Source organism: Alligator mississippiensis, chromosome 15 (assembly GCF_030867095.1).
Source record: "Alligator mississippiensis isolate rAllMis1 chromosome 15, rAllMis1, whole genome shotgun sequence".
Taxonomy (NCBI): Eukaryota; Metazoa; Chordata; order Crocodylia; family Alligatoridae; genus Alligator; species Alligator mississippiensis.
Window position 1 is genome coordinate 28,604,833 of NC_081838.1, and position 70,880 is coordinate 28,675,712.

The following is a 70,880-nucleotide window of genomic DNA, read 5'->3' on the forward strand; positions in this document are numbered from 1 at the left end:
GTCTAGTGAATTTGGGGAGAAACAGGAGTCGGGACTCCACGGATTTATGCCCAACCGTGAAGGAGAAATAGAGTTGAATGGCTGGAGCAGGGGGCAGTTGAGTACAAGGACTCCTGGGTTCTTTCCTCAGCTCTGGGAGGGTTCAAGTGGGATACTGGCAGCTAGGACTCCAGGGTTGTGTTCTAGCTTTGGGGGTGGATTAGGGTCTAGGGGTTTTAAACAGGAGGGGCTGGAAGAAAGGGCACCTGGGTTGTCTCCCAACTCTGGGAGGGGAGTGGGGTCTGGTGGGTTACAGCTGGGTGCCTGGACACCTGGGATCCCCAGCTCTGGGAGGGGAGTGGCGTCTCCAGAGGGGCTGAGAGCCCGGACACCTGGGTTCTCTCGCAGCTGGGAAGGGAGTGGGATGGAGGGCATGAGGCCAGGTAGGGCTGGGAGCCAGGACACCTGGACCTTGGCCCCCTCACCTCGCAGCCTTTGATCGCTGGGCGAGGCCCGCAGTGGCTGCAGGGCTGGGCCCAGTGACTTTGATCTCTGAAGGGGAAGAACCCGGGAGCTCCCACGCTCCAGCCTTTGATCTCCAGGGACCCCAGGGGCAGGGCCAGGGTGGGTGGAGGGCAGTAGCAGGGGCAGTCGGGCACTGGGAGGTGGCTTCCAGTTGCTAAGGGCCCCGCTCCGGGGCCTGCATGTTATGAGGGGGCTGGAGACCTGTGCCAGCCCCTTGGTCTCAGAACCCTGGTTGCTAGGGGGCGTTACCTGGGGTCTTTCATCTCATGACGGTTGCTAGGGCGGTTTCCAGCAGGCATTTGCCTTGCAACCCTGGCTGCTAGGGGGGTTTCCACGGTCATTCAGCTCATAACCCTGGTAGCTAGGGGGTGTTATTAGGGGTCTTTTACCTCATAAGCCTAGTTGCTAGCAGAGTTTCCAGGGTCTTTCAACTCATAACTCTGTTGCTAGGGGCGTCTGGAGGTTTTAACCTCGTAACCCCTGTTGCTAAGAGGCGCCAGGGGATTCCCCTTGTGACCACTGGGACAGCCGTGAGGGCTCTGGTCACCAAGCAGGCCCCCGGGGTGCTGACTTGTGGGGCATCCACCTCCTGGCCATCAATCACCTGTAGCCTGTGGCCCTTGGTGTTCAGGGAGGCCAAGGTCTCACTCTCCTTGGTCATCCTTCACCTTGATGTTTTGGCCGTTGCTCCTCCTTGCAAGAGCAGAGGGTTGGTGTGGCCAAAAGGTGTTCAAAAGCCATGTGCCCAGAGACCACCGGTAGCCCCAATCACAGCTGGCACTGCCTGGGTTGGGAGGTTGTAGTTTGGCTGTATCATGGTGATCGGTTGTAGGTTGGTGGTATTGTGGTGTCTGCGGCCTGGAGGCACACACCTTGTGGCCTTTGCTGGTTCTGGCCTCCCGGGGGTGTTTGATTCACAGCCTTTGATCATAGAGTGGCCCTGGAAGGCTTTCACTTCCTCCCTTTTGATTCCTTTCCTCATTGACCCTCCTTAATGAGCTGGCTGTGCTGGCCTGGGCAGCGGGATTTAATTATCAGCCAGCGGGGGTGGTAAGAAAGGCATCCTTGGTCTTTTGGAAAGAAGCCAGATGGGCCGTGGGTTGGTTGAATGGAGGGGAACCTACCACGGTCCAGCTGTGAGCAGAAGAGACGGGACCACATGGCAGCAGGGGTGAATGAAAAGGCCTGGGCGGGGGCTCACGTGATGTCCTTGTCCCTCTTCCAAGCCTGGTGTCCAGACCCGAGCAGGGACAGACGTGAGCTGGACATGATAGCATAGCTGGACGTGACTGCGGGACGGTACTCCAAGATGGAGGACTGATGACCAGAGATGCCAAGAAGAAGAAGGTCGAGGTCTTTGTTGGCAGATTTGGTAACACAGCAAGGAGAGATTTAAACTAGGTTTGACTGGGACCTGAGGCACTATCCCACCTGTGAGTATACACCTCATTAGCCTGGAGAAAGACCTCAGCTTTGGTGGATGTAGGTAATTGCAATACAGACATCAGAGAAGGAAAATATGGGGTGAAGCCTGCATCTGGTCAGAGGGTCAGCCTAGATCAGTGGGTTTCAACCTTTTTTCATTGGTGGACCCCTAAAAAACTTTCAGATGGAGACATGGACCCCTTTGAATTATAAGTTTGGGTATTCACATGCTTTTGACATAGTCTAAGGGATCCATTTACACCACAGTGGTTTTCAACCCCATAGACCACAGTGATTTTCAACCCATGGTCCCTGGACCCCTTAGACATAGTGTAAGTGGTTTGGGGACCACAGACTGAAAACCATTGGACTAGAATGGACCAACGGCGCTTGGCTCCAGGCCCCTCCTTGTTAGACTCCAGCCCTCGCTCTGAAAATCCCAGTTCACTTATGACTATTATTATTGTCATTATTATTATTATTATCATCATCTTTATTGGCTTATAATCATTTGTAATAAATTATTATCAATACTAAATTATTATCAATTGTTACCATGATTATTATTGTCATCACTATTGGCTTATCATTTATTATTATCATCAACAACAGCAGCAGCGGCATTGGCTCATTAACATTTATTAGCCATTATTATCACATTATCATGATTATTATCATCAGCTTATCATTTATCAATTGTCATCATTGGATTATTAACATTTATTATCACTTATTATAATTTATTATCTTTATTATCATTGTTGTTTTATCATTTATAATCAATTACTTTCATTGGTATCAATGATCAGTTATCATTATCATTGGCTTATCACTTATCATCATTGCTTATTAACATTTATTATAAATTATTATTGGTATTATCATTGTTGACTTATCGTTTATAATCAATTATGATCATTGGCATATCAACATTTATAATCAATTATTGCCACTTATTATTATCATTGGCTTATTAACATTTATTATCAATTATCATCATTATTATCACTAATGGCTTATAATTTATAATCAATATTTATCATTATTCTCAACTATCAGTTATCAATTATTATCAGCATTGGCTTATAATTTATTATCAGTGGTCATCATTGGTTTATTGATATCTATAAGGAACTAGCAAATTCCCCATCAAGAATGATGGGGAGGGTGGGCCGTCTGGGACTGAGCCCCGTGTCTGCCAAACTTCCCCGGCAATGGCACAAACTTGGGCCCGTGCAGCCTGGGCTGCACAGCCAATCCCACCCACCCTCTCAACAGCGCATGTGCAGTTGGCCAGAAGCATTATGGACAGGCAGACAAAGTCTTTTATTATATTAGAATTATCATTTTTGATATTATCATCATTAGCTTATTAACATTTCTTGTAAATTATTATCAAGATTCAATTAGTAGTTGTGATTGTTATTATTAAATACAGAATAATCCTAGATTAATTTTTTTGCTGCAAAGAACTGGTAAAGACTTCAACCTGTGCAACATCTTTTTTTTTTTTACTGGAGGGGGATTAGCAGGGAGCCTTTAGTACATCATCAGTGGTATACCTTAATTGGTATAATGGAGCTCATTGGGATGATTAGCAACACTGGAATATTGATGCAAGATGTGCGGTTTGTTCGGGACACTGGGGGGGGGTGGTCTTCCTCTGTAGTGGGGGCACGGCCTCTTACTTGGACCTCTCCAGTACATTTAACCCTCCTTGCAAAGGCAGGACACTGCCCGCCCTCATCCCTGGCTTCACCTGAGCCAGTTTCAGGGGCTCTGGAGCAACAGGCCTTGTTATTGTGCAACGGGGTCCATTGTGTAGTTTTATAAATAGGTTAGACAAGGATGCGTAAGGAGTGATTTATGCCTCAAATCAGGGGGTTAAACTAGATAAGACCGAAGGGCCTTTCTTTTCTTTTTTTCCTTCTTTTTCTTCTTTTCCTTTTCTAGTTCTTATTGCTGTTTTTTTCTAATCCAGTACAAAAATCAGAAATGTGTATGAAATCAAACTGTATTCCAAACCGAAGAGTCACAGAAAAGTGGGGCTGAAAAAAACCTCCAGAGGTCACATCTAGTCTGACCGCCTGCCCAAGGCAGGATCAGCCCTGTCCGAACCATCCCAGACACGTCCCAGAATAGAACAAGAGCATGTAGGGACAAAATCCAAAAAGCCAGGCCACAAACTGAGATACAGGTTGACAAGAGGCAGAAAAGGTCACGAATGTAAATATATCAGCAATGAAACTGCAGTTTGTTGCAAGCAATGAGTTTAAGAGCATAGAATAATTATGATGAGAATAATATCAGGGTTGGAGAAGTGGAGAATATGAGAGTTGGAAGGGACCTCAGGAGGTCACATCCTGTCCAACACCGTGCTCCAAGCAGGACCCGCCCCAGCTATATCACCCCAGCCAAGGCTTTGTCCATCCAGGTCTTCAAAACCTCCAAGGATGGAGATGCTGCTACCTCTCTGGGGGAGCTTGTTCCAGTGTTTTATTAGTGAAAGAGGGTTTTTTTTAATATCCAACCTCAACTTCCCCTGCTGCAACTTGAAACAGTTGCTCCTTGTTCTGTCATCTGCCACCACGGAGAACAGTCCAACCCCGTCCTCTTTGCAACCCTACTAGTTGAAGGCTGCTATTCAATTCTCCCTCAATCTTCTCCTTTCCAGACTCAGTAAGCCCAGTTCCCTCAGCCTCTCCTCATACATCATGTGTCCCAGCCCCTGAAACAATTTCATTGCCCTCCACTGGACTCTTTCCAATGTGTCTACAACCTTTCTGTAGTGGGGGGCTCAAAGGTGGACGCACGATTCCAGATGTGACCTCACCAGTGCCAAACAGAGGAGAAGAATCGCTGCCCTCGATCTGCTCACACTTATACTCATGCCGGCCAGGATGCATGTTCTTAAATTAAATTGAAATTGGGATCAGAAATGAGGAAGAACTTTCTCATTCTAAGGGGGTTCAGTTGAAGGACAGGCTGCCCAGAGAGGTGGTGGAAAATCCCTCCTGAAGAGCAAGCTGGGGTGAGTTTATTCAGGGCTGATCCTGCCTTGAGCAGGGGGTTGGGTTGGACTAGATGGGACTTCTGGAGGTCCCTTTTACCCCATCTCTTCTATGATACTAAGAATCATTGAGTCACAAAGAAAGTGGGGCTGGAAGGGACCTCCAGAAGTCTCATCTAGTCCAACCCCTGCCAGAAGCAGGATCATCTCCATCTGAACTATCCCAGACAAACCCATCACCCACTGTCTTCCTCAAAGTACCATAAATCCTGACATAACATAAATCATTGCACCTGAAACTGCTGCAAGGAAAGCAGAGGGACCACAGTCACCAACATCCTGCTGCTCTAAAGACTGTTAATATACACTCAAGAGATCCCAGCCAGAGGCCATTTCCCCCACTACAGAAGAAGACAACCTCCCTCCCAGTCCATACCAGTCTGACCATGGGGGAAATTCCTTTCTGACCCCAAATCTGATGTCTGAGTGGAGGGGCAAGGTCCTCCAGCCAAGACCCTCTGGGTCTGAGCCCCAGCAGGAGGGTTAGCCCATCCCCAGCTTGGGGGGCAAGGCTGAGGAAGACCCAAAAAAAACCCTATAGCAATGGGAAAGGGGGAAAAATTCCTTGCTGGCCACATGTAGCAACCAGCAAAGTCCAGAAGCCTCCAACTCTGGGGACAGTAAGCAGAAGTCCACCTAATTGAGTTGACCCATGACCCTCAGCTACCATGACACCTTCACTTCCTACTGAGAGGTGATCAGATAGAACAAGAAGCCATGGGCTTAAGAGAACAGCAAGGGGGGTTCGGGGTAGACACAAGGGACTAGAGTCCCAGCAGGTGTTGGGACAGGGGTGGTTTTTAAGCACAAATTAGATAAATGAGTTAAAGGGCAGAGCTGAGGATTTTCCAAGGAGGGCCTGGAGTCTAATAAGGGGCCTTTGAGCCTAATGAAGGGAGCCTGGGGTCCAACAATGGAGCTTTGCATCTAATGAAGGGGCTTTAAGTCTAACAAAGTGAACCTGGTGTCTAATGAGGGGCTTTTGAGCATGTCAAGGGGAGTCCAGACTCTAACAGGAGTTTTTTTTTAGATGATCCAAGGGAGCCTGAAGTCTAACAAGGGGCCTTTGATTCTAAGAAAGGGAGCTGTTGAGCTTCACAAAGGGACCCTGGAGCATAATGAGGGAGTTTTGAGTCTAATAAAGGTAGCCTGGAGTGTAACAAAAGAGTTTTGAGTCTAACAAAGATGGCCTGGAGGCTGACAAGGCCTCTTTGAGCCTAACTAAGGGAGCCTGGAGTAAAAACTGATGAAGATCAGCTGGTCTAAAAGATTTCTTGATACCCCTTTCCAACCTATTTTCAGCAGCATGAGAGCGATGTTGTAGCTGCAAGGGTCCCAACATGATGCAGAAGGCCAGGATATCTTAGGACAATCTCTTTTATTGGACCAACTCCGTCATTGAGATAAAATCATACCAGTTTTTGTAGGCCCAATGGAGCATGTCTTGTACTCAAAAGCTGGCCTCATCCCAATGGCAGGGTCGTGCCAATCAAAGAGACTGCCCTAAGAAATCCTGTATCATCTCTGTCTCCATCCAAACCATCCCAGACAAACCCAGTTTCTGCATTTGCAGCCAGCTTTCCAACCTCACAATGCCATCGTATGGCCAACGTGGGGAATGATGGGGTTTTCACACACATCCCCAGTCCCAAAGCTTGTATTTCAGTTGTGCTGGTAAATCAAAAACAAACCACAAACCCCCAAATCTAACATTTTCTATGCAATTTCTATCCCCCAAAAAGGAAGTTTTCCCCAATATGAAGCCAACTTAGTTAAAAAAATTAATTTCAGTGACAAATGCTTTTTTAAAACATTTTTTTTAAATCTAAGAGAAGAAAAACTTTCAAATCAGGGAAATATATAGGAAGCATTTCTCATTTGTAGAGTCTGTGTAGGGTGGGTGGAACCAAACAATTGGGTCTGAAGTCTCCAGATGTCCCCATGGGATTAAATTGACTTTTTTCACCCAAAAAGAGGAGGGGAAGGTCTTTTCTGTCCAATGATTTCACCCAGTCATAGATGCAATGAACCCAATGATATCCCAAAATCTAGGAGTAGGATCATAGACAATGAGGGTTGGAAGGACCCTCGTGAGGTCAATCTAGGCCAACCCCCTGCTCCAAGCAGGACCACCCCAACAAGATCAGAGCCATCCCATCCCTCAAAACTAGATCAGACCATCCCCAACTAGAAGCCAGGAGATGGTTCCTTTCATCTCTAAACTGCCCCTGCCTTCATAAACCTCTCCATATGTGGGTCTCCTGGTCTCCAAGCAAGCTGGAGACCTCTTGCATGGCTCCTCCAATGGACAGTGGTGGTTCAAAGCTGTGAGAGATACTGTATGAACGTGGTCTTGGGGCTGAGCCCTCTTTTCCCATAGCCTATCAGGCCACGGCCCGGGTTAAATCATCAGCTCACCCCTTCTCCTCGCTTTCTGCCCAGCTGGGAGTGTGAGAAACCATGAAAAAGGAGGAGGGAAAGGGTGGGATGAGATCATACCACCTGGGCTCGAATATCTTCCTTTTCATTTGCATATGAGCCTAGCTGATGAGGGAGGAGAGGTCCATGCCCTCTGCAGACTACCCCAACCAAAACTGGGATCCTGGGGTGCACTCATCCTGAATGGGGTTGTAGGGTGGAGTGGAGCAATATAATGGGGGAAAGAGCCCAGATTCCTGGGTTCTATCTCTGGGAGGGGAGTGGGGGCAGGGGGGTTGGAGCTGGGGGAGCTGGGGTCTATCCCAGTTCTGGGAGAAGACTGGGGTCTGAAGGGTTAGAGTAGGGGGATGGGAACCCAAACTCCTGGGTCCTTTCTCAGGTCTAGCAGAGGAGTAGGGGTCAGAGGGTGAAGGCACTGGGTGCTGACTGCAGCCTAGGCTGGAGTTGGTGACTGGGCTGTGCCAATACTCCTGCTGGGACCAACCCCAGTGGGTCTTGGCTAGGGGGTCTTTCCCTCCACTCAAGGTCAGGCCAATGCCATATTTGGGGTCAGGAAGGAATTTTTCCCCTTGGCCAGATTGGTGTCTCTGACCTCTAAAGGTCCCTTCAACCCACTGCTTCTCTCTGATATGATTTAGTGATCCCTGACCAAAGGTTGGCCAACCTGTTTTTGAACACGCGCCCCCCCCCCCCCCCCCGCATTGCTACATCTAGTCCATCCCCTGTCAGTGGCTGTCTAACTTCTCCTTGCATATGAGCCAAGATGATGTGTGGGTGGGCAGGGGGAAAGGTCCATGCCCAGTAATGGAGAGACCACAGCTCCCCTAGGCATAGGCCTGTGTCTCCAACCAATGCCCATACAACTGTCCTTGAACACGTCCAGTGATAGAGAGTCCACAACTCCCCTAGGCATAGGCCTCACTCATCTTCCATCAATGTCCACCCAACTCTTGAAGACCTCCAGCAATGGAGACTCCACCACTTTCCCAGGAATTATTTCCTGCAGGGGAAATAATGCTGAAAGGAAATCAGCATGGGTTCATTGCAGGTAGATCCTGCCTGACTAAACTTGCTTCTTTTTATGACCAGGTCACAAAATGCTTAGACACAGGAGTCAAGGTAGATGTCATCTACCTAGACTTTAAGAAGGACTTCAACACAGTATACAGGGGTGTAGGTTGTAGCCATGTTGGTCTAAAGACATAGGCAGACAAGGTTCTTTGGGTCAATCTGATATCTTTTATTAGACCAACTTAAATAGTTGCAAAACAATTATTAAGCAAGCTTTCGGGTTCAAAAACTCTTCGTCCAAAAGAGACCAACTCAGGAAGAAAATCACCACATACTACAACTTAAAAGACAGAAATCCAATCATCTTCCCTAACAATATACAATGGATACAAAGAGACTATGAAAAACTTTCTACATTCATCCTACATAAAAACTTTCAACAATCATCCTACATAAAAAGAAGAAATGGAACAAATTACTCCAAGAACAAGCTCCCCAGCCACAAAACAACCATCAGAGGAACAACACCAACACTGTACAACCTTCCAACCTCAGACTTGATAAAACTGAAAGCAGCAACCAACCCACAAATATTATCAATCTCTCCACACACACACTTACCAAAACTGAAAAATCTGTCCTTTCTAAAGGCCTACATTTCTGTCCAGAAAAATACCCTAATAAAATACTTCAATGTGGAGAACTAGAAGAATTCTTCTGACACCTCCGCCTCAAGGAATATTTCCACAACCAAACTGAACCCACTCCCAACAATAACTCATCCTCTGACAACCTTCAGGAAAAGAACAATGCCAAAAAAAACCAAAAAAATCAGATTGGACACCTGGCAGTGGACAAAACCCTAACCTTGTCTGCTACATTGACTACTTCAGGGAAAGAATGAACAATGAAATAATCAACAACACACGCCACCACAACAACCTCTCTCTACCAGAGAAAAAGGCCATAGAATCTCTAAGATCTAACCACCAAATAGTAATAAAACCAGCAGATAAAGGAGGAGCCATAGTCATCCTAAACCCTGAAGACTACTTAAAGGAAGCTAACAGACAGCTCTCTGGCGCCACCTACTACAAAGAACTACAAGAAGATCCTACTCCCCTTTTCACCAAGAAACTCAACAATACCATCAAATCATTTCCATCAAGACTACAAGAAAAACTACAGACCTTGATCCCCCCACCACCTAACCCAGGGACTTTTTACATGATCTCTAAAATCCACAAACAAGGGAACCCTGGCAGACCTATCATGTCCAACCATGGGACTCTAACTGAGGAAATATCCGGTTTCGTTGAATCAATCCTAAAACTGCTTGTCACCCACAGAGCAAGTTTTGTCCAAGACACTACAGACTTTCTATGGAAACTTAAAAGCATAGAGCACCTTCCCAGCAACATACTCCTAGCCACCATGGACGTTACCAGCCTATACACCAACATCCCACACCACGATGGCATCCAAGCCTGCCTTACATATCTACAGGAACAAGATTACAACTCAGAATACAAACCCAAAGATATTACTGACTTTATACACTTCATCCTCACACACAACAATTTCACTTTTAATAATCAACACTTCCTCCAGATGATGGGAACAGCTATGGGCACTAAAATGGCCCCACAGTATGCCAACCTTTTTATGAGCCACCTGGAAGAAGACTTCCTCAAGAACTGCACCATCAAACCCTTGCTAAGAGATATTGAAGACATCTTCATCATTTGGACTGAAAACCTGCAGTCTCTGATTGAGTTCCATCAGAAATTCAACAATCACCATCCCTCCATCCGACTTTCTTTAGAATACTCCAACACCAACATCTCCTTTTTAGACACAAGGATCAGTATCCAGAAGGGTAAAATACAGACCACAGTATACAAGAAATGCACAGACCAACATACATATCTGCACAGCACCAGCAATCACCCTAAACACACCAAAAAAGCTGTGATATGCAGCCAAGCCCTCAGATACCACTGCATCTGTACTGAAGAGCACACCCGGGATCGCCACCTCACCAATCTTAAACAGGCTTTCACCCAACAAGGACACTCCTCCAGAGAGGTATATCACACGGTTGAAAGAGCCACCTGGATACCATGTGAAGAACTGCTGCAGTACAGAAGAAAACCCCCCACAAATCGCACACCGCTGGTTATGACCTATCACCCCTCCCTTGAACCTGTATGGAAAATCCTCAAACAATTGCAACCCATACTAGAAAGAGACCCTACTCTTAAAAAGATCTTCCCAGAGCCACCCATCCTAGCCTTCAAACAAGCACCGAACCTCGCCAACCTCATCACCAGAAGCAAACTTCCTCAAGCCCAGAACACACCAAAAGGATCCAGACTGTGCCAGGACAAGAAATGCAAAACCTGCCAACACATCTCTGCCACCCCCACTATTACTACACCCCACAACAGAGCCATCAGCATCCCTGCATCTTACAGCTGCACCTCCAGAAATGTGATACACCTCATCCAATGCACCAAATGCCCTGATGGAAGAGATGTAGGAGAGACCAGACAACTGCGTACCAGAATGAATGCACACCGGAAATCCATCAAAGAGAGAAATACCCAATTACCGGTGGGGGCACATTTCTCACAAGAAAACCACTCTCTCTCTCCAATCTCTCAGTCCTGATCCTCAAGGGAAACTTACACAACACGTACCAGAGACGAGCCTATGAGCTCCATTTCATCAACCTCCTGGATACTAGAGATCATGGACTAAATATAGACATTAGATTTATGACACATTATAACCTGCCTGACATCTGACTCCCCAGGTACCTCTCCACTTTTATTCCCCTTCTCTCTCTTCTCCTCCCCACCCCCCCCCCGCCTGTCTCTCACCCATTGACTGCTCAATCTACATTTTCACTGACTACCTGTCTTGTATGCACACCAGCCCAGCCGGTGGCTCCTTCACTTTTCATTCCATCCAGGAAGAGCACACACCAACTGCTGAAACTTCCTTAGCCTGACAAAGGGTTTTTGAACCCAAAAGCTTGATTAATAATTGATTTCCAACTATTTAAGTTGGTCTAATAAAAGATATCAGAGTCACGCAAAGAATCTTGTCTTCAACACAGTATGGCATTCCGTTCTCGTAACTAAACTGACAGGCTGTGATGTAAATGATTACACGGTCAGGTGGGTGGCAAATTGACTTAGGGGTCACACCCAGGGAGTAGTGGTGGACAGGTCAGTATTGACCTAGAAAGATGTGGGCAGTGGAGTCCTGCAAGGCTCAGTCCTTGGACTGGTGCTATTCAATGTCTTCATCAGTGACTTGGACGATGGCATGGAGAGCACCCTGTCCAAGTTCTCAGATGATACCAAGTTATGGGGAAAAGTTAACACACCAGAGGTAGAGAATGGATCCAGGCTGATCTGGACAGGTTGGAAAAATGGACAGAATGGAATAGGATGCAGTTCAACAAAGACAAGTGCAAATTGCTGCACCTGGGCAAAAAGAACCACCAACACACTTCCAGACTGGGGGATGACCTTCTCAGCAGCACAGCAGCAGAAAGGGATCTTGGAGTCATAGTTGACTCCAAGATGAACATAAGTCGTCAATGTGACAAAGTGACCAACAAGGCTAACCGCACTTTATCATGCATTAGCAGATGCATGACGGACAGGTCCAGGGAGGTGATGCTTCCCCTTTGTGCAGCACTGGTCAGGCCGCAGTTGGTGTACTGCATCCAGTTTTGGGTGCCGCACTTCAAAAGGGATGCGGAGAATCTTGAGAGGGTTCAGAGGAGGCCACTCAAGGTCAGAGGCCTGCAGGCAAGGCCCTACAAGAAGAGACTGAGGGACCTGGATCTTTTCAGCCTTCACAAGAGAAGGCTGAGAGGTGATCTTGTGGCTGCCTATAAATTCATCGGGGAGGGCAGCGAGGAATAGGAGATGCTCTATTTACTAGGGCACCCCTTGGAGTAACTAGGAACAATGGGCACAACTTGATGGAGAGCAGGATTTAGTTTGGACATTAGAAAGAACTCCTTCCCAGTAAGGGTTGCGAGAATCTGGACTGGGATCCCAAGGGAAGTGGTGCTCTCCCCTTCCTTGGGAGTCTTCAAGAGGAGACTGGACAAACATTTAGCTGGGGTCATCTGACCCCAGTGCTCTTTCCTGCCCAGGGCAGGGGGTCGGACTCGATGACCTACTCATATCCCTTCCAACCCTAACATCTATGAATCTAGGAATCTCTTCCCCTTTCTCCCTGCTCTAACAGCCAACTTTTCCCTCTCTAAACCTCCTAGGTTGTACATTTCCACCCCAGCTGTGCTGAAGCCAACAACCACTACTGGTGAGGAAAGCAAAATAAATCCCTGATGTCTGTAGCAACAGAAGGGGGCGGGGGGAGGAATTCCTTCCCCCCCCCGGTGACAGTCAGCTGAACCCAGAAACCTGCTGTTAAAGCTTCTGCAAGGGAAGATTTAAGGGCCCCAAAACAAAAGGGGCCTCTCTGGCCAGTATCGGCTTCAATCTTATATGCTCAGCAGCCCACGGACAATGCCCCTAGCTCGTCATGGAGCTGGCCCTATTCATTCCCGCAGGGGTGATTAAGCCAGCCTATTCACCCAGGGCAAATAGTGCCCAGTCCTGGGGGAGGGCAGAACAATGAGGCCAGGTTGTGCTTCCATGCGTCACCACCCTGAAGCCTATGTCCAGGGGGTGAAGGGATGGGCCTTTGCCTTCCTGGGGGCACTGGCTGGGGCAAGGGGTCTGTCTTCTCTAGGGCTTACTGGTTGGCTCAAGGGATGAGGGCTTTTCCTGCTGTGGGGCACCAGCCCAATCTGGACCCAATCCAGGGGCACTGGCTGGCCCAGAGGGCAAAGGCCAGCCCCCTCCAGGGGGCATCAGCTTCAGCTGAGTTCCAGGGCAGGGGCCCCAGGGAGCTGAGGGCAGTTCCAATCTGGGGGGTGGAAAGACCCCCAAGACCTTAACGTCCAGCATCAGAGTCAGGCCACACTCTCTGTGTGTGGCTGTATGCAGATGTGTGTGTGTGTGTGTGTGTGCGTGCGCGCACGTGCAGGTGTGGATGTGTACTTACATGCATGTGTATACGTGTGTGCATAAGTGCATGTATGCATATGTGTGCATGTTTGTGTGTATACTTGTGTGCCCATGTGTTCATGACTGCCTGCATGCATGTGGGTGGGTGTGTGTGTGCACCTGCATGTTTCTATGTATATGTGTACATGCACATGTGTGAACATGGGTGTGTGCATGCATGTACAAGCCTGTGTGCATCGGTCCCTGGGCTGGGACACCTGCATTCTCTCCCAGCTCTGGGAACCTAGCGGGGTCTAAGGGGTAAGAACAGGGGGGGCTGGCAGCCTGGATGCCTGGGTTCTCTCCCTGCTATGGGAGGGGAGTGGGGGCTGGGAAGATGAGAGCAGCGGGGGAGGCTGGGAGCCAAGATGCCAGAAAGGCCTTGGAGAGGGGTTGTCATGGTTGTAGCCAAGGGACAGCCCCTCCAGCAGGATGCCTGGGTTCCTTTGATCCCCGGCTTTCCCAGCCCCGTGCCAGGCACTGACCTCAGACTTCTGTAAAGGCCCCGGGTCTGGTTTCAGCCCACAGCCTCTCCGCTACCCCCAGGGGCCTTGGCCTTGGGCTCCTGGCCAAAGGGAACATGTGATAGTGCTGCGTTGTTCCCGGCTGAGTGCTCGCTTTGTCCCACCGCCGGGATCCGTGCCAAGCCAGGCCCTAAAACCCCGGCCCTTCCCTGCAGCCATTGTGCCCGGTGTGGAATCCAGCTTCAAGGGGCTCCTCTATGGACCCAGCCCCTATTTTGCCACTGGGTTGGATTCTTCTCCCCACCCCCACCCCCAGTGAAAAACATCCAGTTCTCTTCTTTTTCCCCCCAAAATAACCTCTCTCGTTGCCCCTTGCTTAGAGCCACAGTTCAGAGAGGACCCAGGTGTCCGGGCCAGCCCCAACTCCAGGAGGCCAGAAACACCCTGGAGAGGCCAAAGAAGGATCCAGGTGTTTGCTGCTATTGTTGCGATGAAGGTGGCAGGGACTCCTGGGTTCCTTCCCAGCTCTGGGAGAGAGAGGAGGGTAGATAGAGCAGAGTGGGGCTGCCAGACACCTGGGTTCTCTCTTGGAAGAGGGAGAGGAGGGTAGATGGAGCAGGGCAGGGTGGCCGGACCAGGTGTCTAGTGAGTTAGAATAGGGAAGACGGGGAGCCCGGATGCCTGGGTTCTCTCCCTGTTCTGAGAGGGGTGTGGGGGCTGTGGGAGGAGATCGGGGGGTCTCGGACACCTGGGTTCTCTCCAGCTCTGGGAAGGAAGTGGAGTCTGGGAGGTTAGAGTAGGGGGAGCTGGGAGCCTGGACACTGGGTTCTCTCCAGCTCTGGGAGGAGAACGGGGACTGGAGGCTGGGAGCCCGGATGCCTGGGTTTTCCCCCCATTCTGAGAGGGGTGTAGGGTCTGGGGGGTGAGATCAGGGGAGCTGGGAGCCCAGACACCTGAGGTCCGTCCAGCTCTTGGAGGACAGTGAGAACAGGGGGCTAGCAGCCCGGACACCTGGGTTCTTCTCCAAGCCCTGGGAAAGAGGAGGGGGTTCAGGGGATTAAAAGCAGGGCGGACTGGAATCCGCCTCCTTCCTTCTCAAGAAATGGGAGCTCTGCAAGAGATTCAGCCAGCTTCAAAAGCTACCAGAGCTGCATTTATGAGTGGGGATGGGGGTGGGGTGGACGACACATTTCAGGGCCTGGCTGTGCCCAGGATGAGGGTTGTACAGCACCTGGCACAACCCCAATCCCAGCTGGAGCGTGGGCCGGCTGTGCCCTGGGGGTGTTTGTCCAGCTCCTGGCACAGCCTCACCTCTTATCTCCACTTCTATCAATGCAGCCATGCGTCTCTGGAAGCTGTGATGAAATCTAGCTCTGCAAGTGTCACCTGAAGCCCTCGGCTATAAAAGCCCCATTCCCATTACGCAGCCCAGCCCAGCGCTCCAAGCAGGTGAGTCCCACTCTCTCCTGTACAGCTCCAGGCCCCGAGGGCTGGGGCTAGCAGGGGTGAGTCTCCAGCGGACACCAAGCCAGGGCTATGCAGGGGGTGGGAACCAGTCAAGAATGGGCCAGTGACTATGGAGAGATGGGAGAGGGTGCATTGAGACCAGGCAGGCCCTTTTGGGGGGTCAGAGGTTAAGTTCAGGGGCCAGGAGGTCGGAATCTCATCAAGCGATCTGGGTGTGGAGCTCAGAGCTCAAGCCGGCCGAGTTCAGGGGTCAAGAGGTTGGACTTCAGTCATCAGAGATCGAGAGATCCAGGTCCAGGGTCAGAAGTGAAGAGTCCAGGGGTCAGAGATGAAGCCAGCCAAGTTCAGGGATTCAAAGGGTCAACGTTCAAGAGCCAGAGGTCAAGGGTCCAGGGATCAAAGTTCCAAGGTTTCGTGTCTAGGAGTCCAGGGATCAAGACTTCAAGGAATCTGAGTTCAAGGGGTCTAGGGGCCAAAGTTCAAGTGTCCAGGGGTCTCCATAAACTCAATAATCATGATAATGACTTTATTGCTCTTATCTTTATCCCAATGATTATACAACAGATGTTCTGCTTTTTATTCCTGGCATCATCACAATTATGATGACGTATGAAGTGATGCATTTTTATTATTGTTATTAATGTTATTTTATTTTATTAATATTATTATTGCCATTGTTGCTATTATCACCTATTATCAATGGCATGTTGTGAATGTATTATTGATATTGTTATTAGTAGTAATAGTAATAATAATAGCAAAAATAATGATAATAATAATCACAGTAATAATAATAAGTATAATAATACTTTCTTCATAATCATTATGATAATGATGGAGTCCCACCATGAATAATGACTCTTCCTGGTATGAATATGAATCCACCCTGCCTTCCGCCTGACTTCCAATGGACAGGGCGAGCCACCTCTCCCTGATGTTATTGTTTCTGAGATAATTGTTCCCCTTGTCATAAATAACAATAATTATGATAATGGTAATATCAGGAAACAGACTTATAGAGAATGAGGGTTGGAAGGGAGGGTTGCATCTAGTCCAACCCCCTGCTCCAAGCAGGACCAGCCCCAACTACATCATCCCAGCCAAGGCTTTGTCTACCTGGGTCTTTAACACCTCCAAGGATGGAGACTCCACCACCTCTTTGGGGAACCTGTTCCAGTGTTTCACCCGTCTCCTAGTGACAGTTTTTCCTAATATCCAACCTCAACTTCTCTTGCTGCAGCTGGAACCCATTGCTCCTTGTTCTGTCATCTGCCACCGCTGAGAACAGTCCAGCTCCATCCTCTTTGCAATGTCCTAGTTGGAGGCTGCTATTCAATCCCCACTCAGTCTTCTCTTCTGCAGACTCTGCAGATTCAATCAGCCCAATTCCCTCAGCCTGTCCACACAAGTCATGTCCCCCAGCCCCCTCACCATTTTTGTTGCCCTCCATTGGACTCTCTCCAATGTGTCCACATCCTTTCTGTAGTGGGGGGGCCCAACTCTGGACACAGGACTCCAGATGTGGCCAGAGTCAAATAAAAGGGAAGGATCACTTCCATCCATCTGCTGGCAACGCTCCTACCGATGCAGCCCAGGATGCCGTTAGCCTTCTTGGCAACAAGGGCACCCTGCTGGGTCCTGTTCAGCTTTTTGTCCACTGTCACCCCCAGGTCCTTTACTGCAGAGCTGCTGCTATGCTGGAGATCTCTGTTTTGCATGTAGTGAATAATAATAAGTTCATTACTTTTATTATTACTATTATTATCTTATTATTAGTAATATTATTAATGATGGGAATTATAATAGTATACTATAATGTATGGTACAGTAGAACAGCACCAATACATTGGTCCGATATGGGATTGGCACTGATATAAAGAAAATTGATTCTATCAGAAATCAGCCTGCAGTAGCAGATAATTTGGGGGATAAATGCTTGTGCATGTGTGCAGCCACAGCGCAGCCTGCAGGAAGTGAGAAGCACAGCCCAGCAGCTTGGAGAGTTACTTGCAGCCTGGCAAGTCTGCTGTGGTGAAAGGGGAGGAGGAGGGAAGGGGCATGGGGGATCAGATCAATGCCCCCTTCAGTGAGGAAGGGAGTGGGGCTGGGGCTGGGGCTGGGGCTGGGTGGAAGATGCTGCCTAGCTGGGGCAGGACAGGGCGGGCACAGGACAGAGCTATGGCTCATCCATGGAATATCTGGAGGGGGCGGCTTCTGCCGCTGCACGCCTCTCATCCAGCAGCTCATCTGGTGACTTTCACCATTGCTCCCGCTGCTCATCCAGGAAGGCACAGGGTGGGTGTGGCCCTAGATCTGAGCAAGGCAAGGGTGGGCGGGCTGCAGCTGCAGGCTGGGGCTGGGGGCAGCATTGGCACTGGGTGGAAGCACAGAGGGGCTACAGCAAAATTTGGGGTGGCTGCAGCCCCACACTGTAGTTTCCTCCTAGCACGGCCACCACCCACCCTGAGCACAATGCAACACAGCCCCCAGCCCTAGCCCACAGTTGCAGCCTGCCCTGCCTTGCTCCGCACAGATCTGGGGGCACACACCATCCCCCACCCTCCGTGCCTTCCCAGACAAGCAGTGGGAGCCACCAGATGAGCTGCCAGATGAGCGGCATGCAACGGTAGGAGCTGCCTCCTCCATGCTCCCCGCACCCCAGAGGTGTCGTGGCTCCATCCTGTGCCTGCCCCAGCTGGGCACCGCCTACCCCAGCCCCAGCCCCACTCCCTCCCGCACCACAGGGGGGGCATTGATCTGCTCCCCCCCCCCGACACCCCTTCCCTCCCCCTCCCCTTTCACCACAACACACTTACCATCTGGACTCAGCTGTATTGGAAATCAAATCGGTATCAGCCAATATGCCTCCTTAAAAATCAGCTATTGGTATCAGCCCCCAAAATGTCTATCAGTGTACCCCTACAGTATAGTATAACATAGTAAAGTATAATACAGTGTAGTGTAGTAGGATAGGATAGGTATTATTATTAAATATCATATCCTGATATAATATAATATAATATAATATAATATAATATAATATAATATAATATAATATAATATAATATAATATAATAGTGATGGGAACACTATTAATTCCTCACCTTGGGGATCCATTGTCAATGTTGCTATTCACATCAAAGTTCACAAGGAGTATTTGTGTTGGGGTAATGAATATGCAGACTGGGAATGAAGACTTGGTTGTATCAGGGCCTGTATTAATTAATCGGATGGAGAAGCTCTAATGAGCGTGATGATTATTGTCGTTCTGATTATTTGCCTATCTTGTCTCTGCTTGGAAATCTCCAGAGCTGGGGCAGAACGCAGGCTTCCAGGCTGCCAGTTCCCCCACTTTTCCCACCAGAGCCCCGTCCCCTCTTACAGCTGGGGGAGAACCCAGGTGTCGGGGCTCCCTCAACCCACCAGAACCCCCTCTCCTCTCGCAGCAGGTATCCAGGCCCCCAACCCCCACAGACCCCCCCACACCCCCACCTCTCCCCTCTCAGCTCTAGGAATGAACCCTGGTGTCCAGGCTCCCCACAAGACCCCCTTTGCAGACCCAGGAGGGAACCCAGGAGTTTGGGGTGGGCTGCCAGGGGTGTCGCCCTGTTTTCCTGGCCTGGTGGCCCCATGGTGATGCCTCTCCTTTGGCCTTTGCCTTCCAGCCATGACGAGGATGATGGGGAAGATGCTGGTGCTGCTCTCAACCATTCTGGTGCTCCTGGAAGGTAAGTAGTACACAGGGTGGGGTGTTTGAGGTGGGGGGTCTCTGCTCTCCCCATTGCAGGCTCTGAACTGGGGGCTGGGCCATGACAGCCCAGACACCTGGGCTCTCCCCAGCTCTGGGAGGGGAGAGAGGTCCAGCGTTTAAAGCAGGGGGGCCTGGGAGCCTGCTCTCCAATAGCTGGAGTGGGAAGGGGCGGGCGGTGTCTGTGTCTCCCTGTGGCTCTGCTTCCCTCTGCTGGCTGCAGTTGGGCTTCATGCATGTGTGCATGTCCGTGTTCATAGGCAGGCAAGGTTCTTTGTGTAGATGCGATATCGTTTATTAGACCACCTGAGTAGTTGGAAAAAAGTTCTTAGCAAGCTTTCAGGTGCAGTGCATGTGGGTGTGTGTCCCCTGGACACCTGAGCGGCATGTGTGTGTGTGTCTGCATGTGAGTGTGTGTCAGACGCCTGGGGTAGTGTACACATGTGTGTAAGCACACACTTCTGCAGCAGCCATAGCAGGATCTCCAGCCAGGCCTTGTGTCATCTGGCTGTCTAGAGATATGTGTGTGTGTGTGTGTGTGTGTGTGTGTGTGTGTGTGTGTGCGTGCATGCGTGTGTGCATGCACCCTGCAGCCCCCTCCCCCCAGAGCCTTTCCAGGGCCCCATCCCCTCCCTGCCCCCCCCCCAGATCTCCCACCTGGGAGCTCCCATCCAGCTGCTGGACCCCAGGCACCTGCCCCCTTCCAAGGAGTCTGGACCGTGTCCTTCCTTCCTTGGCCTCCAATCTCACCTTTCTCTGGCTGGAAGCGTGGCCGGGTTGAGGATGGCCCAGCTCCCAGGGCCACGGATGAATCTGTGCCACTGCCCCTCTGCAAAATCCACCAGTCTCTTGCCAACCTCTGGCATCTGCTTACTCCATTCCCCTCCCAGGGATGGGAGAGAACCCAGGCATCTGGGCTCCCAGTCCCAGCTCCCCCTGCCCTCACACCCCAGCCCCACTCCCCTCCAGAGAACCCAGGCATTCAAGCTCCCAGCACCCCCTGTTCTAACCCCACAGCCTCAACTCCCCTCCCAGATTCAGAAGAGAACCCAGGCATCTGGGCTCCCAGTTCCCCCTGCTCCTCCTTAGCTTCCCTCTGCTGAGACCCCTTCCACCTCCCGGCAGCCGGCAGAAGACCCATGTCAATGCTCCCACGTCTTCTGCCAGCCGCCTTCATTCCCTCAGCAGCCACCTCCTTCCCAGAATGTACTTAACTTGGTAAGAACAAATGCAGTCTTAGTCTTCCCTTCCCTCTTCCCTCTCAGGTGGCACCGAGGGCCGGCATGTGGGCCGGGACTTCATCACAGCTTTCATGCAGAACAGCGCCACGTCCAGGGAGCCCAGCTTCCAGCTCTTCATCACTGGCTTCTCCGCGGTCACAAAGGTCAGCGTGTCTGCCCCCAATGGCACCTTCCACAGCACTGTGATGGTGGAGCATGGGAAAACAGCCACGGTGCAGCTCCCAAACTTCGTGGAGATGTGGGGCACAGGGAGGTTCAACAAGACCATCCTGGTACAAGCAGACCAAGATGTGGCTGTGTTGGCCGTCAACTACAAGCTCTACACGGTGGACACCACTGTGGTGCAGCCTGTGGGGAGCCTGGGGACAGAGTACTATCTGGTGACACCTAGTGGCAAAGTTGAAGACTCCTACAAGGAGTTTGCCATCATCGCGGGTCAGGTCCCTGCCACAGTCACCATATCCCTGACCGCCCCAGTGACCTTTGAGGAGCAGGTATACAAAGCTGGCAAGAAGCTCACCCTTCAGCTCCAGCCCTTCCAAGCCGTCCAGCTCCAGAGCCGGAATGACCTATCTGGGAGCCATGTGGTGTCCTCGCAGCCCGTTGCCATCCTCAGTGGCCACAGCTGTGCCTCCCAGAACAGCCCCTGTGACCACGTGGTAGAGCAGCTCCTACCCGTCCCCAGCTGGGGAAGCTCCTTCGTGGTCCCACCGTTGTCCTTCCAGCGCCGGTATGACGTTGTCTACGTCGTCGCAGCCCAGAAGACTCGCATGAGCTACCGTTCCGGGAGGTCTTGGCGTTGGCGGGACATGGGAGCTGGGCAAGTTCAGAAGCTCGAGATCACCCGGTCCAAAGCCTTGTACATCACTTCTACCACTGGCATCCAGGTCTTATTCTTTTGCACGGGTGGCACCAGCCGGGGCATGAAGTTCGACCCCTTCCTCATCACCATCCCACCCATCTCTGACTACTGCCTCTCCTACCACCTGGACGGGCTGCAGGGCTTTGAGAACTATGCCCTTGTTGTGACCAAGAGCATGGCCAGCAAGGAGATTGCCTTAGATGGGCACCCACTGGCTGACATCAAGTGGAACGTGGTGTCTGACACAGAGTACTCATGGGCAGAGTATGGCCTGGGGGACAGAGGTGGCTCTCACACCCTGACGCACCCCAATGAGCCCTTCATGGCACTGAGCGTCGGGATCTCGTCACAGTACTCTGGCTATGGCGCGGCAGGGCTCTGCGGGTGCAGTAAGTCCCTTTAGCCTATCTAGGGGAAGTATTACCCAAATAAGGACCACCATTGGCCTGTCTAGGGGAGATACCACCCAACAACGACCAGGGTTGGCCTGTCTAGGGGAGGTTTCACGCCAATAAGAACCACTCTTGACCTGTCATGGGGAGGTGTCATCCCAACGGGGACCACCATTGTCCTGTCTAAGGGAGGTGTCACCCTAATAAGAACCACCATTGGCCTGCCTAGGGGAGGAATCATCCCAATAAGGACTGCCATTGACCTGTTTAGGGAAGATACCACCCAACAGGGATCACCGTTGGCCTGCCTAGGGGAGGTGTCACCCCAGTAAAGACCCCTAGGTGAGGAATCATCCCAATAAGGACCACCATTGACCTGTCTAGGGGAGAGACCAACCCACAGGGACCACCACTGTCCCATCTAGTGGGAGTACCAGCTCACAACAGCCACCGTTGTGCTGTCTAGGAGAGGTACCAGATCACAGCGGTCACCTTTGACCTGTCTAGTGGAAGTATCACCCCAGCAGGGATTACAATTGTCCTGTCCCCAACAGGGTCCACTGTTGACCTGTCTAGGGGAAGTACAAGTCCACAGTGACCACCGTTGTCCTCGCTAAGGGAAATACCATCCAATGGGGATCCCCATTGTCCTGTTCAGTGGAGGTACCACCCAACAGGGACCACTGTTTTCCCAACTAGCGGTGGTACCAGCTCACAACAACCACCCTTGTCCTGTCTAGCGGTGTTACTACCATCTCACAGGAACTATCTTTGTCCTATCTAATGGTGGTTTCACTCCACAACAACTGCCATTAGCAGCACACATGCCACTGTCCTGTCTAGCAAAGGTGTCACACCACCAATTTTGTGTGTAGATGAGATAACACTTCACAAGAACCACAGTTTTCCAGTCTAGCTGAGGTATCACATGACAACAACCATAATTTTCCTGTCTAGTTGAGGTGCCACCACCCCACACGTCCCTCCCCATGTCCCATCCTAAACCATTTAATCTCCTGCCCCTTCAGGGGGTCTCATGTGTGGTGTGTTTCCACCCCCTACCACCTTGCATCCATAGCTCAGCAGCACAACCGTACTCTAGGAGATGTAAGTGTCATGACATGACCATAGCACAGCCAAAATAGTCCTCCGTTACCCTGACAATAATCAGTTTCTCATTAGGAATTGCCCCTCATCCTCCTTTAAGCCGGGTGTGGGGGCTTCTCGCCACCACACCGGGCTACACATTAGGGGTTTCATGGCCACCGTCTTTGCTTAACCTGCCACCACCATGTTCTTTTATAGGCAACCCCATTTCCTGTAGCAACACCACATGCCGGAAGATGGAAACATGCCAGGCTGTGGACTGCCGCCCTGTGTGCATGCCCACCTCTGAGGCCTCCTGTCAGGCATGGGGGGCATCACAGTACCACACCTTTGATGGGCAGGATTTCAAGTTTGGCGGCACCTGCACCTACACCATCACCAAGACCTGTGGCCCAGACAAGACACTGCCAGCTTTCACTGTTGAGGCCAAGAGCAAACAATGGGGCAATACACAGTCTACCTATGTCAGCAACGTGACCATTCAGGTCTATGGGATCACCCTCTCTGTGGTCCAGGCTGAAGACGGGTTTGTGAGGGTAAGAGAGTGCTTGGTTTTTTTGATTCCCTTCTTAACAATGCCCAACATTTTATTGTAGCGGTAGAGTGTTGTTGTAGCCATGATGGTCCAGAACTGATGTAAGAAGCAAGAAGTTTGCAGGGTGATCTCTTTTATTGGCCCAACTATATACCTGGGATAAAGTCAGACAAGCTTTTATGTGGAAGACCTTCTTCCTCCAGTCTCCAATTCTATGAAACACAGAGACCTGAGGAAGGACGTCCTACATTCGAAAGCTTGTCTGACTTTATCCCAACTACTGAGTTGGTACAATAAAAAAGATGACCCTAAGAAATCCTTGCCTCTCAGAACATTTGATTGGCTCTTTGCATACAGAGCTGATGTTTTTGGAGAGTCATTCAATCTCTGGTTGTACTAGATGATCTCTTAAGGTCTCTTCCAGCTTTCCTTCTCCATGATCTGTGCTTAATGAGTGCAGGAACTCTCAACAATGATTTCAAGGTCTCTTTTCAGAATCATCAGCGCTAGTTCAGAACCCAGTCTCATGTCAGTACACAGTGATATTGTTGCATCTCTTTCTCCTCCCAAAAATGGAATTACAAGTTGTAATGTAACCCAAGTCATCCCAACGTTTTAACCAGGCCTGGCGAGCTAAAGCCAATCATTGCCAGTCGACATCGCCCACACCTTGAGTTGAGGATGATCTCTACTGCAGCTCATTGGTAGGTTTTGAGTCCAATCTTTGAGCCACTGATCCATCCACAGATGTTGCAAGTCTTTCCGCAAAGAATAGTAGGGCAAAGGCTGGGATTCTTCTCCCTTTCTTTCCTCTGCTCTCTCTTCTCTGCTTTGAGAGTGAGACGCTTTACCCTGAAACAGGGTACCACTTGGTTGAGGTTGCAGTGCCACTGGAGTTGGTTGGCAACCAGTTCCTCCCAGCTCTCGATGTCAGCATCCTTTTTAATTTTCTTGAGGTATTGGCATCTGTTTTCTCAAGGTACATCAATAACCTCAACTTCTCTGATCCAACAGGGCCTCTCTTCAGCAAAATGATGAGCTCAGTCATGAGCTGATCCAGGCTTTTGAAAAGGGGGGTGTATATAACACAGCCAGGAGCGGATTTAGGGTGCCTCCCCTTTCATTCCCACTCCATCCAGACTTTACAAGCAACTGCTGGGAGAGACAGCAGCATTTCAATTCAGGCAACGATGATGGAGTCAATTGACATCATGACTCATTGTCACCTCCTTGAATCCTGCTAATCTCTCCACTCCACAGGGGTTAACGACCCTCTCTGCTTTTTAATGGACTTGATGTTCTACTATTCAAACTCTCCTTTCTTCTGCTCTGTTGCTGTCTGTTAGCCAATCCTGGTCATGTCTGTCTTCCATTTCACAGCCCTGCAGACTGTTTTTAGCTCTAGCTAGAAAGCTTCACTCAGGTATGTTCCTATTAACTGAAGTGTGGAAATGATGGACAGTGAAGAATTAGAGGTGTGGCAAGGGCACTCAGGAAGGCTAAATTTTGTTTGACTAATCTGAATGAGATGTACATCTCACTATAATGGCCACAAAACTAATAGCACAATTTTTTTTTACTATTTTGACTATGTTTTGACTAGTTATGTCTCTTTAAATGGTGTGTATCGACTAGCAAATTACTACACATGCCAAAAAGTTATATTTGTTTCTGCTTTGACCTCAGACTGAATAATCCAGCCCTAGACCCCAAGCCGGTTTGGAAAACTTCTAGTTTCTCTTTAACTGAAGAAAAATATGGTCCATGTTTTATGCAATGAAGTTCCACACCATCCACATCACCCACCTTTGCAATATCCAAGAGCTGCCCACAAACAGCTCATACCATATTGACTCAAATCCAAGACAAGCCTAAATGTAAGACACTCTGCCCCCCCACCCCCCACCCCCAAATAACTAGATGTTATCATTGGAAAAAATTATGATTTGGTTTTAATTTTCCCTGTGTCAAATCTAATTTTTGACAGGCCGTCTTTAATTCAGCCCTTCCACTGCTGATGGGGGGCAAGCAGTAGATGGGCAGGTGGTATGGGGAGGTCAAGCAACTTGCTCCCTGCCAACTCTGCCCCCTGCCTCCCCCCTCCCCCAGCCTCTGTTTCCTTCCTCCCAGTCCAGTCTCTGCTCCTTGCTGGTAGGCTTCATCCCAGTTGTGGCCTGGGACACTGACCATGGCTCCAGCCCAGCTCTGTAGCAGCTGTGTCAGCCACTGCTATGGGTCCAAGCACTGCTATGGGTCCAAGTGCCACTGCTATGGATCCAAGCTGGGGCTGGACTCACTGCCCCAGGCTGCAATATGCATAGAGTCTGCCAGCACAGAGCAAATGTAAGGGGAGGTGGGAGAGGGACAAGCCAGGGAGCACAGGCTGCATGTGAGGAGGAAATGGGGAAAAGAGGGTGCTCTGTTACTCATAGGGGCATGGACAGTAGCAAGGCAGCCTGCAGCTGGCTGTAAACCCAATTAAGCAGTGCTGCCTGATTGGGAACAGGGCCCAGCTGATCCTTATAAGACCAGGGCCCTGAACAGCAAGGCAACAGTCTGCTGCCAGCAGCTGAAGAGGCAACACTGGCTGAGCTGCTGCTCAGTACAACCTGGAGGTAAGGGAAGGAGCTATTAGGGATGGCAGAAGGCTGGCTCCTGGTTCTGGGCATGACTAGAAACTGCACCCTGCCAGGGAAGGGTGGTCTGGTGGGGCTGTCCATGGTGGGACAGCGCCCCAGAAATGCCAGGCCAATTACCTCCCCAGTGAAAGGTGGATAAGGGTGCCCAATAACCCCAATCCCCCACATCCCTGGTGGGTAGTTTGATCAACGCAGGGGGAGCCCAGGATAACTGCAAGTACTGAGGCAGGGCCCAGGTCAGGTGGAGGGACCTGAGGCAGCACCCAGACTTGCAGTGGAGTCTGAACCTACACTATGGAGCCAGGAGTAAGGCTCCAAGGGGGTGGGGTCCTGAGCCTTGGGGAGCTGAGAGGATCTCCTGGGTGAAGGGATAAGGGTAATAGCTCAGGGAGAGCAGATGGGATGGGACTTGGAGCCCTGGTCCCATAGTGAGGGGCTCAGAGGCCTGGTGTGAGGGGCTTGGAGTCCAGGATGCTGGTTGGAGCCCAGTGTGAGGGGCATGAAGCCCAGTATGTGCACTGGAGCCCCATGTGAGGGTCTTGGAGGGCAGTGAGGGTCTTGGAGCCCAGCGAGAGGCTTGGAGCCCAGTGTGGGGGCCAGGGAGCCCTGAGTTTATTTGGGAACTTGATAACGCTGGGTGTTAGGCCACGGAACATTTGCAAGGCATGGAACATGATAAGGGAAGATCAGAGTCATGTACATAGGCCCTTGTCACCAGGGCAGGTAAAGGGCAGCCTTCTGCCTGATTAACATCCAGTAATCATTAACATCAAGGCGTGGCAGATGAGGTGGGTGGGTGGTTAGCCCTAAGACAAGTGGGTGGGTCAACATTTGATACCGGCCCCAAAACGCCTACTTGTTACAGGGGTACAGATGGCAGCCGGAAGGGGACAGGCAGCAGCTGTGGCTACTGCCCTGACAGGGCTGGATCCAAAGCCAGAGCAGCTGCCTCCCCATCCTCATACTCAATTCTAACACAAGGGGCTTCCCCACCCCCCATGAGAAAGCAAAGGGGGCAAGAGTGCCCAAAAGCCCCCCCACTCACCAAGGGCATTTGGGAATGCCTGATTGCCAAAAAGGAGGCGTACACCCACTGGAAGGGAGGAGCTATCACCAAAGAGGAGTACACCTCCACCGCTCAGGTCTGTAGTGGGGCTGTTAGGAAAGCTAAGGCAGATACAGAACTAGGGCTAGCATCAAGGATCAAAGATAACAAAAAGTCCTTTTTTAAATATATAGGGAGCATGAAGAAGGCACCAGGTAATGTGGGGCCCCTGCAGGATATGCTTGGCAATCTGGTGGTTGCACCAGAGGAGAAAGCAGACCTCTTTAACAATTTCTTTGCCTCCATTTTCTTGTGCAGGAGCCAGGACTCCCCTACCGAGATTCAGGATGGACTCAGGAGAAACTCTGCCAGGCCTAGGGTCAGGGAGGACTGAGTTAGGGAACTTCTGGAGGACTGGACGTGTTCAAATCAGCAGGTCCAGATGCTCTCCACCCCAGGGTGTTGAAGGAATTGGCAGGGGTTATCGTGGGACCCCAGCATGGCTTTATGAGCACTCATGATGCTCTGGCCAGGTGCCGAATGACTGGAAGAAGGCCAATGTGGTCCCCATCTTTAAAGAAGGGAGGAGGGAGGACCCGGGCAACTATAGGCCCTTTAGTCTTACTTCAATCCTGGGAAAACTCTTTGAGAAGATTATCAAGGAGCACATCTGTGATGGGCCAGCAGCGGGGATGATGCTCAAGGGCAACCAGCATGGTTTCATTAGGGGAAGGTCCTGTCAGACCAACCTAATTGCCTTCTACGATCAGGTCACAAAATCCCTGGACATAGGTGTCGCGGCGGATGTAGTCTTTCTGGACTTCAGGAAGGCCTCTGACACTGTCTCCCACCCCATTCTCATTGAAAAGCTAGGTGACTGCAGCATTGATGCCTACACAGTCAGATGGATTGCAAATTGGCTGAGGGGTCGTACTCAGAGAGTGGTGGTGGATGGGTCATGTTCGACCTGGAGGGAAGTGGGCAGTGGAGTCCCCCAGGGCTCGGTCCTTGAGCCCTCACTATTCAATTTCTTTATTAGCGACTTGGACAACAGGATGAAAAGCAGCCTGTTTAAATTCGCAGACAACACCAAGATTTGGGGTGAGGTGGGCATGCTAGAAGGGAAGGACAGATTACAGCAGGGTCTGGACAGGTTACAGGGGTGGGCAAATGAAAGCAGGATGGGATTCAATACTGACAAGTGCAGGGTGCTGCACTTAGTAAGTAGGAACCAGCAGCATACCTATAGGCTGGGAAACTCCCTTCTCGAAAGCACGGTGGCAGAAAGAGATCTTGGAGTCATCATTGACTCCAAGATGAACATGGGCTGACAATGCAAGGATACGGTCAGTAGGGCTAACCATACCTTGTCATGCATCCACAGATGCATCTCGAGCAGGCCCAAGGAGGTGATCCTCCCCCTCTATGCGACACTGGTCAGGCCACAGCTGGAGTACTGCGTCCAGTTCTGGGCGCCGCACTTCAGGAGGGATGTGAACAGCACAGAGAGGGTCCAGAGGAGGGCCACTCACATGATCCGGAGACAGCAGGGCAGGCCCTACGAGGAGAGGCTACGGGACCTGAACCTGTTCAGCCTTCACAAGAGAAGGCTGAGGGGGGACCTGGTGGCTGTCTATAAACTTACTAGGGGGGACCAGCAGGGTTTGGGAAAGACCTTGTTCCCCCGAGCGCCTCCCACACTAACAAGGAATAATGGCCATAGGTTGTTGGATGGTAGGTTTAGACTAGACATCAGGAGGCGCTACTTCACAGTCAGGGCAGCTAGGATCTGGAACCAACTTCCAAGGGATGTGGTGCTGGCTCCTACATGGGGTCTTTAAGAGGAGGCTTGATGTTTACCTGGCTGGAGTAATTTGAGCCCAGTTTTCTCTCCTGCCCAGGGCAGGGGGTTGGACTAGAAGATCTACAAGGTCCCTTCTGACCCTATGTCTATGAATCTATGAATCTATAACTATTGGAGTGTGCACTCAATTGCTAGATTACATATATAATGGTTTTTTTTTTAAAACCCCAACAAACTAGTTAAAAAATAGTCATAGCATCAAAGAGAAGTGGGGCTAGAAGGGACATCCAGAGGTAACATCTAGTCCAACCCCCTGCCTAAAGCAGGATCAGCCCTGTCCAAACCATCCCAGACACATCCGTTCTCTGACTTCTTAGCAGATCTATACAGTCAAACCTGACACAACCACTGCTGGGGGTGAGGACTGGGCTGTGCCAATGCTTCTTCTGCGACTTAAAGACTGAGTCAGGGTTAGACAGATTTGGGATCAGGAAGGAATTTTACACCCTGGTCAGTTTGATATGGACTTGGGGGGGGGGGGGGGGTGTTGCCTTCCTTGGTAGTGGGAGCATGGCCTCTACCTGGGATCTCTTGAGCATCTATTAACAACCGTTTCCAGCAGCCATGGTCCCCCTGCTTTCTCTATGCTAGGGTTGGGTGTGATGTCTGATGTCATGTCAGGGTTGATAGTAGCTTTACAAAGAGGTGAGATGCTGAATGTGTCTGGGAAGGTTTGGGCAGGGCTGATCCTGCCTCAGACAGGGGTTGGACTAGACGTGACCTCTGGAAGTCCCTTCCAGACCTGCTTCTCTATAAAATCATAGACTCACAGAAAATTAGGGTTGGAAAGAACCCCAGGAGGTCACATCTAGTCCAAACCCCTGCTCAAAGCAGGACCAGCCCTAACTACATCATCCCAGTCAAGGCTTTGTTGAGCCCTATGACTCTAATCATTGCGATGGAGGAGGATGGAGAGGTGGGAAAATGTCCTTGGATACTGACTCCAACTTTTTGGCCTGCAGGTGAACAACGAGAGCTTCCCCCTCCCTGTCACCCTTCATGGAGGCAAGGTGTGGGCGTACGAGAATGGGGCCTCCGTGGTCATTGTGACTGACTTCTCCCTAAGGGTCTACTATGACTGGGATGGCATCTTGGTTGTCAACATCTCCAGCAGCTTTGCTGAGAGCCTGTGTGGCCTGTGTGGGAACTACAATGGGAACCCCAAGGATGACTTCACCACCCTGGCTGGCACCCTAGTTGTAAGCCCCAGTGAGTTCGGGAAGAGCTGGAAAGTACCAGACGGAGACCTCTTTTGCTGGGATGAATGCCAGGGGGACTGTCAGTTGTGCCCCCCAGACCTGGCCAGTAAATACAGGGCTGAATCCTTCTGCGGCTGGCTCACTAAAGGGATAGACAGTCCTTTCAGTCAGTGTCAGCCCGTCATTGACCCGCAGCCCTACGTGGATGCCTGTGTCATCAGCATGTGCCAGCAAAACGGTCACCAGGAAGCACTGTGCCAGGCACTAAAGAACTACACTGATGCCTGCCGAAGACAGGGGATCCCAGCCGCTGACTGGCGGACACCCACAGCCTGCCGTGAGTCTGTTGGGCATGGGGAGAGGTGTGAGATAGTCCTGGGGTATGGAAGGGATGGGGAGATGGGAAACATGGTATGCATGGAAGAACGTAGGATCATAGGGATGGAATGGATGCCACCTAGTTGAGATGAACCAATGGAGACGACATCTGGGGTGGTGGAATCTTCTCCCATGGGGACCATATTGTTAGGGATGCATCCAACTAGCTCAGGAGGAGACTGGTGAAATGGTCTTCCCGTGAATAGGATGGGAGCTTTAGGGGTGTCAAGATAGGCAGACAGGAGCAGCAGCTAGGGACTTTTAGGTCCCCAAATCAGGTTTAAAAAAAAATCCTCCACCTCCCCTCAGCATCTTCCCCCTTCCTTTCCATGCTCACTGTCACCTTTACATTCCCCCTTCCACTTCCTGCCATGGATGCCCCAAAATTGCTACTTGCCCTGTTTCAGCTGGGGTGTGCAGGGAGCCAGGCTCAGCTGGGGACAGCAGCAGCACACGGTTGGGGAAGGCGGGGAATCTTAACTGCTTTGGGGAAGTCCCCAGATGCTGTTCCCATAGCATAGTACAGAAGGTATGGGGAGTCCACTGCTGGATCACCCCTAGGTGGGTTGGACCAGGAGATGCCCTGGTGGATTGGGGCACTCTCCCCTCCTGACGCCCAGTGTCCCATCCCTCCCACAGCCCTGGCCTGCCCCGAAGACAGGCAATACAAGTTCTGTAGTTCCGCCTGCCCCGCAACATGTGACAACCTGCTGGCCCCAAAGAACTGCTCCCTGCCCTGCATGGAGACCTGCGAGTGTCGGGAGGGCTTTGTGCTGGATGCTGGGAAGTGCGTGCCCAGGGGCCCCTGTGGCTGTGAGTTTGAGGGGCGCATCTATGCCCCTGGGGAGAAGTTCTGGGGGGACCGAAACTGCAGCAGGTGGTGCCTCTGCAACCCCCAAACTGGGCAGGCCGACTGCCAGGAGGTGAGCTGCAAAACTGGAGAGGAGTGCCGGGTGGAGAAGGGAATCCAAGGATGCTATCCCGCCAACTACACCACCTGCACGTCCATTGGGGACCCACACTACATCACCTTTGACGGGCAGAGGTTCGACTTCCAGGGCAGCTGTCTGTATCAGCTTGCTGGGCTGTGCAAGAATCCCAGAGACCTGGTGGACTTCCAAGTCTTGGTCCAGAATGACAACCGAGGCCTCAAGACTGTGTCCTTCACCAGAGTGGTGGAGGTCAGAGTCCACGGGGTCAACATCACCATCAGCCGGGAGCATCCAGGACGGGTCTTGGTGAGTTCAACCATTGCTCTGTTCTTGGTCATTGTCTCATTGCATGTCTCAGAGTTGTTTCTCCCTGGTTTTGGCCATCACAACATCTCCTTCCTTCTTTACTTCCTCCTTCCTGCCCACATCCAGCACCCCGGGAGGCCTTTCAAAAACAAAGTGTGTATTCGTTGGGTGTCACAGAGTTTCTTCCTGGTTTTAGCCATCACCCTATCTGCTTAGTTTCATAGGTGTAGAGTCAGAAGGGACCTTGTAGATCTTCTAGTCTGATCCCCTCCCCTGGGCAGGAGAGAACTGGGCTCAAATGACCCCAGCCAGGTAAATGTTGATCCTCCTCTTAAAGACCCCCAAGGTAGGAGACATCACCCACCACTTCCCTTGGAAGTTGGTTCCAGATCCTAGCTGCCCTGACTGTAAAAGTAGTGCCTTCTAATGTCTAGTCTAAGCCTACTCTCTAGCAACTTATGGCCATTATTCCTTGTTACTCCAGGAGGCTCTTGGGGGAACAAGGTCTCTCCCAAACCTCGCTGGTCCCCCCTAATAAGTTTATAGACAGCCACCAGGTCCCTCTCAGCCTTCTCTTGTGAAAGCCAAACAGGTTCAGGTCCCTTAGCCTCTCCCCATAGGGTCATGCAATCATCTTCCTTCTTCACTTGTCAGCATGTCCTTTCTTCCTTTGACCTGTATCTAGAGCAGGGCTGAAAGGGATAAGAGGAAGGATTTTCCAACCAAAAGAGGCTAAAGTTTTTCTACAGCAGCAGGACATTGGCTACTGTGGTCCACCTGCTTTACCTGGGGCAGGTTTGGGTGTGAGGCCTAGGGTTATGTCAGGGTTGATGATAGTTTTGCAAAGAGGCTGGATGTTGGATGTGTCTGGGATGGGTTGGATGGGGAGGTCCTGCCTCAGGCAGAAAGTTGGACTAGATGTGACCTCTGGACATCCCTTCCAGCCCTTCTTCTCTACGACTCTTGACTATGACTCCATGACCTTCGGAGGTCCCTTCCATCCCTACTTCTCTATGACTATGACTCTGTGACCTCTGAAGATTCCTACCAGCCCTTCATCTCTATGACTCTATGACCTCTGGAGGTCCCTTCTAGCCCTACATCTCTATGACCTCTGGAGGTCTCATCCAGCCCTACTTCTGTATAACTAAGATCCTATGATCCCTCAAGGTCCCTTCTAGCCCTACTATGACTCTATGACTATAACTCTATGATCTCTGGAGGTGCCTTCCAGCCCTCCTTCTCCATGATTATGACTCTGTGACCTCTGGAGGTCCCTCCCAGACCTTCTTCTTTATGACTCCATGACTATGACTCTATGAGCTCTGGAGGTCCTTTCTAGCCCTACTTCTCTATGACTTGTGGAGGTCCCATCCAGCCCTGCTTCTCAATAACTAAGACCCTATGATCCCTGAAGGTCCCTTCTAGCCTTACTTCTCTGTGACTCTATGACTATGACTCTATGACCTCTGGAGGTACCTTCTATTGCTATATCTCTATGACTCTACAACCTCTGGAGGCCCTTTCTAGCCCTACTTCTCTATGACCTCTGGAGGTCCCATCCAGCCCTGCTTCTCTGTGACTAAGACTCTATGATCCATGAAGGTCTCTTCAGATTTATAAAACAATAGAAAATATTTATAGTGGATTTATAAGACAAAAAAAAATTATCAACCCAACTTATATTTTGATTTATAAGACAAAAGAAAGCCAATTTTAATTTGGATTTATAAGACAAAACAATTTATCAAACCAATTTATATTGGGATTTATAAAACCAAAAAACCCCAATTTCTATTCAGATTTATAAAACAAATTCATATTCAGAGTTATAAACCAAAAGAAAACAATTTCTACTTGATTTATATGATTTATCAAGCAAGTTTACATTTGGATTTATAAGACAAAATAATTTATTTATATTTGGAGTTATAAAACAAAAGAAAACCAATTTATATTCAGATTTATATTAAAAAAAATACAAAACTTTTACCAGGGTGTAAAAGTAAAGGAAACCCATTTATCTTCAGATTTATAAAACAAATTTATATTGGATTTATAAAACCAAAAAAAAATTTATAGTCAGATTTATAGAACAAAAGAATTATAAAAGAAGTGTATATTCAAAATTGTAAGCAGAACAAAACCAATTTCTATTTGGATTTATAAAACCAAATAATTTTTATTAAACAATTTTTATTCAGATTTATAAAACAAAAGAAAACCAATTGATCTTTGGATTTATAAGGCAAAACAATTTATCAAACCAATTTATATTTGGATTTATAAAACAAAAGAAAACCAATTTTTATTTGGATTTAAAAATCAAAATATTGTATAGAACAAATTTATATTCAGATTTAGAAAACGAACAATTCCAAAAACAAAATCTCACCTTCTTGAGTATCTTCACGGGCCTCCGATACTTTACTGCCCGTCATTTCTACACCTGATTTAATTGGCCCGCACGTGAGTGAAGTTTTTAGCTAGAGCTACAAACAGGCTGTAGGGTGTGATCTAAAAGAGAAATGTCACCAGGAGCAGCTGACAGGCAGCAACATTGCAGAAGAAAGGTGAGCTTGATTGGTGGAGCATCAAACCCATTAAAAAGGAGAGGGTTGGTAACACCTGAGGGGTGAAGAGCTTAGCAAGAATGGGGATGATGAGCTGTGAAGTCAAGTGATTCTCAGCCCTGCCTGAATAGAAATGCTGTGGCTTCTCCCACCCACTGGCTTGAAAGTCTGTGTGGAGCAGGGATTGGTGGGTGCCACCCCTCACCCCGCCCCGATTCCACACCAGCAGTGGCTGCATTTTATTGCTGATGCCCACCGCCAATCTCTGACCCCTCCTAGGTGAATGGCTTGCTGACCCACCTGCCCTACAGCACCGCTGGGAGCCAAGTGGCCGCTTTCAGGAGGGGCCAAGAGGCTGCAGTCCACACTGACTTCGGCCTCACTGTTGCCTTCGACTGGCAGAGCCGAGTAGTGGTCACCCTGCCCAGCACCTATGCAGGCACTGTGTGTGGCCTCTGCGGGAACTTCAATGGGGACGGGAGCGATGACCTGCTCATGAAGGATGGCAGGGCAGCCCCAAGCCCCACGGCCTTTGGACGGAGCTGGAGGGCGGAGGCGACGCCAGGGTGCGCTGAGCCCGATGCACCACGATGCTCCCACTTCTTAGCCATTGAAAGGAAGCAGAGACGGTCGGTCACGGAGTGTGGGATGATTCGCAACCCGGCTGGGCCCTTCCGCGCCTGTCACGGCACGGTGGACCCCCAGGGCTACTTCCAGGACTGTGTGTATGACTACTGCTTCTACCGGGGGCACCAAGGCATCGTGTGCCAGCTTGTGGCTGCCTACGCCACCGCATGCCAGGCTGCCGGGGTGGCTGTGGAGACCTGGAGGTCCAAGACCTTCTGCAGTGAGTGTTTCAAATCAGGTCTCTCCTAATAGGATCAGAGTATCCCCACAAAGGGGAAAAGAGTTGATGTCATGTTCAGTCCAGCTTGGCGTCCCTGGGTGAGCTGGGGTCAAAAGATTTTGAGTCAAGAGGGGCCAGGAGCCTGGATGCCTGGGTTCTCTCCCCAGCTCTGGGAATTCAGTGGGGTCAGGGGTGTTAGGGCAGCGGGGGTCTGGAAGTCTGGACGCCTGGATTCTCTTTCCACATCTGGGGATGACATCAAATGGGGTAGAGCGTGGGAACCCAGACACCTGGGTTCTCTCCCCAGCTCTGGGAGCACGGAGTGAGTGCTCATGGGTTACAGCAGAGGGGCTAGGAAACAGGACCGCTGGGTTCTATTTCCATCCCTGCCCTATGCTCCCCCACCTATCTGCTGCTCTACTTTCTGCTCCTTGCCCTGTGCTCCCAGCCCCACCTGCAGTTGGGCTTTTCACTCTCTGCCCCACCCACTGCTCTTCTTTCTGCCCCCTGCTCTATACTCCCTGACCCATCTGTTGCTCTGCTTTCTACGCCCTGTCCATCTGCTGCTCTGCTTTCTGCTCCTGCCTCATTGGCTGCTCTGCTTTCTACTCCCAACCCTGTACTCTTGTCTCTGTTTGATGCCCTTCTATCTGTTCCCTGCCCACCACTTCAGGCCCAATCTGCTACTCTGCTTTTTGCTCCATGCCGCATCAGCTGCTCTACTACTCCTCATGTCCCCTCTTGCCTTCCCCCACAGACCTCCCCTGCCCCCGTGACACCCACTACGAGTTGTGCGGCCCCGGCTGCCCGGCCACCTGTCATAAGCCCTCCTCTCCGGCCACGTGTGATGCACCATGTGCCGAAGGTTGCTTCTGTGATGCTGGCTACGTCCTGAGTGGGGACCGGTGTGTGCCAGCTGGGGAGTGCGGCTGTGTCCACCAGGACCATTACTACAACCAAGGGGAGATCTTCTACACCGATGCCTCCTGCCACGAGAGATGTCAGTGCCAAGCCAACAGGACAGTAATGTGCCAGCCAGCCACATGTGGAGCCAGTGAGGAGTGCCGCGTGGAGCGGGGCATGCTGGGCTGCCACCCCACACACCAAGGCAGCTGCGTGGTCACAGGTAGCTCCCACTACATCTCCTTTGATGGCCGGGCCTACGATCTCCAGGGCTCCTGCACCTACATCCTGGCCCAAGACTGTGGTGGGGACCAGGGGCCAGGGAACTTCTCGGTGGTGGTGGAGACCAGCAGGCCCAGGGAGGGCAGCGCAGCCCTGGCCAAGGCAGTGGTGGTCTCAGCCTGCGGCCACACCGTGGCCCTGGAGAGAGGCATGCCTTGGAACGTCACGGTGAGTCTTCCCAGCACGAGCCTAGGTTTTGCTGGTGGTGAGTCCTGGGCCCAGGCCATGGCTCTCAACCTTCTTAGAGGCCAGATCTCCCTTGTTAGAGTCCATCACCCCTCATTAGAATCCAGGGCCTCCTCGTTAAAATCTAGACTTCTTTTTAGGCTCCAGGGACTCCCCCACCCCCACCCACTCCCAGCCCATTAGACTCCATAACCCTTTCCTGGACTCCAGGTCCCAACTTGTTAGACTCCAGGTACTCCCTCATTAAATGCCAGATGTCCCTTGTTAGGCCCCATCCTCCCTTGTTAGACTCCAGAGGTACTCATTAGAGTCCAGACTTCCCTCATTAGACTCCAGGTGCACTTATTAGATGACACTTCCACTCCTTCCCCACCACCCCACTTGTTGGACTTCAGGCTTCCCTGTGTCCCCTTGTTGTCCCACTGGGCTTGGGTTGTGAAACAGCAGATCCACTGGGCTTGTATGTGTCCCAGTTGCCCAGGGGTGTGTGTGTGTGTGTGTGTGTGTGTGTGTGTGTTGCATGAGACAGGGACACCTGGGTTCTGCATGTGTGTGTCTGTGTCTGACATGGATGACTGGAGTGTGAGTGTGTGTTTGTGTGTGTGTGTGTGTGTGTGTGTGTGTGTGTGGGAGTCAAATCCTGGGTTGGGTGTATGCATGTACACACATGTGTTTGTGTCCTGGATGCCTGGGTTCTGTGCATGTGTGCATGCATGCGCATGTCCCAGATGCCTGGGTTGTATGTGTGTGTACCTGTTTACATGTGCATCCTGGATGCCGGTTGGGGGGGGGGGGGAGGGGGGGTTGTATGTGTCTCAGATGTCTGGGTTCTGTGTGTGTGTGTGTGCATGTGTGCGCGCACACTCATCCCAGACACCTGAGTTGTGAGTGTGTGGGCGTGTGTAGGTGCGCACATCTGTCCCAGATTCTGGGGGGGGGAGGGAGAGAGAAAGAGAGAGCAGGTCCCAGCTAACGATTTCTGCACAGCTGATGAACTTCTCTCCCATTTCCCCAGGTGGACAGAGAACTCTACACCCTGCCCCTGTCTCTGGATGATGGGAAACTTTGGGCCAACCAGGAAGGGAACAACATCATCATCCAGGCTGCCTCTGGCCTCCAAGTCCTCTACGACACCTCCTCCTATGTCCTGGTGACTGTCCCCAGCACCTACCAGGGCCGCTTGTGTGGCTTGTGTGGCAATTACAACGGGGACGAGAGCGATGACTTCCTGCTGCCCACTGGGAAGGGCACCCAGAACGTGGATGAATTTGGGGCCTCCTGGAAGGTTCCAACAGATGGTGTCACGTGCTCCGACAGCTGTGGAGACCAATGCCCCATCTGCGATGAAACCAAAATGGCACCCTACCTGGCCGAGACCTCCTGTGGACTCATCCCAGCCACATCTGGCCCCTTTGCCAGCTGCCACTCGCTGGTCAATCCCAACCACTACTTCAACCACTGCGTCCACGACATGTGTGTGGCCAGCGGGACCCAGGAGACCCTCTGCCAGAACCTCCAAGCCTATGCAGCTGCCTGCCAGGTGGTCGGAGCCCAGATCAGAGCCTGGAGATCCTCCACGTTCTGCCGTAAGTTTTCAGAGATGCCTACAGCCATCGCTTTTCAGTCAGTGGCTTCCTTTGCATAGACTCAGAGAAGAGCCAGGCTGGAAGGGACCTCCAAAGGTCATGTCCCTGCTCCAGGCATGATTGGCTCCATCAAAACCATCAATCCCATTGCCTCAGAAGTCCTCGAACCTGCCCCAGGTGAAGCGAGGGGACCAGGGCTGGCAGTATCCAGCTGCTAGGGGTGAGGCGGGGGTGGGCATTCAATACCAAGCAGAAGCCATGCCTCCTGCTACAAAGGCAAAGTTCCCCCAGTCCATACCAGTCTGAATCAGAACCTCCTGGACCTCAGTGCAGGAGGATGCTAGGGAGAGGAACGGATCAGACCCAGCTCACTCTCCCCTCCAGCCTCCACTCCCTGCCACCACATGACACAGGCCTATTTGTCATCATCCGGGGCGTGGGCCCAGGCTCACCAAGTAACCAGATGAGGAGGCTACAAAAAAGGATGGCAATTGATTACTGGGGACAAATCATAAAAAAAAAAAAGGCACAGGAGTAGAGGTCAGAGGTTCAGAAACAAGGGGCATGCTGCGTCTACACATGCACTTTAATGTACATTAGTCTATTTTAATGCTCATTAAAGTATCACTAAAAAAACCACCATGCTATTTAGTTAACATGCATTAAAATAAGCTAAAGTGCATTAAGTGTCACTTAAAAACCATGGGCATTTTTTTTACACGTGCTGTAGGACACGGCACTGGGCACTTTAATTAGCAAGCTGTGCTAATTAAAAGTGTCCACATGTCAGGCATATCACATTCCTGGGCTGAAAAAATGGTGGTGGTGCACTTTGAACTAAAGCTCATCGTACATGTTTTATTTCAAAGTGCCCTACCGCTGTTTTGTCTGCACGGAGACGTGCGGTGACACTGATACAAGTGATGTGGGAGTCTGCTCTGACACACTGGAATTGTACTTCCCGCATGTATATAGGAGCCCCATGCTCTTTAGTTAATGCATATTAAGACAGGCTGATGTACATTAACACAATGGAAATACTAGATTTAATGTGTATTAACTAGAGTGAATTAAAACACATGTAGACATGAAGAGTGCCAAGGGGTGGACACCGAGCAGAGCACACCAGACAGCACACACTGGCTCCTGAATGAGTCCATGGAGCCAGTGGGCACTGCCCAGTGATGCTGTCCCCGGAGACGGGTATGAAGTAAGGTAAAGGAAGGTGTCCCTATAGTCCCCAAGGACACTCCTGGCCAGGGCCTCCTTTCTCATATATAGCCAAGCTGGCCAGGGCCAGGAGGAGGTTGACCAGGAAGTCCTGGGCCTTGATGGGGCCACAGATGGGAAGCGCATAAATGAAGAAGTGAGGGGAATAGTGCAGGTTCTGGGGGAGGCAGTGCAGGGGCTGCCAGGTAGGTGTGTGCCAGTGTCCCCGTCTGCTCACAAAAGGGGCAGGTGTCGGGGACATCTGTGAACTGCTCCAGATACACACCCGTGGCGATGGCTCTGTGGAGGAGCTGCTAGCTGAGGTCCCTGGGGGCTCGTGGGATCAGGGTGGAGTACAGACTTGTCTACCTGGGACCCTCACCTGCGGTGTCCCACTGCTTCCACGTGACACAGGAGACCAGGGCATGATGGACCTAGGGTCCCATCCAAGACAGGGCCACTCTTCTGTTCTGATGTGGGAGGTAGATCAGAGCCCGGAGGGTCCTAAAAGAGAGGAGCAGGGACTGGGGTCAGACAGGAGCAAGGCAGAGGGCCAAGGAGCACTAGGTTAATGTGCATTCAGACAAGCTAATGTGCATTTACACAATGGAGGATGCATGTGCACGTGTACTTTAATGCGCATTAGCCTATTTTAATGTGTGTTAAAACATCACCAAAAAACTCATGCTCTTTACCTAATGCACATTAAGATAGGCTTAATGTGCGCATTAAGATAGGCTAGCCCAGTTTTCTAGTACCTCACAATGGAGGTACTAGACTTAATGTGCATTACGTAAGTGCATTAATTGAATGTATAGATGCACCCAGAGATACTAGATTTAATATGCATTAACTAAAGCACATGTAGACACCAAGGAAGTGGGAGAGGTTTGAGAGCCCTCCTATCAGGGGCTCAATAGTTCCCCCGGGGTCACCCAGTTACTTGTGAAGCTCCTCAAAGGAGCCACCAGGTCTGAGCAGGGCTGAGGTCCCAGCCACCTTGGGTTCAAATCAAGGTCCCAACAAGGCTGCCCCAATGTCAGCTGACCTCCTTGCACCCCCTGGATCTGCTGGCGCTTCCCACTCCACCCCCAGCTGTGTGCAGTGGTCACACGCCTCTGCTTGTCTTCCCTCTCCAGCCCTCCTCTGTCCAGAGTGGAGCCACTACGAGCCCTGCACCCACTCCTGCGCTTTCACCTGTGCCAGCCTGGCTCACCCAGTCCAGTGCACGCAGAGATGCTATGAAGGGTGTCAATGTGACGATGGCTTCCTCTTTGACGGGGACAAATGCGTCTTCCCAGAGACCTGCGGGTGCTTTCACGACAGGAGATATATCCGGGTAGGCGCACCAGCTATCCCACAGTGCCCTAGGCTTTGCGCACCCCCTCTGCCTGCCCCACAGCTTCATCATTAGAGTCCAATCCAGGAGAGACAATTAGAGGGTGGCTGGTTCCTAGAAGGGCTCCTCTTATGAAGGAGTGGGGCTAGAGGGGACCTCCGGTCATCCATGCCCTGCCAGAGACAGGATCCATCCTGTCCAAACCATCCCATCCAGATCTATAGTCTAACCCAGAGCCCTGGATTGGGGCCCTGGACTCCTGGGTTCCAACCCAGGTCTAGGGGATTTGGGGCCTAGACTCCTGGTTCTACCCCAGGTCTAGGGGATTGTGGGAGCCCGGATGCCTGGGTTCTGTCCCAGGTCTAGGGGATTGTGGGACCCCGGATGCCTGGGGTCCATCCCAGATGTAGGGGATTCAGAGCCCAGATGCCTGGGTTCTATCACAGCTCTAAGGGACTGGGGGCCGAGACACCTGGGTTGTATTGCAGGTCTAGGGGATTGGGGCCCCAGATGCCTGATTCTTGCCCAGGTATAGGGGATTGGGAACCTGGATGCCTGGTTTCCATCCCAGGTCTAGGGGATTGGGAGCCCACATCCCTGGGTTCCTTCCCAGGTCTAGGGGATTGGGGGCCCAAACTCCTGGGTTCTATCCAGGAGGGGATCCAGGAGGGGATTGGGGCCTGGGGGTCAGAGCAGGATGGGCCGGGAGCCTGGACACCTGGGTTCTTTCAGCCACAGTCTGAACGGACCCCAGGACCTGGGTCTCAGCCCTGGCATGACTGACACTGCCCCCCTCCACTTTCTTCCCCCAGTCCCAGGCAGCTGTGATGACCCCCAACTGCACCCAGCGCTGCACCTGCCACCTCCGCAGCGTCCTCCTCTGCGAGAGCAGTGCCTGCAATGCCAGGCAAAGCTGCACGCTCAGCGCCAGGACCTGGGGCTGCGCCAGCCAGGACGGACTGTGAGCACCGGGGCCGACCCCCCACCCCTGCCACGGGACCAGCCGGGATGCCTGCCTCCCCCCCACATGCTTGCCTCAGGGGCCAGATCCAGGATACTACCAGTGCCACCCAGCAGGGGGCTTTCCTGTGCTTGGAGAACTGGGGGCAGCCACAAGGTGGTGCCATTGTCTTAGTTGTGCCCCCCGCCCCCAAAAGCAATGGGGTTTGGGAGGGTAGATCAGTGGTTCACAACCCTTTCAGACCCCATACACCCTTGCTAGACTCCAGGTACCCCTTTGTTAGACTCCATACCCCCTTGTTAGACTCTGGTCTCCCTCGTTAGACTCCAGATATCCCCTCATTAGACTCCCAGGGCCCCTCATTAGGGGGCTCCTCTCATTAGAATCCTCCCAACTCCCACATTAGACTCTGTACCCCCTTGTTAGACTCCAGACTTCCTCATTAGACCGCAAGCCCCTCCCTCATCAGACTCCAGACCCCCTCATTAGACTCCAGGCCCTCTTGTTAGATTTCAGGTTCCCACGCATTAGAAGCTGGATCCCCTGAGTAGATTCCAGACCCCCTCATTGGACCCTGTACCCCCTCATTATACTCCAGACCCCCTCATTAGACTCCAGGTCCCCCATGTTAGATTTCAGACTCCCTCATTAGTCTCCAAACCCCCTCATTAGACTCCACACCCCTCTGTTAGATTCCAGATCTCACCTCATTAGACTCTGGACCCCCTCATTAGACTCCAGACTCTCTTAGACATGTCCTGGTCCAACCAATCCCCCCAGCCACCCTGTCACCCACCTCCAGGGCCCGTTGCCTCAGGAAGTTGGTCCCAGGAAAAACAAAGAGACAGAGACCACGGTTGTTACTGTATTTTCTGCATTACAACATGTACCCCTCCCCCCACCCCCAAAAAAGCAGACATGTCATACATGAGACATACGGTAAGCAGCTAGACCCCCAGCCCCAGACTCAGCCCCGCACCCTGGATCCAGCCTCGATTACCTGTGAACTGCCAAATGCAGCTAATAAACACCCAGGTGAAGCCCCTGGTCTTTCTCCTTGCAGCAATGGGGTTTTGCCGGGGGTGGTGGCAGGGGGGAGGCTTGGGACCAGCCCCAGGTGTCAGTATGAAAGGGGCAGGGAGAGAACCCAGATGTCTGGGCTCCCCATCCCCCTGCTCTTCCAACCCACACCCCCTACCAGAAAACCCAGGCATCCAGGCTCCCAGCCTCAGTTCCCCTCCCAGACCTAGAGAGAACTCAGGTGTCTGGGAGGGAAGCCAAGTATCCGGGCTCCCAGCCCCCCGGCTGCCCCTTTCTCACCCCCCAGCTCCTCCAGAGAGCCCAGCTGTCTGGGCTCCCAGCCCCGCCTGCTCTCACCCCACACCCCAATTCCCCTTCCAGAGCTAGACAGAACCCAAGTGTCCCAGAGGGAACCCAGGTGTCCAGGCTCTCTCCCCCCGCCCCGCTCTCACCCCCCAGCCCAGGCACCCAAGACCTGCAGCCCTGCCTGGCACCACCAGGGGGCAACCCCGTGTCACGGGCCCAGGTGAGACAGGGCAGGGTCCCTGAATGGTGGGGAGGGGGTCGAGCAGGGGGAGCCGGGACACCTGGGTGCTCTGCAGCTCTGGGAGGTGGGGGCAGGGGGTTGAAAGCCGGGGGTGGGGCTGGGAGTCTGGACACCTGGGTTCTTGGGGGGGTTGTCCCTTCCCCTGGCACTGGCATATCCGCCCTCTCCCATCCTACCTTACCCCTAAACCTCCGAGGCCCTAAGACCCACCAGCCATGGGCGCAGCAGGACCCGGATTGCAACCTCCTACTGCTGCTGCCCCTCTCCACCCCAGAACTAGCTGGAGTAGGGATGGCCCAAGGGGTTTGGGCACCACATGGCTGCTCTTGGGGCCTGATCCCCAGGCTGCGGACCTGGAGCAAGGCCCAGGCAGCCTGGGCCCCCCTGGGGTGGGTAAGCGGGGGGAGGGGGGCAGCCAGGATGTGGGGTGGCAGGGAGGGGTCTCCCCCGGACACTTGGACACCTGGGTTCTGCGGGTATGGGTGTGGGGGGGGCGTGGGTACGTGCACTCATGCATCCTGGATGCCTGGGTGCTGTACTCCCCCGCCCCTTGGCACTCTAGCTGGTCCCTTTCACGGGGCGGGGGGGGCAACATGGGGGTTCCTGACTGCCCAAAAGCAAATCCCACCTGCCCAGGGGCATATCCCATGGGGAGGGGAGGTTACTGCGGACATCTCCCTTGGCTTAGAGTGGCCCTGGGGCTCCTAGGCCAAAGGGAGGTGTGGGGCAGGGAGGGAAACTGAGGCAAGGTGGTTCTGGCAAAAGTAAAAGTAAAGAGGCAGTGGCATAACCCACTGGAGAACCCAGGCATCCAGGTTTCCACCCCCTCCCCACCCCTGCCCCGCTCTCACCCTGCCAGACTCCACTCCCCTCCCGGAGAACCCAGGCATCCGGGCTCCCAGGTAGCCTGTTATAACCCCTTAGCTCCCATGCCCTTCTCAGAGAACCCAGGCATCCCGGCTCTGAGCCCCCCGCTCTCATCCCCCAGGATCCAGAGCTGGAGAGAACCCAGACATCCAGGCTCCCAGCCCCTGTGCCCCTCCCAGAGCTGGAGAGAACCCAGGCATCCGGGCAGGGGCACATCCGGGTGGCTGGGTCCGGGCCTGGTTTCGGCCCTATTGTTATCCCGGGTTCCCTGCTCCCCTGCACTGGATAATTGGGGTGGGCGGAGATGGGGCAGGAACCTTTGTTCTGCTGAACAATAGCGGGGGGGGGGGCGGGGGGGAGCTGCCCCTCTGCCCGCCCCTCTGCCCACCCCTCTGCTCAGCTCAGGGCTGGTGGGGAGTAGCCAGGATCTCCAGGCCTACTGCTAAGATGCAGCCAGTTCTGGGGTGGAACAGCTAGGAATGGCCACATAGAACACAAAGCTGCATGGCTCCAAACACAGTCAGTTCTGGGGTCTGGCTACATATAACAGCACAGAGAAGGCCTCCCCAGCCTCCTCCCTGCCCACAAATGTAGCCAGCTCTGGGGTGGAGCAGCAGGGGAAGAGCTGCATAAAACAGCACAGAGAAGGCTTCTTTGGCCCTGATGCAGCCAGCACTGGGGGGAGCAGTTGGGGGAATGGCCGCATATAACAGCACAGAGAAGGTCTCTCCAACCTCCCCCCCCCCCACCCCTGTAATGCAGCCAGTTCTGGGGTGGAGCAGCTGAGGAACAGCTGCATATAACAGCACAGAGAAGATTTCTTTGGACCCAAGATGCAGCCAGCTCAAAGGGGGGGGGGGAGAGGGAGCAGCAGGAGAATGCCTGCATATGACACTGCCTGGCAAATACAGGCTTACCCATGGAGTGGGGGTATGGGGCGGGCGTCACGCGCCAGGCACCACCTGGGGCAGCGTGTCCAGATGGTATCGCATGGCAGTGGCTTTGATGCAGTCCCGGGGAGGGGGCTGCTAGGAGCCCAGACACCTGGGTTGTCTCCAGCTCTGGGAGGGCAGTGGGGGCTGGGGCTGAGAGCAGTGGGGCCTGAGAGCCCAGACATCTGGGTTCTCTGTGAAGGAAGTGGGCACTGGGGGTAGAGCGGGGGGCATGCCTGGGTTTTCTGGGTGGTAGAGCACAGGGGTGCTGTGAGACCTGGGTTCTCTCCTGGCTCTGGGCAGGGAGGGAGCTCACATGGGCTGGGAGCCCAGGCCCAGGGCTACCCAGAGGCCTCTGTCCTGCTGCTTGTGCCCTGGCAGCTGTGGCCAGCCTGGCCCGAGGGCAAGAGGGAGCATTCATACCCCAGCTGAGCCCAGAGTCTAATAGGGGGTCTGGAGACTAATGGAGGGGGGTGCAGTCTAATGAGGGGGTCACTGTCTGTAATGGAGGTCCCCACAGAGCACGTTCTGGTGACCCCGGGGCCAGGCATACGGGATCCCTCGGGGGGGGGGATCCGGGGAGTTGGACACAGGAACATGGGGGGCCTGGCTGAGAGGCCCTGACCTGGGTGTGAGGTGGTGTGTGTGTGTGTGTGTGTGTGTGTGTGAGGTGCCTGGGTTCTGTGGGTGTGTGTGTCCCAGGCATTTTGGTTGTTGTGTGGGGGTGGGGGTGTCCAGGATGCCTGGGTTCAGGGGGGGTGGTCCCTGTCCCAGAGATCCGGGTTCTGTGCATGTCAGGGAGGGCGTGTGTGTGTGCAACGCATGCCTGGATTCTGTGTGTGTGATTCTGTGTGCACACGTGTGTCCCCCAGACACCTGGGTTCTTTCTGTGTGCATGTGACCCGGACATTGGGGGGGGGGTGCACTCATGTCTACATGCACAAGCTTGTGCTCACACACGTGTTCACATGTGTACATGTATCCACCCCCATGTGACCAGCTCCACCCTCACACACCACCTCTCCCACCCCCGGCCCAGGGGCCAGATCCCCACAGCCCCCTTGTCTAATGATATGCTTGTACTATGCATGGCTGCTTTGCATCCCCTCATTGCTATGCACAGTCAGGGGCTGGGCATTGTACAGCACCTGGAATGGCTCCAATCCTGGCTGGGGGGGGGCTGGATCTGGATCTGGATCAGGGGGCTACATCCAGCACCTGGGAGGCCCCGATTCTGGCTGGCAGGATTCTGGGCCTGTGTCCGTGGCTGCGAACAATGGGTTCGTTAGCACTAACGAGGCCAGGGCGCAGTGCCCTGGGCCCAGGCTTGGCTGTTCCTTTGCTGAGCAATTATCCCGGGACGAGACAGGGTCACCGCAGCCAGCACCTGGGGGAGGGGGGCACCCAGGATGCCTGGGTTCTCTCCCCAGCTCCAGGGGAGAAGGGACTTAGGAGGGGTAGAGGGGGATGGGAGCCCAGGCACCTGGGTGCTTTGGGAGGGCAGTGGCAGTCAGGGGGTGAGAGCAGGGGAGCTGGGCCTGGGTTCCCTGGGAGGGGAGTGGGGGTCAGGGGTTAGGACAAGGTGGGGGCTCTCATTGTTATTCACAGCTCCCCTGTGATTGGCTGCACCCCCCCAGGTCAGAGCTACCAGCACACAGCCGCCCCTGTGAGCCAGACCCCTGCCCCTCCACCCCCCCGGGGGAGATCAGAGCAGGGCACCGAGTCGTCATGGCTATGCTGGACCCAGGCAGGGAGGAACCCAGGAACTCAGGCTCCCAGCAGCACCTGATCATATAACATAAGGCGGGAGGGTCTGGGTGGAGAGAAAGGAGCAGAGACATAGAGATGGGAAGAAGAGAGGGAGGGATGGAGGGGTGGGCAGGAGTGGGGGAGATGCATGGATGGGTGGACAGTTGGGCCGGCTGGTGGATGGATGGATGGAAGGGTAAGCGGGTGAATGGATGGATAGATAGATAGATGGGTGGGTGGATCTGTGAGTGGCTAGCTGGATAGGTGGGTGCGTGCGTGGATGGGTAGATAGGTACATGGATGGAGGTAGGTTGATGGATGGATGGATGGATGGATGGATGGATGGATGGATGGATGGATGGATATAGAGATGGAGGGATGAATGGATAGATGGAGGGATGCCTAGCTGTATAGGTGGATGCATGGATGGATGGGTAGACAGGTGGATGGGTGCATGGATAGAGATGGGTGGGTGAGAGGAAGAAAGGAAGGAAGGAAGGAAGGAAGGAAGGAAGTTGGTTGGTTGCTGACAGGCAATTACCAGACTAGATGAGGGGAAGCCAATCTGAAGTACACGTGTCAAACAGAACATGGGCAGCCTCTGTGCGTGTCACATGGCAGATTAGGAAAGGGAAGGGCAGTATGGGGTAGGCAGGGCAGAGAGTAGAGAGCAGAGCAACAATTGGGGCAGGGAGCAGAAAGCAGAGCAGTGGATGGAGCAGGGAGCAGATAGCAAAGCTGCAGACTAGGCAAGGGAAGGGGATCAGAGCAGCCCTGGCCTGGCCTGGACAAATGGACCCACAGGCCCTTGGGCATGTAGCTGCCCCCTGGTGGCAGGAGCTGGGGTTCTGGGGACCCAGGCTGTGGAGAGGGCGCCACCCCCATGGACTGCACCATGCAGCCAATCAGCAGGAGGCTCCACCCCCCAGCCCAGGGCAGTGGACAGGCTGCTGCCCAGGGGTGTGTTCCTTACCCTATTGGCCACAGCCACAGCCCTGGAGGCTACAAAAACTGGGGGGACCCAGACAGGGTGACAGTCAGGCGGCCCCCGCAGGTGAGTGCGGGGCGTTCCTGCATAGGATCCCGGACACCGGGGTTCTCTCCCAGCTCTGGGAGGGGAGTGGGGCCTAGGGGGTGAGAACAGGGGGGTCCTGGGAGCCCGGACGCCTGGGTTCCAGCGTCCTTCCCCATTGCTCCCCACTGTGTTGCAGACATGGGGGCTCTCCGGGTGATCCTGCTTGTGGCCTGGCTGGCTCTCCAATGCGGTGAGTTGTGGGGGATCCCGGTCCCTTTTTGGGGGGAGGATTCTGGACCCTTGTCCTCCCAGCCCCCACCTCTCCAATTCCCTGCCCTCCTTGGGGTTCCCATGGGGCTGGCAGAAACTTCTCTTACCTTATTTCCTCATTGATAACATGCTTGCTAATTTCCAGCAGCTCTGGCCGGGGGTGCGTGTTGAACGTGAGATAATATGGTAACTCTTTTATGCCCGTGGAGGTGTTGGGGAGGGGGTCTGCCACCCCATTAGACCTCACGGCCTTTGACCTTGCCTGGCAAGGGGACTAGGATTGGTCAGTGTATCCCATTGGCTGTCCATGAGTTCTCCCCAGTCACCCCAGTCCAAATCAAGATCCAGGCTACTATAGTCCGAGTCACGTCACCTGTTTACATCGGTGTAGTTCATACCATTTTCGGAGGCTGATATAAATGACCCCTCCCGAGAGCGGACAGACAGATGGCCAGCCCAGGACAGGGCCTCGCCCCTCGATGGCACATAGCAGGGGAAAGCCCCTTGCCTTGGCACAGGGTTGCCCCTGAATATGCCCTGGACAGACGGCACCTACTCCAGGGTCAGTTCCAGAGGGGTGGGCACACCTTGATTTTCTCTGGGTTGCTAACCGTACATCTATCCATCATCCATCTATCCGCATACTCTCTTCCATCCGTTCAGCTATCCGTTATCTTTCCATCCACATACTCTCTTCCTTCCATCCATCCATCCTTATACTCTGTTGCTATCCTTCTTTCCATCCGTCTTTCCATCCCTGTATTCTCCTCAATTCATCTGTCCATTTATTCCTGTGCTGGCATCCTTCCTTCCTTCCTTCCATCCATCCTTCCATCAGTCTATCCACACTATCTCCTTCCAACCATCCATACATCCCTATACACTGTTACTATCCATCCATCCATCTTCATATTCTCTTCCATCCATCGTTCTATCTCCATACTCTCTCCTACCCATCCTTCCATCCATTCATCCATCCCTACACTCACTTCCATCCATCCCCATATTCTCTCCTTGCCAACCATCCATTCCTCCCTCCCTCCCCATATTCCCTTCCTTCCTTCCTTCCTTTCTTCCATGCCCGTATTCTCTTCCACCCATTTTAGCTGGCTATTGCGGCATCAGAGTACGTTCCCCTGGTAGAACTCACTGGTAGAACTGGGGTAGGTCAGTCTATCCTGCCCCTCCCCCCCGAGTTAGCACTGATATAATGGCAGGTTACGCTGGTCTCCTGCATCCAATCCCTTCTCCTGGGATGAATTCAGTCTAGGAGCCTGGAGGGCTCAGCTGTGATTCCCAACACACAAGAGAGAAGCTCTGGGAATCTGATGGGTGAGACCACTCATCTGTGGTGCCTCCCATGTGTCCCCACAGGCATGGCCACTGGGGGTCCCCAGGGCAGATACTTCGTCACGGCCTTCCTAGAGAACGGGATGCCAAAAGTCGCCGGGCACTTCAAGCTCTTCCTCATTGGCTACCACGACGCCACATCTGTCACCGTGACCATCCCCAAGTCCAAATTCCGGGAAGTGGTGGCCCTCCATCGGAAGCAGGTGGTGACGGTGCAACTCCCGAGCCATGTACAGATGGTGGGCACCAACATCTTCCCCAGCACCGTGGTAGTCAAGTCCTCCAAGCTGATCTCAGTGATGTCCCTCAACTCCAAGGAGACGTCCACAGAGACTACAATTGTCTACCCCCTGTTTTTCCTGGGGAAAAAATACTTTGTGATCACGCCCACTGGGCACCCCACAGGGTCCTTCCAGGAGTTTGCCGTGGTGGCCTGTCAGCAGGCCACCAACGTGGACATCTACCTCCGTGGCCAGGTGACTTTCAAAGGTCAAGTCTACCCCGCTGGCAGCAAGCTCCATGTGTCCCTAAAGCCCTTCCAAACCATCCAGCTCCAGAGCACGAATGACCTCTCGGGCACCAAGGTCCTCTCCCAGAAGCCCGTGGCCGTATTGGCCGGCCACACCTGCATCTGGTCCCACAACCACTGCCAGCATGTGATGGAGCAGTTGCTGCCGGTGAGCCAATGGGGCAAGACCTTTGCCGTGGTGCCCCTCTCCTTCCAGTCCACCCATGCTGTGGCCTTTGTGGTGGCCCACCAAGCCACATTGCTCCAGATACAGGCTGGCCCCAAGCAGAAGATGCTATGGCTACAAGCTGGGGAGGTGAAGAAGCTGGCGGTGAAGCTGGCCAAGCCACTGTACCTCACTGCTGATGCTGGGATCCAGGTGATCTTCTACTCCTTGGGGAGCGTCAAGGCTGGGGTTCCCTATGAGCCCTTCCTCTCCCAGGTGCCCGCCCTCCGAAACTATGCCAAGTCCTACTATGTGCTGGGCCGCTTGGGCATCCACAACATGGCCATCATCATCACCAAGAGCTACACCACCGGCCAGCTCACCTTCGACCACCAACCCCTGCGCCAGCTGCAGTGGCAACCCATTCCCGGGTCAGGGTATTCGTGGGCGGAGTATCGCTTCAGCCGGAAGCAGAAGGTCCATGTTCTCAAGCACCCTGGTGCCCCCTTCGGTGTCCTCAGTATCGGCATCGCCGACCACATCACCCACGGCACCGTCGCCTTTGCCAACGCCCGTAAGTACCCAAGCGCTGACGGTGGGCAGCCAAAACCACGCCTTCAGTCGGGCTCCCTATTGATCTCCCTCTTGGTTTGTGCCCATTCACACCCTCTGTCTGTCTGTCTATCTCACTGTTCCTAGGCAGGCTCTGTCTATCCATCCATCAGTCTCCGTTCTCTGCATCTATCCCTCCATCCCCGCACACTGGTGCTGTTTATCCAGCCACCCACCACTATTCACTCTAGTAACCTAGTTATCCATCCATCCCCAAACCGAACCTTTATCCATCCATCCATCCATCCATCCATCCACCTATCTATACCCATACACACCCTCTGTCCATCCATCCATCCATCTATCCATCCATCCTTCCCCACACACACCCTTTATCCATCCATCCATCCATCTCCATTTGGTGACCAAGTCACAAAATGCTTAGATGCAGGGGACAAGGTAAATGTCATCTACCTGGATTTTAAGAAAGCCTTTGATATGGTATCTCATCCTATTCTTGTAAATAAACTGAGCAGCTGTGACTTAGGTGATTACACGGTCAGGTGGGTGGAAAATTGGCTAATGGGATGCACCTTGAAAGTGGTGGTGGACAGGTCGGCATCAACCTGGAAAGATGTGGGCAGTGGAGTTCCCCAAGCTTCGGTCCTTGGACCAGTGCTGTTCAATGTCTTCATCAGTGACGTGGATAAGGGCATGGAGAGCACTCTGTCCAAATTCACAGATGACACCAAATTATGGGGTAAAGTAAACACACTAGCAGGCAGGGAATGAATCCAGGTGGATCTGGACAAATTAGAGAAGTGGGCAGAACAGAATAGGATGCAATTCAACAAGGACAAGTTTTTTGTTCAGAGTGCTGCACCTAGGGAGAAGGAGTCACCAGCACACTCACAGGCTGGGGGATGACCCTCTCAGCAGCTCTGTACCAGAATGGGATCTCAGAGTCATAGCTGACTCCAAGATGAACATGAGTAGTCAATGTGATGAAGTGATCAGTAAGGCTAACCACACTTTATCATGCATTAGCAGGTACATCACAAACAGGTCCAGGGTGGTGATACTTCCCCTCTATGCGGCACTGGTGAGGCCGCAGTTGGAGTACTGCGTCCAGTTTTGAGCGCTGTACTTCAAGGGAGATGTGGACAACCTGAAGAAGTTTCAAAGGAGGGCCACTCGTATGGCTAGGAGCCTGCAGGCAAGGCCCTACGAGGAGAGATTGAAGGACCTGAATCTTTTCAGCCTCCACAAGAGAAGGCTAAGAGGGGATCTTGTGGCTTTCTACAAATTCATTGGGGGGGACATCAAGGGATAGGAGATGCTCTGTTTACCAGGGCAACCCTTGGAGTAACTAGAAATAATGGCCACAACTGACAGTGAGCAGATTCAGGCTAGACATCAGGAAGAACTTATTTATGTTAAGGGTGGCCAGAATCTGGAATGGGCTTCCAAGGGAGGTGATGCTCTCCCCTACCTTGATGGTCTTTAAGAGTAAACTGGGCAAGCACCTCGCTGGGGTCATCTGACCCCAGTTCTCTTTCCTGCCTGTGGCAGGGGGTCAGACGTGATGATCTGCTGAGGTCCCTTCTGACCCTAATATCTATGAATCTATGTTACTGTATTGCTATCCATCATTCTATCTCCGTATATTGTTCCCATCCATCCATCCATCCACCCACCCACCCCTCCATCCATCCACCCATCCATCCTCAAACACTGTTGTTATCAATCCATCCATCCCTGTACACCCTCTGTGTGTCTGTGCCCACCCACCCCTTCTGTGTAGCTAGCTCCAGTATTTGTGTCCATCCATCCATACACCTTCTGTGTGTCTGTCCTCATCCACCCCTTCAGCCTAGCTCATTAGCTCTCTGTTTATTCACTTCCATTATCTATCTGTCTGTCTATCTAGCCATCCCTGATTCAGTCGCTCTTTCTACCTATCTGTCTATCCATTCCCACACAGCCCCTCTCTCTCCATCCCTCCCCATATGCTGTTGTTGTTCATCTGTCCATCCACCCATCCAGCCACCATTAGTCACTCTCTGTGTACCCATCTGTGTGCCCTCAGTCCTTCCATGTGTGCCCACAAACACCCTTGGTTCATAGATTCATAGATTCATAGATGTTAGGGTCGGAAGGGACCTCAATAGATCATCGAGTCCGACCCCCTGCATAAGCAGGAAAGAGTGCTGGGTCTAGATGACCCCAGCTAGATGCATATCCAACCTCCTCTTGAAGACCCCCAGGGTAGGGGAGAGCACCACCTCCCTTGCTGAGGGGAAATCAGCACAGGTTCGTGGCAGGCAGATCGTGCCTGACCAATCTAGTCTCTTTTTATGACCAGGTTACAAAACGCCTGGACACAGGAGGAGGGGTGGATGTCATATACTTAGACTTCAGGAAGGCCTTCGATACGGTATCCCACCCCATACTGGTGAACAAGTTAAGAGGCTGTGACTTGGATGACTACACAGTCCAGTGGGTGGCGAATTGGCTGGAGGGTCACACCCAGAGAGTCGTGGTGGATGGGTCGGTCTCGACCTGGAAGGGTGTGGGCAGTGGGGTCCCACAGGGCTCGGTCCTTGGACCGATACTTTTTAATGTCTTCATCAGCGACTTGGACGAGGGAGTGAAATGTACTCTGTCCAAGTTTGCAGATGACACAAAGCTATGGGGAGAAGTGGACACGCCGGAGGGCAGGGAACAGCTGCAGGCAGACCTGGATAGGTTGGACAAGTGGGCAGAAAACAACAGAATGCAGTTCAACAAGGAGAAATGCAAAGTGCTGCACCTAGGGAGGAAAAATGTCCAGCACACCTACAGCCTAGGGAATGACCTGCTGGGTGGCACAGAGGTGGAAAGGGATCTTGGAGTCCTAGTGGACTCCAAGATGAACATGAGTCGGCAGTGTGACAAAGCCATCAAAAAAGCCAATGGCACTTTATCGTGCATCAGCAGACGCATGATGAATAGGTCCAAGGAGGTGATACTTCCCCTCTATCGGGCGCTGGTCAGACCGCAGTTGGAGTACTGCATGCAATTCTGGGCGCCACACTTCAAGAAGGATGAGGATAACCTGGAGAAGGTCCAGAGAAGGGCCACTCGTATGGTTAAGGGCCTGCAGACCAAGCCCTACGAAGAGAGACTAGAGAAACTGGACCTTTTCAGCCTCCGCAAGAGAAGGTTGAGAGGCGACCTTGTGGCTGCCTATAAGTTCATCATGGGGGCACAGAAGGGAATTGGTGAGGATTTATTCACCAAGGCACCCCCGGGGGTTACAAGAAATAATGGCCACAAGCTAGCAGAGAGCAGATTTAGATTGGACATTAGGAAGAACTTCTTCACAGTTCGAGTGGCCAAGGTCTGGAACGGGCTCCCAAGGGAGGTGGTGCTCTCCCCTACCCTGGGGGTCTTCAAGGGGAGGTTGGATATGCATCTAGCTGGGGTCATCTAGACCCAGCACTCTTTCCTGCCTATGCAGGGGGTCGGACTCGATGATCTATTGAGGTCCCTTCCGACCCTAACATCTATGGATCTATGAATCCCCTTACACTGTTGCCATCCATCCAGCTAGCCAGCCAGCCAGCCATTCCCATACACCCTCTTTGTGTCTGTCCCCATCCACCCCTTCTAACCTGCTCTCTACTGGTCTGCCTGTCAATCCATGCCTAATCACACCCTTCATCGATCAATCGATCAGTCTGTCTGTCTGTCTAGCTTGCCATCCCCATGGACACCCTCTGTCTATCCTTCTGTCCATTGCTATTCACCCCTAGGTATCTGTCCATCCCCTAGAGATGTACCTGTAGTAACAGTGTATGGGGATGGATGGATGGATGGATGGATGGATGGATGGATGGATGGATGGGGTGTGGAGATGGAGGGATGGATCTATAACTACAAACACTCTCTATTTTTCTGTTTCTCTATCTATTTCTCTCTCCATCCCCACACACCCCATTTATATGTCCATCCATCCTTCCATCCATCCACCTGCCCTAAGCTACTGCCATCCATCCATCCACCCCAGAGATCTCTGCACTTCTTCATCCATCAGTCCACCCATCCCAGAGATCTCCACACTTCATCCAACCATCCATCCATTCATCCACCCCAGAGATCTCCACATATCTCCATCCATCCATCCATCTGTCCATCCACCCCAAGGATCTCCGTACTTCTCCATCCATCCAGCCATCCAGCCATCCCTCCCTCCCTCCCTCCCTCCCTCCCCATACTCCCCTCTCTCTCTGTACGTCATTTCTCCTTTCTCCTCTCTTTCTTTTCTCTCCTCTTTTCTCCCTCCCTCCCTCTCCTCCCTCTCTCATTCCCCCCTGGATCCTCATGCTGTGGTGGGCAGGACCCCCCAGGCCACAGAAGAACACTCACTACCTCAACAATCATATTCCCCCTCCTCCCCGCACACCCCTCCACCGGCCACCCCCAGCCACCTACCATGGCCTGACACGGTGGTGGCCAGGCCTAGCAGCCAGCTTTGGATGCAGGCCAGGAGGGTTGCACAGAAATACACCGCCTGCTCCCAGCCTACCACATGTGAGGATGATGCCAGGCCCCCAAAGGGACCAATAGGTCATCATCTTCCCTGGGAAAGGTGGCAATAAAATCCCCTTCTTCTCCATTTCTCAGCTCCGAAGTCCCAGGGAAGACATGGACGGGGCCTTTGCAGCCACATCCAGTGCTCCAGTGGGCAAAGGTGTGTGGAGAAAGACGGGTACCTGCAGTGTGTGCCAGCCCACGCCAGCTGCAGCGCTGTCCACTGCAGCCATGGGACCGAGTGCCGGATCCTGGGGGGCTACCCCAAGTGTGTCCACCAAAGGCCAGGATGTAGTGATATCCAGTGCCATAAAGGCACCACATGCCAGATCATCAATGGGTATCCCAAGTGTGTCCACCAGACACCCACGTGCCAGGACATTCATTGCCACAAGGGTAAAGTGTGCAAGATAGTGGATGGATACCCGAAGTGTGTCCACCGGGCACCCACCTGTCAGGACATCCATTGCCATAAAGGTGCCATGTGCCAGATCATCGATGGGTTTCCCAAGTGTGTCCAACGTGCACCCACTTGCAGTAACATCCATTGCCACAAGGGCAAAGTGTGCAAAATGGTGGATGGATACCCAAAGTGTGTCTACCAGGCACCCACCTGCCAGGACATCCATTGTCACAAGGGCAAAGCATGCAAGATAGTAGACGGATACCCAAAGTGTATCCACCAAGCACCCACCTGCCTTGACATCCATTGCCACAAGGGTAAAGTGTGCAAGGTAGTGGATGGATACCCGAAGTGTGTCCACCGGGCGCCCACCTGCCAGGATGTCCATTGCCACAAGGGTAAAGTGTGCAAGGTAGTGGATGGATACCCGAAGTGTGTCCCCTGGGCACCCACCTGCCAGAACATCCATTGCCATAAAAGTGCCACGTGCCAGATCATCGATGGGTTTCCCAAGTGTGTCCAGCGCACACCCACATGCGGTGACATCCATTGCCACAAGGGCAAAGTGTGCAAGATAGTGGATGGGTACCCAAAGTGTGTCCACCGGGCACCCACCTGTCAGGACATCCATTGCCATAAAGGTGCCACGTGCCAGATCATTGATGGGTTTCCCAAGTGTGTTCAGCGCACACCGACATGTAGTGACATCCATTGCCACAAGGGCAAAGTGTGCAAGATTGTGGATGGGTACCCAAAGTGTGTCCACCGGGCACCCACCTGCCAGGACATCCATTGCCATAAAGGTGCCACGTGCCAGATCATTGATGGGTTTCCCAAGTGTGTCCAGCACACACCCACATGTAGTGACATCCTTTGCCACAAGGGCAAAATGTGCAAGATAGTGGATGGATACCCGAAGTGTATCCACCGGGCGCCCACCTGCCAGGACATCCATTGCCATAAAGGTGCCACGTGCCAGATCATTGATGGGTTTCCCAAGTGTGTCCAGCACACACCCACATGTAGTGACATCCATTGCCATAAGGGCAAAGTGTGCAAGATAGTGGATGGGTACCCAAAGTGTGTCCACCGGGCACCCACCTGCCAGGACATCCATTGCCATAAAAGTGCCACATGCCAGATCATCGATGGGTTTCCCAAGTGTGTCCAGCGCACACCCACATGTACTGACATCCATTGCCACAAGGGCAAAGTGTGCAAGATAGTAGATGGATACCCAAAGTGTGTCCACCGGGCGCCCACCTGCCAGGACATCCATTGCCATAAAGGTGCCACGTGCCAGATCATTGATGGGTTTCCCAAGTGTGTCCAGCGCACACCCACATGTAGTGACATCCATTGCCATAAGGGCAAAGTGTGCAAGATAGTGGATGGATACCCGAAGTGTGTCCACCGGGCACCCACCTGCCAGGACATCCATTGCCATAAAAGTGCCACATGCCAGATCATCGATGGGTTTCCCAAGTGTGTCCAGCGCACACCCACATGTATTGACATCCATTGCCACAAGGGCAAAGTGTGCAAGATAGTAGATGGATACCCAAAGTGTGTCCACCGGGCGCCCACCTGCCAGGACATCCATTGCCATAAAGGTGCCACGTGCCAGATCATTGATGGGTTTCCCAAGTGTGTCCAGCGCACACCCACATGTAGTGACATCCATTGCCATAAGGGCAAAGTGTGCAAGATAGTGGATGGATACCCGAAGTGTGTCCACCGGGCACCCACCTGCCAGGACATCCATTGCCATAAAAGTGCCACATGCCAGATCATCGATGGGTTTCCCAAGTGTGTCCAGCGCACACCCACATGTACTGACATCCATTGCCACAAGGGCAAAGTGTGCAAGATAGTAGATGGATACCCAAAGTGTGTCCACCGGGAGCCCACCTGCCAGGACATCCATTGCCATAAAGGTGCCACGTGCCAGATCATCGATGGGTTTCCCAAGTGTGTCCAGCACACACCCACATGCGGTGACATCCATTGCCACAAGGGCAAAGTGTGCAAGATAGTGGATGGGTACCCAAAGTGTGTCCACCGGGCACCCACCTGCCAGGACATCCATTGCCATAAAGGTGCCACGTGCCAGATCATTGATGGGTTTCCCAAGTGTGTCCAGCGCACACCCACATGTAGTGACATCCATTGTCACAAGGGCAAAGCGTGCAAGATCGTGGATGGATACCCAAAGTGTGTCCACCGGGCACCCACCTGCCAGGACATCCATTGCCATAAAGGTGCCATGTGCCAGATCATCGATGGGTTTCCCAAGTGTGTCCAACACACACCCACATGTAGTGACATCCATTGCCACAAGGGCAAAGTGTGCAAGGTAGTGGATGGGTACCCGAAATGTATCCACCGGGCACCCACGTGTAGTGATATCCACTGCCACAAAGGTGCTGTGTGCCAGATCATTGATGACTTTCCCAAGTGTATCCAGCACACACTCACTTGCAGTGACATCCATTGCCACAGGGGCAGAGTGTGCAAGGTAGTGGATGGGTACCCTAAGTGTGTCCACCGTAGGCCCACTTGTAATGACATCTATTGCCATAAAGGCACCGTGTGCCAGATCATTGATGGATTCCCCAAGTGTACCCAACGTGTGCCCACCTGCAGTGACATTATTTGTCACAAGGGCACTGTGTGCAAGGTAGTGGATGGGTACCCAAAGTGCATCCACCATAGGCCCACTTGCAATGACATCTACTGCCATAAAGGCGCCGTGTGCCAGATTACCGATGGGTTCCCCAGGTGCATCCAACATGTGCCCACCTGCAGTGACATCCATTGCCACAAGGACACCATTTGCAAGGTAGTTCATGGATATCCAAAGTGTGTCCGTGTGCCCACCTGCAGTGACATGCACTGCTATAAAGGCACTGTGTGCCAAATTATTGATGGTTTCCCCAAGTGTATCCAGCATGTGCCCACCTGCAGTGACATCTATTGCCACAAAGACACCATATGTCAGATCATCAATGGATTCCCTAAGTGTGTCCAGCATGTGCCCACATGCAGTGACATCTTTTGCCATAAAGGTACCATGTGCCAGATTGTGGGTGGAATCCCAAAGTGCATCCCACGTGTACCCACCTGCAGTGACATCTATTGCCACAAAGGCACCGTGTGCCAGATCATTGATGGAGTCCCCAAGTGTGTCCAGCGTGTGCCCACCTGCAGCGACATCCATTGCCATAAAAGTACTGTGTGCCAGATTGTGGGTGTAATCCCCAAGTGTATCCCACGTGTGCCCACCTGCAGTGACATCTATTGCCACAAAGGCACCATCTGCCAGGTCATTGATGGAGTCCCCAAGTGTGTCCAGCGTGTGCCCACCTGCAGCGACATCCATTGCCATAAAAGTACTGTGTGCCAGATTGTGGGTGGAATTCCCAAGTGCGTCCCACGTGTGCCCACCTGCAGTGACATCTATTGCCACAAAGGCACCATCTGCCAGATCATTGATGGATTCCCCAAATGCATCCAGCGTGTGCCCACCTGCAGTGACATCCATTGCCATAAGGGTACCGTGTGCCAGATTGTGCGTGGAATCCCCAAGTGCGTCCCACGTGTGCCCACCTGCAGTGACATCTATTGCCACAAAGGCACCATCTGCCAGGTCATTGATGGATTCCCCAAGTGTGTGCAGCGTGTGCCCACCTGCAGCGACATCCATTGCCATAAAGGTACCGTGTGCCAGATTGTGGGTGGAATCCCCAAGTGCGTCCCACGTGTGCCCACCTGCAGTGACATCTATTGCCACAAAGGCACCGTGTGCCAGATCATTGATGGATTCCCCAAGTGTGTCCAGCGTGTGCCCACCTGCAGCGACATTCATTGCCATAAAGGTACCGTGTGCCAGATTGTGGGTGGAATCCCCAAGTGTATCCAACGTGTTCCCACGTGCAGAGACATCTACTGTCACCAGGGCACCGTGTGCCAAGTCATTGATGGCTTTCCCAAATGCGTGCAGCATGTGCCCACCTGCCGCGACATCCAGTGCCATAAAGGCACCGTGTGCCAGATCATTGATGGATTCCCCAAGTGCTCCTCCGCCCCGCATCCCTGCCTCCACTTCCCCTGCCCGGCAGGTGCTGCCTGTGGGCTGGTCCAGGGCCAGCCCACCTGCGTGCCGTCATCATCCTGCCACCAGTTCCAGTGCAAGGGTGGCACCATGTGCAAGGTGGTAGATGGGGCGCCCCGGTGCCTCCCGCCGCTGACGTGCCGCCACGTGCACTGCAAGGACCGGCGCGTGTGTAAGGTGGTGCACGGCTGGCCCAAGTGTGTGCACATGTTCCGGTCAGCCCCACTGCCACCACCGTCTTGTGCAGCAATCCTTTGTATCCTGGGCACCACGTGCCAGGTCCTCAATGGCATGCCCACATGTGTGCCCCATACCCAGCCCTGCCATGGGATCCACTGCCCAGTGGGCACTGTGTGCCGGGTCTTGGACGGCATCCCCCAGTGCATTTCTCAGAAGCCCTCATGCCACGGGATCCACTGTGGGGCGGGCACCAAGTGTCAAGTGGTGGATGGGGTCCCCACCTGCGTGCCCCCTGTGCCTCCCTGCCATGGTGTGAAGTGTGAGGATGGCAGCGTGTGCCGCACAGTGAATGGACAGCCCAAGTGTGTTCCCCCTACACCTTCCTGCCATAGAGTCCAGTGCAGGACGGGAAGCAAGTGCCAGCTGGTGGATGGGGTCCCCACCTGCGTGCCACGCATGCCCTCATGCTATGGTGTCCAGTGCCAGGCTGGCTCCAAATGCAAGGTTTTGCATGGTGTGCCCATGTGTGTGCCCCACGTCCCCTCATGCCATGGTTTCCCATGCCAGACTGGCTTCAAGTGCAAGGTGGTGAATGGCGTGCCCACATGTGTGCCTCACATCCCCTCATGCCATGGTTTCCCATGCCAGACTGGCTCCAAGTGTAAGGTGGTCAATGGCGTGCCCACATGTGTGCCCCATGTCCCCTTGTGCCATGGTTTCCCATGCCAGACTGGTTCCAAGTGCAAGGTGATAAATGGCGTGCCCACATGTGTGCCCCATGTCTCCTCCTGCCACAGGGTCCAGTGCCAGGCTGGCTCCACATGCAAGATTTTGCATGGGATGCCCACATGTGTGCCCCATATCTCCTCCTGTCATGGCGTCCAGTGCGAACAGGGCAGCACATGCAAGGTGGTGAATGATGTGCCCACGTGTGTACCCCATGTCTCATCCTGCCACAGCATCCACTGCCATGAGAGCACTACATGCAAGATTTTGCATGGTGTGCCCACATGCGTACCTCACGTCTCTTCCTGTCATGGGGTCCCGTGCCAAGCTGGATCCAAATGCAAGATGGTGAATGACGTACCCACATGCATGCCTCATGTCCCCTCCTGCCATGGCATCCCATGCCAGGCCGGCTCCAAGTGCAAGGTTTTGCATGGCGTGCCCATGTGCGTTCCCCATGCTATGCCCTGCCACAGGATTCACTGCCCAGAAAGCACCACATGCCGAGTTGTGGGTGGCGCACCCCGGTGTGTGCCCCACAAACCATCCTGCCATGGGGTCCAGTGCAGGGAGGGCACCAAGTGTCAAGTGGTGGATGGGGTCCCCATGTGTGTGCCCCCTGTGCCTCCTTGCTATGGTGTTCAGTGCCAGGCTGGCTCCAAGTGCAAGGTGGTGAGTGGTGTGCCCACATGTGTGCCCCACATCTCCTCCTGTCACAGCATCCAGTGCCACATTGGTTCCACGTGCAAGATTTTGCATGAAGTGCCCACGTGCGTGCCCCATGTCCCCTTGTGCCACACTGTCCAATGCCAGGCCGGCTCCAAGTGCAAGGTGCTGAACGGCGTGCCCACATGTGTGCCCCATATCCCCTCATGCCACAACATCCACTGTCAGGACGGCACCACATGCCGCCTCGTGAATGGCTGGCCCCGGTGCCTCCCGAAGAAACCCTCGTGCCAGGGCGTGGCCTGCCAGGCAGGCACCAAGTGCCAAGTGGTGGACGGGGTGCCCACGTGCGTGCCCCACCTGCCCCCCTGCCATGGTGTCCAGTGCCCCATGGGCAAGTTGTGCAAGGTGGTGAATGGGGCACCCAAGTGCGTGCACCTGGCACCCTCATGCGACGGGATCTTGTGCAGAGTGGGCTCCACATGCAAACTCATAAACAGACTGCCCACGTGCGTCCCTGTGACCCGGGCGCAGCCTGTGTGCTGGGCTTCTGGGCACCCACACTACCACACCTTCGATGGGCGCAGCTACGACTTCCAGGGCACCTGCACCTACACGCTGGTGAAGCCGTGTGCCGGCACCACGGCCAAGCTGCCCTCCTTCCACGTCAAGGCCAAGAGCCAGCGGTGCGGTCAGAGCCACGTGTCCTTCGTGAGCCAGGTCACCCTGCTCCTCTATGGCTACGAGATCACCATGGTCAAGTACGAGTACGGACTCGTCCGGGTAAGGGCCTGCGCCCGCGCGGGGAGAGAACACAGGCGTCCGGGTTCCTGATCCCCTTCACCCCCACCCGCCACTGCCCTTCCTGAGCTGGAGGGGAGCCACGTGTCCAGACTTCCACCGCTCCTGCTCTCACGCACCAGACCTAGCTCCTCTCCCAGAGCTAGGGGAGGACCCAGGCATCCGGGCTCCCAGCCTCCATTCTCTGACTCACCAGGCCCCAGTCCCTTCCAGAGCAGGAGAGGACCCAGGCCCATTTGCCCAGTTTGCCCTGGGGCAGGTCCAGGTGTCCTGTCTGGTTTCACGTCATGGCGGGTTGGGTGGTTCTGCCCAGAGGCTAGACAGTGGGTTGCTCTGGGATGGGTTGGATGGGGCTGATCCTGCCTCAGGCACAGGACTCGGCTAGATGGGACGTCTGGAGGTCCCTTTCAACCCTGCTTCTCTATGACTCTACAACTATGACTCTATGACCTCTGAAAGTCCCTTCCAGCCCCTGCTGCTCTATGACCTCTGGAGGTCCCTTCCAACCCTACTTCTCTATGACTATGACTCTATGACCTCTGGAGAGCCCTTCTAGCCCTACTTCTCCATGACTCTATGACTATGACTCTATGACCTCTGGAAGTCCCTTTCAACCCTACGTCTCTAGGACCTCTGGACATCCCTTCCAATCCCACTTCTCTATGACTATGACTCTATGACCTCTGGACGTCCCTTCCAGCCTGACTTCTGTATGACCTCTGCAGCCCAGTTTCTCTATAACTAAAACTCCATGGCCTCTGAAAGTCCCTTCTACCCCTACTTCTCTATAAGTCTGAATCTATGACCCTGGAGGTCCCTGCCAGCCCTACTTCTCTACAGTGATGGCTCTATGAGCTGTAGAGGTCCCTTTCCAGCCCTACTTCTCCATGACTGTATGTCCTCTGGAGGTCCCTTCCAGCCCAACTAGTCTATGATGTCTATGCTAAGTATTTTAAGATTTTCAGGAGCATCTGTAACATTTCCGGCCAACTCTGCTCTCACCCATCCCCAGGTGAACAAGCAAAAGACGCGGCTGCCCATCTCCCTGAAGCATAACAAGCTGTGCCTCCACCACCGGGGTGGACAGCTGGTGGTGGAGACCCGTTTTGGCCTGAAGATCTACTATGACTGGAACTACTACCTGGTGGTCAAGGTGACAAAGGCCTTCCACGGTATGCTATGCGGCCTGTGCGGCAACAACAATGGTGACCCCAGCGATGACTTCTTGACCTCCTCTGGCAGCTTAGCTGTTAGCCCTGTGGCCTTTGGCAAGAGCTGGAAGGTGGACGATGGTGACAACCACTGCCAGCACGGTTGCCATGGCAAATGCAAGGGGTGTTCCCCGAAACTGGTGAAGCGCTATGGGGGGGTAGGCTACTGCGGGCTCATCAAGAAGGCCCCCAATGGGCCCTTCCGGCAGTGCCATGCCCGTGTGGCCCCCAAGCCCTACCTGGCTGACTGCATCGCTGACCTGTGCACCTACGATGGCTACAAACAGATCCTGTGCCGGGCACTGAAGACGTACGCGGATGCCTGCCAGAGAGAAGGTGCCCTGGTGCACAACTGGAGGAAGCATGCTGGTTGTCGTAAGTACCGGCGGCCATGCTGGGCGGTGGGCAGGGTGGGGGGACCCAGATAGATAGATAGATAGATAGATAGATAGATAGATAGATAGATAGATAGAGTGGAGTATGGGGACAGAAAATAAGGGATCATATGTCCATCCATCTGTCCATCCAGCTGTCCATTGCATGGATGGATGGATAGATGGGTACACCCCAACTGCATGTGTATGCATGCACAAATGTGTTACACCCTCCCCCCCCACACCACGGGCCACCTCCGGCCTGCACCCACCTACATGCCCCATTTCCTCAGCAATGCCAGGCATGTGTGTCCTAGCCCCCGATTCTGCCACCAGCTGAGGGCAATTCCCTTCCCCCACCCATATCTGACCCCTCTCCTCCAACTCTTCCTCTTCCCTGCAGCCATGCCCTGCCCGGAGAACAGCCACTATGTGGCCTGCGGCTCAGCCTGCCCTCTCACCTGCAAGAACTTCATCATCCCAGAGAAATGCCGCCTGCCCTGTGTGGAGACATGCCAGTGTAAACCGGGCTACGTGCTGGATGGGGGCCAGTGCATCCCCAAGGAGCGCTGTGGCTGTGCCCACAAAGGCCGTCTCTATGCCCCGGGTGAGCGGTTCTGGGCAGACGACAGATGCCAGCAGGCATGCAAGTGCAACGCGGGTACCCGGAAGGTGACATGCCAGGATGCACGGTGCAAGGAGAGCGAGGAGTGTGGCGTGACAGGTGGCGTGCGTGGCTGCTACCCAACACGCTATGGGACTTGCGCGGCTGTGGGCGAGACCCACTATGTCACCTTCGACGGGCTGCACTATGACTTCTTGGGTACCTGCGTGTACTTGCTGGCCAAGCTGTGCCACCGCTCCAAGGGGCTGCTGCCCTTCCAGGTGCTGGTGCAGAGGGAGCAGCCGAGTGGCAAGGAGGGCAGCGGTGCCACCAAGGTGGTGGAGGTCAAGGTCTACGGGGTGGAGATCACGCTGGCGGCGCATGGGCGCGTCAAGGTGAGGCCACAGGGAGTTGGGCAGGGATGGGGGGGCTTCACATGCCAGTCATCTGTCCGTCCATGTGTCCATCCACCTGTCCATTGCATGCACAGTCCTTCTTTCCTTCCTTCCTTCCATTACAGACACACTCCATCCATCCATCCATCCATCCATCCAGCTGTCCATGCAGCCATCCTCATACACAGCCCTTTCTCCACCAGCCCACCCACCCAGCCACCCATCCTATGTAGACTTTGTCCATCTGCCGACCTGTCCATCCAGCCATTCCCATACACAGCCCTTCATCCACAACCCAGCTAACCAACCAGCCAGCCATGCCATACACACTTGCTTGCTTTCTTCCTTCCTTCCATTGCAAACACACTCTATCCCTCCATCCATCCACACATCCATTGCATGTAGACTCCGTCCACCCATCCATACATCCATCACATACACGGTCCATCCATTCATCTGTTATGTACACAATCCATCCACCCACCGTCCATCCACCCCTATTTTGCATGCACACTCCTAAATAAGTGCTGAGTAACTCCTGAGTATGTAGTAACCCCAGAGTAATGAGTAACCCCTGAGTAAGCAGCCAGTAACCCCAAAGTAAGCAGTGGATAACCTCAGAGCAACCCCCAAGTAAGCATTGAGTAACCCCCAAGTAAGCCAGTAATGCAGGTAACCCCTAAGTAGCACCTAACCCCTGAGTAAGCAGCAAGTAACCGCAGAGTAACCCCTAAGTAAGCAACTAATAACCCCTGAGTAAGCAGGGGGTAACAACTGAATGTGGAGGCAGGGGGGATCCCCAAGCACATCCTGAGCAACTGCTGAGTAAGGAGGGGGCGAGTAAGCCATAAGGACCACCCCGCCACACCCTGCTACTGACACCCGTTCTCCCTCCCCCTCCACAGCTTAACGGCCTGTACATCCACCTGCCCTACTCCATCGAAAACAACAAGATCTCCATCCACTACCGGGGCTGGGACGTAGTGGTGAAGACGGACTTCCGCCTGACCGTGGCCTTTGACGGCAGGAACCACGTGCGGGTGACGCTGCCCAGCACCTATGCGGGCACTGTGTGCGGCCTCTGCGGTAACTTCAATGGGAAGAAGCAGGACGACTTCACAGTGCGCGGGGGGCTCCGGGCCACCTCCCCCGCCACCCTGGGCCGCAGCTGGAAGGTCCGGGACATCCCCGGCTGCGTGGAGGGGGAGAAGGCTGCCTGTAAGGACATGTTCCAGATGGAGCGGCAGCAACGGCAGGAGCAGAAAGTGTGCGGGGTCCTACTGAACCCCAACGGGCCTTTCCGGGGCTGCCACAACCAGGTGCCCCCCGAGGGCTACTTCAAGGACTGTGTCTTTGACCACTGCTCCAAGAAGAGCCTAGCCGTGGTGTGCAACATCCTGGCTGGCTATGCCGCCACCTGCCAGGCTGCCGGCGCCCCCATCCAGCCCTGGAGGACCAAGAATTTCTGCCGTGAGTGATCCCCCTGGGTGGAGACCCCCCAGCCCTGTCCCCATGGACCCCCAATCCTTTCTCTACCCATCCTCAGTGGGGATGGATGGATGGATGGATGGATGGATGGATGGATGGATTCTAAGGAGCCTGGAGACCCCTGGCCCTGTCCCCTCCTCCTCAGTCCCAATGTATGCCAAGGCATCTGGGGACCCAGGCCCAAGCCCTGCCCTCAGACCCCCCTAACCCCAACCTTCATCTTAGCCCAACCCGCAGCCCCAACTCTTAGCCCGCACCTTAACCTTCACCTGGCTATGGACACCTAGCCCCAGGGCACCTGAAGATCCCAACCCCCCAGGCCTTGGGGGCCCTGTCTCCTCACCTGACCTCCCCATCCCACAATCCCAATGCTGACCCTATGGAGAACACAGCCCCCAAGTCCTCACACATGTCCTCAGACCCCCTAGATGCTGCCCCCAACCCTAAGCCACTGCACCCATCGCCAGGGAGCCTGAAGATCCCAGCCCCACAGTGACCCCAGCCCTAACCCAGTCACCAGCCCCCTACCACACTAACCCAACTGTATAACCCGCTCTGGTCCTAGCAACCATAGGCATTCAAACCTGGGGCGGTCGGAGCAGCACACTGGGTCCTCAGCACCCCGGGTTCAAATACCTGTAGTCCTAACGCCTGTTCTTACATTCATAACACTCCCCCTGGCCTTCCCTCACTGCAGGACCATCCTGCCCCAAGAACAGCCACTACGAGGTGTGTGCCCGAGGATGTCCGGCCACCTGCCGCAGCCTCTACTCCCCGGCCCAGTGCCCCACCAAGTGCCGCGAGGGCTGCGTGTGCGACTCAGGCTTCGTGCTCAGCGGCCAGCAGTGCGTGCCCATGTCCCAATGTGGCTGCGTCTACCGGGGTTTCTACTACAAGCCGGGAGAGTCCTTCTACCCCAGTGGGTTCTGCAAGGAACGGTGTCATTGCCAAGCTGGGGGCATCGTGCATTGCCGGGAGTTCTCCTGTGGCCCCAACGAAGAATGCCGGGTGGTGGACGGCATCCAGAAGTGCCACCCCGTGGTGCCCAAGGTGGGCACATGCCAGGCCAATGGGGACCCTCACTACCTCAACTTTGATGGCTATTCCTTTGACTTCCAAGGCAATTGCACCTACGTGTTGGCCCAGAGCTGTGCCCGGAAGGGCTACCTGCCCGCCTTCACCATCAAAGTCCAGAACCAGCGGCTGGGCAAGACCCAAGCAGCCACCACTAAGACGGTGTCTGTCAAGGTCTACAAGCATGTCTTCAGCCTTCAGCGAGGGCACAAAGGCATCATTGTGGTATGGGGCACCAGGAACTAGGGCAGGGCTTGGGAGTTGGGGGGTAGTGAAGGTGTCTTACATAGCCAGGGGGAGGAAAAGAGGGTGAAGGGGTGGAGACAGCAGAGCAGGAAGTGGGGAGATGAAGGATAGATGGGTAGGAGGAAGATAAGCGGGATGGGTGGATGGATGGATGGATGAATGGATGTCAACATGAGTGATTGAGGAAATATGAACAGACAGACAGGTGGGTGGTTGGATGGGCAGATGGATGAATGTGAACAGGAGTGGATGAACAGATGGATGCAGAAGGGGTAGATGGAAAATGGGAAGAAGAGAAAGAATGAACAGGAGTGGATGGATGTCAATGGGACAGGGCAGATAGGGGAGATAGATGGAGAGATGTGGGAAGGAGTGAATGGATGGATGGATGGATGGGTGGATGGATGGATGGATGGATGGATGGATACTATGAATGGATGCTGTGAACAGGAGAAGATGTCTATCTGGACAGCTGGACATGAAGGGACATGGACAAGTGAACTAACATATGGGGTCCTGGGATCCCATCTTGACCAGGGACAACCCCCAGCCCTGGCACCCTCTCATCCTTTCCCTCCCCACCCCTAACTAGGTGGATGGCGTGGCCTTCCAGCTCCCCCTCTGTCTGGAGGGGGGCAACGTGTGCGCCTTCTACCATGGGGCCACAGTGGTGATACGGACAGACTTCGGGCTCAGCGTGACCTTCGACCTCTGGTACCACCTGGCCGTGCGGGTGCCCCAGGCCTACCGCCAGCAGATGTGCGGCCTGTGTGGCAACTACAATGGGCACCGCGCTGATGACTTTGTCAAGCCTGATGGCCGCCCTGCCCGCAACCTCCGGGATTTCGGGGCTTCCTGGAAGGTGCCAGTGCCTGGCATGACCTGCAATGATGGCTGTGCAGGTTTAGTGTGTCCAGCCTGCCACGAGTCTCGCAAGGTCAACTATGTCCATAGCAAGCACTGCGAGATCCTGCGGGCCCGTTATGGGCCCTTCAGTGCCTGCTACTCCACCCTCAACCCCACCATCTTCTTCAACAACTGCGTGCATGACCTCTGCAAGACCACAGGGGACCGGCGTGTGCTCTGCCGGGCCATCCACGCCTATGTGGCCTCCTGTCAGGCTGCCGGCATCAAGATCAAGGCCTGGAGGACCAACAAGTTCTGCCGTGAGTGGGGCCTGTGAGCTGCTGGGTGGAGGGAGGTGTCTGGCTATCCATCAGCTCCACCCTTCTGTGCGGGGTTGGGTGAGAGGTATCTGTGTCCTTCCCTGTGTCCATGTGAGTCTCATCCATCCATCCACCGCATACACGCTCCATCCATCTATCCATCCATCCATCCATCCACCCACCCACAGTATCTCCATTCACCCATCCATCAATCCATTCACCATCCATCACATATATGGCATCCATCCATCCATCCTTCCATCCTTCCATCATCCATAAGCCCTTCTACCTACAGTATCTCCATCCACCCATCCATCAACTCGTCCACCAATCCATCACATGTCTGGCATGCATCCATCCATCCATCCATCCATTCACATCCTCTCGTTACCACTCCTCCTACATCCTCTCCCCCTCCACTAACCCCAGCCCCTCCTTCCTCTCCCTTTCCCTGCAGCCATGAGTTGTCCGGCCAACAGCCACTACTCCCTGTGTGCCAACCCCTGCTCCAGCGGCTGCAAGGCCGTGGCCAAGATCACCCAGTGCCCCAAGACCTGCGCTGAGGGCTGCCAGTGCAACAAAGGCTATGTCCAGGTGGGCCATGCCTGCATCCCCCTCCAGCACTGCCGCTGCTTCCACCAGGGACGCTACTACAAGGTGAGGCCATGGTCGGGTGCAGGAGGGGCCACAGCAGCCCCAGCATGGGGGCACCAAGGGGTGACATGGCATGGGGAGGGAAGTGGGATGGATGGATGGATGGATGGATGGATGGATGGATGGATGGATGGATGGATGGATGTGTACACGGATGAGTGGAAGAGTCGGTGGAAAGATGGGTAAAGAGCTATGGATGGATGGGTGGAGGTGCTGCTATGAAAGCAGAAAAAATCCAACTTTCCATCTTGAGCTCATGGTAGAACCCAGACATCCGGGTTCCCAACCCCACCTGCTGTAACCCCTCCAACCCCCATGCCCTGCCCCCAACCCCCCACCCAGAGCCAGGAAAGGACCCGGGCGCCCTGACCAGCCCTCCATCTTTCTCTTCCGGCAGCCCAGAGAGACGGTGATCACAGCCCACTGCCGGCAGCAGTGCTCATGCAGCCTGCAGACGGGCATGACATGCCGGCCTTTTCAGTGCCCGGCGGGGGCCTCATGCCAGCTAAGCAGTGGGCGCTGGGGCTGTGTGAAACAGGATGGCCTGTGCTCCATCACCCGTGGCGACATCTTTACCACCTTTGATGGCATCTCCGGCAAGATGCCCCCAGACGGCGTTTATGAGATCTCCTCGCTGCTCAGCACCAAGAACAAGGAGTGGTTCCGGGTGGTGGTGGACATCCAGGGATGTCACAAGTGCCCAAGCTCCCGCATCACCACAGTGACCGTCTTCTTCCACCAGCTCACCATCCTGGTCCAGCGAGATGGCAAGGTCTTGGTAAGAAGTCAGCGGAGATGGTCCATCCACCCACCTATCCATCACATGTACAGCATCCACCCATCCATCATATCTACTAGCATCCATTAACCTTCCCACTCATCCTCCCATTCAACCATCTCTCCTCCTCTCCGTTTCTTGTTCCTAACACATCCATGCGCAGCACCTCAACTGTCCATCAATCCACCTGTCCACCCACCTGTCCATCCGCTGGGCTTATGGCGTCCATCCATCTGCTTAGCCATAGGTCCATTCCTCATTCCTAACATAGCTATATGTAACACCTCTAATGTCCATTTGTCTGTCCATCCATCCACCTATCTATCTACCTCTGTACATGCACCTATCCACCTATCCGCCCACCCATCCATCCGTCAAATTGACTCATCCACCCCTTCATCCCTTGCATGTACCTGCCTCCGCCTGCAGCACCCACGTGTCTGTGTCCATCTGCCCGCCCAGTGCCTCGCCCCCTAAATCCACCCACCAGATCTGCCTGCCCTGGGTCTCAGGGCATCTCCTGGCTGTGACTTTGACCCCATGGCAAGACTCAATGTCTCCTGGCTGTGACCTCAGGTCTGGGGGAATCCCAGGGTCTCCCGGCAGTGACCTCAACCCCAGGGGGGGTCTCCCAGCCATGACCTCAGCCCTGAGCAGGTGTCCCAGCCTTGACCTCATCCTCAGGGACATCTCCCAGCCATGACTTTATCCCCTGGAGCATCTCCCAGCCATGACCTCATCCCCAGGGGGGTCTCTGGAACATGACCCCATTTCCTTGCTCCTGCAGGTGAACGGGCACGTGGTGCAGCTGCCAGCTCGGCCCTCGGCAACAGTAT

At 53.5% G+C, this 70,880-nt stretch overlaps 2 protein-coding genes across 2 annotated transcripts in view; both read left to right on the forward strand.

Annotated features, from left to right (window-relative positions):
• The first annotated feature begins 15,308 nt into the window (after nt 1-15,308).
• LOC106737546 (IgGFc-binding protein) lies at nt 15,309-42,653 on the forward strand. The gene is made up of 11 exons (XM_019499949.2): nt 15,309-15,461; nt 19,145-19,207; nt 20,493-21,719; nt 23,028-23,365; nt 29,875-30,448; nt 31,129-31,727; nt 34,580-35,147; nt 35,905-36,500; nt 37,534-38,104; nt 40,453-40,652; nt 41,465-42,653. The coding sequence occupies exons 2-11, from the start codon at nt 19,147-19,149 to the stop codon at nt 41,615-41,617; spliced, it is 4,887 nt and encodes a 1,628-aa protein (XP_019355494.1). The 5' UTR covers nt 15,309-15,461; nt 19,145-19,146; the 3' UTR covers nt 41,618-42,653.
• Nucleotides 42,654-47,941: 5,288 nt separating this feature from the next.
• The window catches only part of LOC102570594 (IgGFc-binding protein), a 23,905-nt gene continuing 966 nt past the window's right edge, over nt 47,942-70,880 (forward strand). The window contains exons 1-14 of the mRNA XM_059718133.1: nt 47,942-47,993; nt 49,388-50,611; nt 55,258-59,330; nt 59,400-59,540; nt 59,859-60,122; nt 61,662-62,036; nt 63,067-63,640; nt 64,043-64,638; nt 65,544-66,108; nt 66,824-67,425; nt 68,039-68,612; nt 69,070-69,269; nt 69,664-70,044; nt 70,832-70,880. The exon at nt 70,832-70,880 is cut by the window's right edge and continues 240 nt beyond it. Of these exons, the coding sequence (XP_059574116.1) occupies nt 47,942-47,993; nt 49,388-50,611; nt 55,258-59,330; nt 59,400-59,540; nt 59,859-60,122; nt 61,662-62,036; nt 63,067-63,640; nt 64,043-64,638; nt 65,544-66,108; nt 66,824-67,425; nt 68,039-68,612; nt 69,070-69,269; nt 69,664-70,044; nt 70,832-70,880 (9,670 nt within the window). The remainder of the gene's footprint in view (nt 47,994-49,387; nt 50,612-55,257; nt 59,331-59,399; nt 59,541-59,858; nt 60,123-61,661; nt 62,037-63,066; nt 63,641-64,042; nt 64,639-65,543; nt 66,109-66,823; nt 67,426-68,038; nt 68,613-69,069; nt 69,270-69,663; nt 70,045-70,831) is intronic.

What these genes read in the sequence shown, in the direction of transcription:
- LOC106737546 (XM_019499949.2), top strand. Translation starts at nt 19,147, where the DNA reads ATGACGAGGATGATGGGGAAGATGCTGGTGCTGCTCTCAACCATTCTG. An exon ending in GCGGACACCCACAGCCTGCC is followed by an intron (nt 30,449 to 31,128) that starts GTGAGTCTGTTG and finishes TCCCTCCCACAG; the next exon opens with CCCTGGCCTGCCCCGAAGAC. An exon ending in GCATGCCTTGGAACGTCACG is followed by an intron (nt 36,501 to 37,533) that starts GTGAGTCTTCCC and finishes CCATTTCCCCAG; the next exon opens with GTGGACAGAGAACTCTACAC.